The sequence below is a fragment of the Equus przewalskii genome, chromosome 16 (assembly GCF_037783145.1).
Source record: "Equus przewalskii isolate Varuska chromosome 16, EquPr2, whole genome shotgun sequence".
In the NCBI taxonomy this organism is placed as follows: domain Eukaryota; kingdom Metazoa; phylum Chordata; class Mammalia; order Perissodactyla; family Equidae; genus Equus; species Equus przewalskii.
Window position 1 is genome coordinate 29,101,597 of NC_091846.1, and position 71,307 is coordinate 29,172,903.

Genomic DNA, 71,307 nt, shown 5'->3' on the forward strand with positions numbered 1-71,307 from the left:
TTGAGGTATTGAAATGGATCTTATTGCTGCTGCATGCTTATAAGATATGGTTGCCACTTTCTGTAGAGAGACTGGTAATAATGTAGCCCAAGAAATCTGTTTAAGAGATTTTCACTTACCTGTTGAAATAATCCATCCTTTTATTAACAATAAGTCTCTTAGAAGAGTTCAGCCAGGTTAAGTTTTCAGTTCATAGACACTTTATTACATTGTCTTGGAGTTCTAGTATTTCCGTAATTGCTGTCCAAATTTAGAGAAAATTGTTGTGGCTAATCCACTGGCTCTAATATAAAGAGAACAACTATTGTAAGGTTTTGTATAACTGTTTTCAACTGTTTCTTGTATGTAGTGGTTCTTAAAGAAATAGGAAAAAATTGTCTCAAGTCAAAATTGACTTTCTCTTTAAGTCATCACAAATCTAATTCACAAGATTGATCTGTTTAGACATCTTATGTGGGACTAATAAAAATACCAAATCAGGGGCCAGCCCTGTGGCCGAGTGGTTAAGTTCTCGCGCTCTGCTGCGGCGGCCCAGGGTTTCGCTGGTTCGGATCCTGGGCGTGGACATGGCACCGCTTGTCAGGCCACGTTGAGGTGGCGTCCCATATGTCACAACTAGAAGGACCTGCAACTAAGATATACAACTATGTACCAGGGGGGATTTGGGGAGATAAAGCAGGAAAAAAAAAAAAAGATTGGCCACAGCTGTTAGCTCAGGTGCCAATCTTTAAGGAAAAAAAGATTGGCCACAGCTGTTAGCTCAGGTGCCAATCTTTAAAAAAAAACCAAATCAGTCCCTAAAAATTATGATCGTTATATTACCAATACTAACTGAATTATGTAATATTTTTATATAATTATAACTGGAACTTATGAGACTTCTAGTTGTGTTGTATTGTACTGTTTCAAAGGAAATTTTGGTCTGCTAAAAAGAAATTGTTTTTGTTTCAGGAAACACAATTTATCTTTGGGAGTTTTTACTGGCACTGCTCCAGGACAAAGCTACTTGTCCTAAATATATAAAATGGACCCAGCGAGAAAAAGGCATTTTTAAATTGGTAGATTCTAAAGCAGTATCCAGGTTGTGGGGAAAGCACAAAAACAAACCTGATATGAACTATGAGACCATGGGAAGAGCTCTCAGGTATGTGAAGTTTTTGTAGTTCATTGTATTAAGAATATCATTTCCTAAAAAATAGGTAACTTCTAAAATACTGAAGAATAAAGGAAATGGTGAATTTTATTTATTGAAGTGCTAAAGCCACACTACTTACAGAAATCAGTGTGCATTTAAATTGAAATCTTATTCCAATATTGGAAAATGTTTTCCTTCCAAAAATAATCTTTCTGCAAGAAACAGATATTTTATTTATCAAGAGATCAGGAAATGTTAAGCTGTCATCAGGAATTGTAAACTGACCACAGCTCTCATTGTTTTGAGCCATTAAAATTAAGTTCAGCACAAAGTACAAATAGTAGTGATGCAGGTGCTTACTAAGAGGATGCATTGTTAAACGTTAATCTCAGGTGTGACATATAATATATTATGGGTAGAATAAATTAATGCTTTGAGAATATTAAAGATGGTGAAAATTTTGAACTAGGGTATCATTTTATTCCTAAACTCTCTTTTAGTTTGTTTTTCTGTCATCATGTCATTTATTCAAGATATGCATATATTTGAGAAAGATTTATTGGAAATAGCAATGATCTGATACTTGATAATCTTCTTAAACTAAAACTATTTAGTAACAGTTTCTGGTTGTTTTTTTTAACTCACACTTATTGGTTCCTGATTTAATTTAAATCATTGACAAAATTTGAATCACTTCTATTTGTCTATCATTAAATTTTATAAAGAAAACGGAATCGGATTTACAGAATCAAATTCAAACTGGTAGGGGTGTTATAGGAAGCTGTGGAAGGGAAATCATTTCTTGAGGTTTGTAGCAGTAGATTTGATTGTTCCAGCAAGTCAACAGAAGGTAGAAGAAGGAAAAAAAGAAGAGCTAGAATAATCCATATACTTTATCAACAATCCCCTAATCAGAATTGATTTCAGATTTAGTTGGTAATAAGGACTTTTTCTCTCTTTGTAAGTAAATGTGCGTTTAACACATGTTTAGAAAAGAATGTTTTTAATTATATTATCTTGTATAAAATAACTGACCTTCATTTAGAAATTCTTTTCTCACTTGTTTCTAGCTTTAAACTTTGGTTTATGATTAGGAAATTTTTATTTTGTTAAACATCAATTTATGTTAAATTGAATAAAATATTGATGAAATTGTTTCTTTGAATAGGTACTATTACCAAAGGGGTATTCTGGCAAAAGTGGAAGGTCAGCGCTTGGTGTATCAGTTTAAGGAAATGCCAAAAGATCTTATTTATATAGATGATGAGGATGCAAGTTCCAGCATAGAGTCTTCAGATCCATCCCTGTCTTCAACAACCACTTCAAGTAGGAACCAAGCAAGCCGATCGAGAGTGTCTTCAAGTCCAGGGATAAAAGGAGGAGCCACTACCGTTCTAAAACCAGGGAATTCTAAAGCTGCAAAACCCAAAGATCCTGTGGAAGTTGCACAGCCATCAGAAGTTCTGAGGACAGTGCAGCCCACACAGTCTCCATACCCCACCCAGCTCTTCCGGACTATTCATGTAGTACAGCCAGTACAAGCTGTCCCAGATGGAGAAGCAGCCATCACCAACTGCGTGCAGGATGAAACATTAAATTCTTCCGTTCAGAGTATTAGGTGAGAAACTGAAGTTACCGATGCAAATCATTATGTGATGTTTCTGACCTGAGCCATGACTCGTTACAGGTGTCAAGATTCCAAGTGAAAATAAAAATTATATAGATTTCAAGCTAGAACTCTTGGTCAACAGATTGTTTCAGCAGCAATGTGTATTACATCAGACCTCTGATTGTATCAGTGATGCCTTATTTTTAAACTCTGACATTACTTGATGTTATTCTATCAATTTAAGTCTAGTCCACTATACATTTGTGTAACTGGATTGATCCATACAGGAAGGGATCCACATATAAGAAAATCCAGAGGATGGTTTCAGATCTTTTTTCAAACAGTCAGAAGCTGTAAAAATTCAACATAGATTGACACATTTTGACCTTTTGGAATGCATTGAATTCCAAGAAATAAACATTATTCTTTGGGAAGATCCTATCATGAAACAGTTCTAAAGTTCAAACAGGTAGGGAGACCCAGAATCTAAGGTCCTCTTTTTCAGGCTCTTAGAATGGCAGAAGGTGGAAGAATAGGGTTTTTTTTTGCATAATCAAATCAAATTTGCCTCATAGCTACAGGAAAGATACAAAACAATTAATTAACCAAGAAAACCCTATCTGCTTTTAGACTGATCTTTTGCAGAAATTTGGGAGTGGGTCTCAGCTGATTTAGAATGGGAGAAAGGGAAGAAGGCAGAAAATTAGATGGACATTTGCAGCCTTCTCTTTTTCTATTTCTTCTGTCATGAATTTCCAGAACATGAGTTATAATAAAATATAGGAGCCCTTCCAAATCCAATGAAAATGATTCTTTGATTATTTTGTTTAGCCAACTTCAGTCTTACATTTGTATATTCCAGAATATAAATGCTGGGTTTTTGTTCAATTGATCTTGCAGTTAGTAAACATTACCTAGAGTCAAGACAGACTTAGATGATTCAGTCTCACTTGAATAGTTTACTTAAACCTTTAACATTGTGAAAATCAAATTCTCTGAAATCTTTAGTTGTCTTGCAAGGAGTATTAAGACCTCATTTTTTCTATTTTTATTGGACAGGAATGATACATCTTTGTTAGTAAAGGAGTACTTATTTAACATGCTCTATTTTCTTTTTAATGTTTTATTTTCCTCTATGTCTTATTGGTTACATGTGATGACTGAGTATTAAATTGGAAGTATGTGGTTTCTCCCATAGGTATCTAGGCTTTTTGTCGTTTTATAATTATGTGTATTTGTGTTGATAGGAAACATACAATGGCCAGAGCTAATCACTAGGACCCCCCTTTTGGAGTGATTCATTGGTTTTTTAGCATCTGTAATCAAAGTTTGCTTTTTAGATCTTGAGAACAAAACAAAAAACCACACCCCACCAGCTCTGAAAGATTAGATTGTGATATTGTATTGGATACTATATTACCCTGAATGTCAATTTCTGATAAGATTCAATGCCAGTTATTAAAACATTGTGATTATCTCTGCTGTATGTTTCAGAATCTTCACTTCTGTGGTCCCTGAGAGTTCTGTGGATTCTCTGCTTGCTTCCTGCCTCTAATATTTTTTCTCTTCAGTCCAACCTATATGTTACTACTAGTCATAGTTTTGTTATGTTGCCTTCTTGCAGTTTTTGTTAGATCTGTGTTGCACACAGAGTGCAGTCCAATTTCTATAGCCTCAGCTGCCAGCTCTCACTCTCTGCTCATAATTCCTCCCTTGCTTTCCAGCTAAGACTGACTGCTTGCCTGTACCTCATTCTGGTACATAAACTGGGTGGTGTTGACTTCAATGCCTATATATTTAAATCCTCCTATATATTTAAATCTATAGGAGCCAGAGTTTATTCATTGTCCTTTTCCTAACACCTAACATAGTATCTGGCACATAATACCCCATCATATTTATAGAATTCCTTTTGAAGTAGTGAATATATTCATTCTTTATCTCCTATTGGAGTAATGAGTCCTGAATGGACTACTTGTAGAATGAAGAAATACAAAATTTAACTTTTCAAACTTTAAAACGTACTTTCTTATTGTAGAAATCATCCTGTATTTGTATGTATGTATGTGTACATACACATTCTTAATCATTTCTTTGACTTTTTAAAACATTCTCCTCTCGTTTGGTTATATCTTTTATTTTCCTCCCCCAAATCCTACTTATTTTAAAGCAGTTAAACCTTTAATAGAATGCATTTTATTCCCTGAAATTACTAGATATGAAAAGGCAAATGTTAATGAATAGCAGCAGTTGACAGCTCCTGAATGTAACTATTCAGGTTTTGCTGTTATCTTGTTCCTTTCCATTATATAAAAAGAAAGAACAAGTGTTAAATAAATTTCAGGCAAATTGTCCATATCATTCTAAAATTTTAACGTTTTATTAGAATAGTTTTTCATTAGGTTAATTTCTTGTTTAGTGATTTCTCTTTTTTGCATTTACAATTACCCAAACTTTTTATTATGAAAAATTTCAAAATATGGAAAAGTTGAAATAGTACAATGAACACCTATTTACCATCCACCTAGGTTCACAATTGATAGCTTTTTGCCTCATTTTTTTTTTTCTCTCTATATTTATACCCTTTTTCCTGTTTGGCTGTTTGTCAAGTAAGTTGATCTCAGTATGACATTTCACCCCTAAATATTTCAACCTACATTATCCTAAATAACCATTTTATCACTCTTAAGAAAATTAACGGTAGTTTGACTATATCTTTTTTGATTTTATGACTACTTATTAATAAAATCAAAGACCTTAAAAAAATTTTTCTGTAGTTGAGAGAAGGTGGAATACAAATGACTTAAAATTAGATTAATTATTAAATTAATATAACAAAAGCTGACACTTTGAAAGCACGCTGTATATTTGATACACTTTATGTGTACATTAATGTAAAGAATCCTCAAGCTCAATGAGATGTAGGTAATATTATTCCTATTTTACAGATGAGAAAACTGAGACAAGGAGAGGCCAAGGAGCCTAGTCTCACCTAGTAAGTAGTGGAGACAGTGTTTTAATGCAAGCAGTTCAGTCAAAGCAGTGAACTTTGTGATTTGCCATACTGCTGGTTGATTCACATAAATTGCATGAATTATCAGTTTTTACAATGAAGTTCCAAGATGTTTTTTTCTCAGTTTTTTCCTTTACTCATTTCCTTTTATCTCACATAATTGCATGTGTCTATGTTGAAATCAGTTAAGCTTTTCTTAATTGATTTATGGTATGTGTGCTCAGTTTTTACAAATTTTAATTTCGACTCTGACTTCATGTTATTCAAAGAAACAACAACGGCGCCGGCCCCGTGGCTGAGTGGTTAAGTTTGGGCTACAGCGGCCCAGGGTTTCACTGGTTTGGATCCTGGGTGCAGACCTAGCACCACTCATCAGGCCATGCTGAGGCAGTGTCCTACATAGCAGAACTAGAAGGATCTACAACTAGAATATACAACTATGTATTTGGGGGGTTTTGGGGAGAAGAAGAAGAAGAAAGATTAGCAATAGATGTTAACTCAGGGCCAATCTTTTAAAAATAAATAAAATAAAATAAAACAATGAGAGTGAATTCAATACATTTGTTTTAAAATTTGTAATTTGCTTTCAAGCAGCTCATACATAACTTCCTTGCCAAACGTTTTGATATCCTTCTCCTTCTGCAACAAAATTGCTTCCCCGTTTGTGTTAATGTGGCACTTCGTACAGACCTTTTTTTCCACCAGATAGTATTATAGTCAATGCCTGAGAGTTTTGTGTTGAGCATTTCTGTGTGTACAGTGGTTAATACAGGGTCGGGTCTAGCACAATGTTTGTAATGTTGGGTCTAGCACAATGTTTGTAATGTTGTATTGAAAATATGGGAAGTAGCATTTAAATATAACTTGTATTATGTCAAAATGACTTGTCAAATGTTAAAGTTTTAAATGATGTAGAATATGTTAATTTTCTCACTTTTATTTCATAATCTCAATAGGACTATACAGGCTCCAACCCAAGTTCCAGTGGTCGTGTCTCCTGGGAATCAGCATTTGCATACAGTAACACTCCAGACAGTGCCAATCACAACAGTTATAGCCAGCACAGATCCATCATCAGGTGCTGGATCTCAGAAATTTATTTTGCAAGCTATTCCATCATCACAGCCCATGACAGTACTGAAAGAAAATGTCATGCTACAGTCGCAGAAGCCAGGCTCTCCTCCTTCAATTGTCTTGAGCCCTGCCCATGTACAGCAGGTTCTTACTAGCAACGTTCAGTCCATTTGCAATGGAACCGCCAGTATGGCTTCATCTCCGTCCTTCAGTGCTACTACACCTGTGGTGACCTTTTCTCCTCGCAGTTCACAGCTGGTTGCTCACCCACCTGGCACTGTAATCACTTCAGTTATCAAAGCTCAAGAAACAAAAACTCTTGTACAGGAAGTAGAGAAAAAGGAGGTCGAAGATAATTTGAAAGAAGACACTGAGAAAACTGAGCAACAGCCACAGCCTTATGTGATGGTGGTATCCAATTCCAATGGATTTACCTCTCAGGTAGCTGTGAAACAAAATGAACTGCTGGAACCTTCCAACTCTTTTTAATTAATATACCAAAGGAATTATGGCTGATTGTTTGGTAATTGAATATTTCCAGTCATATGCAAACTATGTAATTGATTCTAACATAAGTTCTACAGATATTCCTAATTTTGTAGTTTACTGTCAAAAATAATAATTTAGAGTTAATTTTGACTTTGTTAGATGAGGGAGGAAAACCCAGGTGTTTCTCTTTGTTCTCCATGTGTTTCAGAATTCAATTGTGAAGGAACAGGAATTTTATACTATGAAGACATTCTTTTGAGATTTTTTCAGTTGCTATATAAGAATTTTTAAAGCTTCTTTTTAAATTTTACATTGTATTAGCTTTTCTGATTCTTTTGTAAATAGAGTACTTCAATATAAGGCAACAGGAAATTTATATAGGAACTATTTTCATTCCACTTGTGTAAGTTAAGTCTTGACTCTTTCAAATGCAAGACACCTATTTTATGCTTTGTTAAAATTATGATTTCACTTAGATTGACCAGTTGGTTGCACTGTATAATGAACCATGAATATGTAAAAATAACATTGAAAATTGGAATGTGCCCATGATATGGCCAAACCCTGTTCCAGAAGCAGGATAGTGGCTCTCCTGCTAACTTGTGTAACCTTGGGCAAGCCACTTGATCGTTTTGGGCCTCACTTCTCTCATAAAAGAAAAGGGTGCATTGGATTAGACTAGATGATCTCCATTTTCCTTACTAGTTCTAAATTTTATGATTCCAACTCCTATATTTTAAAGTTGTATCAATTAAAACATTGTCAGATTGTTTCCTAATGTAAATATTAAGCTAAAAAATTGCAGAAAAGTAAGTGGCCCTACAAAATTCATTCTTCTATTATCTGTAAGATCTGCTACGAACCTGAATTCCTAAATACTTTTTGTTCATTAACTCTTTAGGCCACTGTGCACTGTGGTCCCTTAGTAAACTTATGTTGCTGAGTGCTAAGTGATATACTGCTATTCTGAAAGAGTCAAGGTTCTTTCTTAAGGGCCCAGAAAGCAACAAAGCCTTGGGCTAATCTGTCTGAGTAGTCAGTTGCTATAAAAGCATAATTGCTTTATATTTTGGATCATTTTTTTACTGGGAGTGAGGGGGAGGGGAGTACATACAAAGATAATATACATATATATCCAAGATTCTGAAATGAAATAGTTTTTAGACTACTTTTTCAACTGTAAATAATGTACATTTAATTTCACAAGAAAAATTGTTTTCTGCAAATTTTCTAGTATAGCAAAGAAATTTTTGTAGATGAAAAATCGTTATGTTTAGAGGTCTAATATTATATGTTTTCATATTACAGAGTGAATTTGTATTTAAACAAAAATTTAAATTTTGGAATCCTCTAAACGTTTTTGTATCTTTAATTGGTTTATTATTAAATAAATCATGTAAAAATTCTCAGTTTGTGTTTTCAAGCAAATGTTTCTTAAGAACAAGTATACAGAAAATGTTGCTAGCATTCAGTGTTATTAAATGTTTATATAACAAACTCATATATATAACAGATTAGAATTGCCGAATGTCATCCTCTCATTTTTCCTTTCTGTGATGCAAATGGCAGTTTCCAGACCTCACACAATGAATCCCCAACCTCCAAAAATTAAAAAATAAAATGTTCTCAGCAATAATATTAAGCACACTTTAAAAAACAAATTTTCTAATTAGAAATTAGATCAGTTGTTAAACTTAGAAAACATAGAAACAGAAAAATATAAGAAAATTAAAATCTCAATCCAATTCGCCTATACCCAGGAGTAACTTCCACCTAGTCATTTTCTCCCAAAATATAATTTTAAAAGGAGCATCCTTATCTGTGAAGACAGAGGGATGCAGAGAAGAATCTGAATGAACATGCCTTGTTAAGTTTCCCCATTTACTACCCTTAGCTCAGACCCTTTTGTTCTCGTTTCCCATGACTTTCTACTCTTCATCAAACCTAGTAGAAAAATGCTCAAGCTTAACCATTTCTTTGAATCTTCATTTCCTTACGAAGACTCTTGTGTCATGTAAAACTTATGTTAAATATATTTATATGCTTTTCTCCCTTAATCTATCTTTGTCAGTTTGATTTTCAGGCCCAGCTAAGGAGCTAAGAGGATCGAGGGAAAGTTTCTCCTCCCTAGAACTCTGTCTAGCCATGCGTCCCCTAACCTCATCTGTCATACTGAACTCCTCAACAGGGGCATAGCTCACATGAAGTCTTTGGTCTTGGTACATCAAATCACTGATTCAACATGTATTTATTAAGGAAGCACCTGTGATGTTGACGTCACTATCCTTAACCTGTTAACCTGCTGCTTTCCTTACTTTCCATTCATTCTTTAACCCTCTGTAGTATTGCATTTGTCCTCACTATTTCCTGAAATTACTGTTGCAAAGGTCACTAAACACTAATCAATTTCCGTATTGCAAAATTTCCATCCTTCTCTTCCTTGACCTCTCCAGCATTTGATAACCTTTTATAACTCACTCTTCCTTTAAACTCTCTATTGCCTGCACTTTTGTGCCCAACTCTTTTCTGTCCTTCTGCTGCCTTTATAATAGTTTCTTAGTGTTCCTCTTGGGCTGCTCCAAAGACTTTTTCAAAGGTTAGAGTTCCCCCTTGTTTTATCTAAAGGTCACTGTTTTCTCATTCTCTTTGTTTTCACCTTGTCCCTCTCCAATCTGTTCTCAATGCAACAGGAGTGCCAATTTAATTATGTCAAGCCCTTCAGTGGTTCCTTACTGTCTTCAGATGGAGTTGAGGGCCTGCATGGTCTCACCAGCCTTATCTTCAAATTTTACTCTCAAAATCATACTGTCGGTTACGATTAGGATTCGCTTTCAATTAAAACAAACAAAAAACAATTCAAAATTATTAAATAGTACGAAACAAGAAGTCTGCAGTTAGGAGGTTTCCAGATTGGTTAATTCAGGAGCTCAGTGGTGATACTGAGCAACCAGATTTCTTCCGTCTTTCTGCTTTACCATCCTCAGGATTTTGGTGTAGTTTCCAGGATGCCTCCTGCCATGGTTGCAAGATAGCTGCAGTAGTTCCTTCTATGTTTCTGTTTATCACTAAGGAGACCTTTCCCAGACACCTTGAGCAGACATCTCTTTACAGCTCATTGGCTGGATTGGTCGTATACCCTTCCTCAACCAATTGCTGGCCAAGGAAGCGGATTGCCAAAATTACTTAGGCATGTGCTGGGGAGATGGACAGCCAAACAAATTGGGGCTCCAGAGCAAGGAATAAGGGAGGAATAATGCAGCCTACCATCATCCCTAACATCCTTTTTCCTGTCCAAACACTTATAAAAATGCTCATGCCTACATGAAACATGTATTTCTTTCCCAAAGAGAGATCAGCCAGTCTCATCAGTTGCTTTGAGACAGTTTCATGACTTGGGGTGATGTGCAGTGTATTTCAGATCAGCTATGGTTCCATAGTTTCTTGTCTACCATGGTTGTCCCATAAGTTTAGTAGCCATTTTAAAATGGGTGTGTAGTGGTTATCTCAATGTGGTTTTAATTTACATTTCCCTAATGACTAATGATTTTGAGCATCTTTTCATGTGCTTGACACCCACCTATCTTTGATGAAGTGATGGTTAAATTTTTGGCCCATTTTTAAATTCTGTTGTTTTCTTATTACTGAGTTTTGAGAACTCATTATATATTCTGGATATAAGCTCTTCATCAGATATATGCCCTGCAAATATTTTCAAAGTGTAGAAACTTTTTAATTTTGGTAAAGTCTAATTTATCAACATCTTTTATGAACCATGCTTTTGATGTCATGTCTAAGAAATCTTTGCTTAACAAGGTGACATACATTTTTCTTCTAGAAGTTTTATAGTTTTAAATTTTACATTTAAGTCCATGATCCATTTTGAGTTAATTTTTGTAGATGGTGCAAGTTATGTATTGAAATTCGCTTTTTGCTTTTGTATATCCAACTTGTTGAAAAGACTATCTTTTTCGATTAGAAAGTCTGAAAAGACTATCTTTTTCAATTATCCTTTCTACCCTGAATTGCCTTTGGACCTTTGTTGAAAATCAGTTGTCCATATATGTATGGGTCTAATTATGGACTCTCTACTCTGTTCTATTGATCTTGTCTATCTTGATGTGCCAATACACAAGGTTGATGTGTTGAAATCACGTAGTGTTAGTTTTCCAACTTTATTGTTTTTCAAAGTTGATTTGGCTATTCTAAGTCGTGTACATTTACATTTGAATTTCAGAATCAGCTTGTCAACTTTAAAAATAGAAAAAGGCCTTTGGAATTTTGATTGGGATCATGTTGAATCTATAGCTAAGTTTGAGAAGAACTGATATCTTAACAATATTGAATCTTCTGACTCATGAACGTAGAATGTGTCTCCATTTGATTAGGTGTTCTTTAATTTCTCTCAGCAATGCTTTGTAATTCTCAATGTATATGTTTTGCACATACTTTTATCACATTTATTTTTCAGTATTTAGTATTTTTGATGCTATTGTAAATGTCACAGTTTTTAAACTTCAAATTCTGATTGTTCGTTGCCAATTTTGTTTTAAATCTTTCCCCCCTATTTTATTGATGCATAAAGTGCACATATCTTAAGTGTACAACTTGATAAAATTTTACATCTGAATAAATTGGTGTAATTGCCACTCAGATCAAGATATGTAAAATTGCCTGCATCCAAGGCGGCTTCCTCATGGCCCTTCCCAGCCACATGATTACCCTCTGATGTCCCTCAAAATAGTTTTTTATCTTCATATGAATGGAATCAATCAAGATGTACTCTGCCTGGCTTCTTTAACTCAACATTTTTTCTGTGAGGTTCATCCATACTGTTGTGTGTACTGGTAGTTCATTCTTAATCATTGCTCTGTAGTATTTTTCTCCTATGAAAGGACATTTAGGTTATTTCCAGTTTTTGCTTCTGTTAATAATGCTGCTATCAATATTCTTGTACATGAACATAAGTACTCTTTTTCTCTTTGTTATATACCCAATGGTAGAATTATTGGGTAAAGGGCATATGTATGAGTAACTTTAATAGATAGTGTCAAAAAATTTTTCTAAAGTAGTTATGCCAATTTATACTCCCACTAGCAATATATGAAAGTTATATGTGCTCACTTCCTATCCTTGCCAATGATTGGTGTTGGAATTCAATTTAACCATTCTGTTGGGAGTGTTATGATTATGAATTATGATTTTAAGTCCCTGTATAGCTGTTGATGCAGAACTTCTTTTCATATGCATACTGGCCATTTGGAGAACATTTGAAAATCAATGTAGTTCACATTAACATATTAAAGAAAAAATACATCTGATCATTTCAATAAAGGCAGAAAAAGCATTTGATACTGTTTCCCCTGAAGTTACAACAAAGACAAGAAGTCCATTATCACTACTTCTATTCAACACTATAGCAGACATCCTATTCAGTGACAGACAGCAAGAAAAAGAAATAAAAGGTATAATGATTGCACAGCAGTATGTTAAACCACCTTTATTCACAGATGACAAGATTGTGATCATAGAAATTCTAAAAGAACCTACGAAGTATTAGAAATAAGAGAACTTAGCAAGATGGCTGAATATAAGGTCAATAAGTAAAAGTCAGTAGTGTTTCTATATGCTAGCAACAGAGTATAAAAATTTGTTAATGCTGGGCCTGCTCGGTGGCACAGCGGTTAAGTGCGCACAATCCGCTTTGGCAGCCTGGGGTCTGCGGTTCGGATCCCGGGTGCAGACATGGCACTGCTTGGTAAGCCATGCTGTGGCAGTGGTCCCACATATAAAGTAGAGGAAGATGGGCACAGATGTTAGCTCAGGGCCAGTCTTCCTCAAAAAAAAAAAAATTGTTAATGCCATTTAAAATAGCATAAAAAAATCAAATACCCAAGTATAAATCTAATGAAAGATGTAAGACCTCTACACTGCAATCTACAAAACACTGCTGAGAGAAATTAAAGACCACTTAAAAAAATGGAGAGGTGTGTAATATTCATGGATTGGAGGACTCAATATTAAGATGTCAGTTTTCCCCAAATAGATCTATGGATCCAATGCAAGCCCAATTAAAATTCCAGCAGGGGTTTGTTTTTTGCTGGAAATTGACAAGCTCATTCTAAAACTTACAAATAAATGGAAATTTTACAAAATACTGGAATACAAAGGACTTAGAATAGCCAAGATAATCTTGAAGAAAAAGTTACAGGACTTCAAGAATTACAAAGCTACATTAAGACAGTGTGGTACTGGTACAAGGTTAGACAGATCAATGGAATAAGAACCTGGAAACAGACTCATATATGTGGTCATCTACTTAACAACAAAGGTCTCAGAAGAATCTATGCGGGGAGGGGCTGACCCGGTGGCACAGCAGTTAGGTGCGCACGTTCTACTTCGGCAGCCCAGGGTTCACTGGTTCGGATCCTGAGTGCAGACATGGCACTGCCTGGCAAGCCATGCTGTGGCAAGCATCCCACATATACAGTAGAGAAAGATGGGCATGGATGTTAGCTCAGGGCTAGGCTTCCTCAGCAAAAGGAGGAGGACTGGCAGCAGATGTTAGCTCAGGGCTAATCGTCCTCAAAAAAAAAAAAAAAAAAAAGACAAAAGGAGCAACTTAGGAAGAGGGAACCAAAGCCAGCTCTCTTAGTGTTTCTTCCCAAACCTGGAAACCTTGAACTTTAAAAAAAAAAATATATGTTGAGAGGTGCCAGCCCCTTGGCATAATGGTTAAATTTAGCGCACACTGCTTGGGCAGGTTCTGGTCCCAGGACTGGACCTATACCACTGGTCAGCCATGCTACGGCAGCAACTCACATATAAAGTGGAGGAAGACTGGCACAGATGTTAGCTCAGGGCTAATCTTCCTCAAAACAAAAACAAAAACAAAACCCACAGCAAACCCAGACAGTTTTACTTCAAATATTTCTGTAATTCTCACTTTCTTCTCCATCCCCACAATCACTGATCTGTTTGAGAGTCATTTTGGGCTGTAACACAGCAGTTGTCTCTCAACAACTGCTCTCCTTTCCCTTTAATCATTCTTCCATAGCACAGACGATAATATACTTTAAAAATGCAAATTTGGGGGGCCGGCCTGCGGCCAAGTGGTTAAGTTCGTGCCCTCTGCTTCCGGGGCCCAGGGTTTCCGCTGGTTCGGATCCTGGGCACCGACCTAGCACCGCTCATCAAGCCATGCTGAGGTGGCGTCCCACATACCACAACTAGAAGGACCCACAACTAAAAATATATACAACTATGTACCTGGCCCGGGGGGGGGGGGGGGGCCCAGCTTTGGGGAGGAGGAAAAGTAAACTCTTTAAAAAAATGCAAATTTGACTTACTGCCTTTTTGGATTGAAAAAAATTTTTTTTTAAAGATTGGCACCTGAGCTAACAACTGATGCCAATCTTTTTTTTTTTTGCTGCTTTTTCTCCCCAAATCCCCGCAGTATATAGTTGTGTATTTTAGTTGGTCCTTCCGGTTGCAGCATGTTGGGATACCACCTCAACACGGCCTGATGAGTGGCGCCATGTCTGCACCCAGGATCCAAACTGGGGAAACCCTGGGCAACCAAGGCGGACCTCGGGAACTTAACCACTCGGCCACAGCCGAGCCCTAAAACAATCCTTTACTGAGTTAACATCATTAAGAGAATCAAATCCAAGCTTCTAAGCAGACCACACCTGGCCCTTTATGACCTGGCATTTACCTACCTCTCCAGCCAGTCTGCTTGCAACGTGAATTTTGACTCTACCAATTTTAGAGCTCTCCTTACCGTTTTTTTAACACACGTTCTACTCTGTCGGAAAATGCCTTTTTCATTTCCTTCATTGATTAATTCTAATTCATCTTTCAAGGCTGAGGCTCAGGTATCACACCTTTGAGGAATCCATCCCCATACCTTATATTGGGCTAAGGGCCCCTCCTTGCTATCGCATGACTATTCCCCTTCTTTCATTTAAGCACTTAGAACTGCTTTAAGTTTCTGGAGAGCATTAATGTCTTCGAATCCCAGGGCTTAGTTTAGATTTTGGACGTAGCAGATGCTCAACTTCATTTCCTTTTTTATCTCTACTGACTGAGCCGCTCACTCCCACTCCCCTCTGCTCCTCCACCTCCATCCCGTGGAACTTGCTGGGGGCTTCTTCTCTCTGACCTGCATGTGTCAACAGAGAGTGAGGGAGGGCCTGACCCACTAGGTTGGAAAGAAAAGCAGCACTGAGACAACTTCAGGCCACCTTACTCCCTTCAGTGCCTTCGGACGGAACAGGTTTTCCTTCTCTACCTGGAAGCCAACCGGGGAGAAAGCTTGGGCCTCTGTTGTTCTGGGGAGTGGAACAGTGCACCCACACCGGAACCAAAAGGGTTCCTTCTCTCTAGGTTCCGCAAAGACAGAACGACTTCCGGCGAGTCCTAGTCTTCTATGGTTCCCAGCGTAAAGATCCCGGCTCGACGCGCAATCCGAAGCTGTGCTCCCGGAAACAAACACGTAGCCGCGAATGACGTCACGGGTCACGAAAGGCTTGGCTGCCTCCGGGAGCCATGATGGGGACCGCGGTGAAAATGGAGCTCCACGTGCCTTGTGTTAGTAACAGACATCCAAACGCCCCACGTTCCTGAGGCATAACAATACGTTCCACATGTGCTTTGAGCTATCACTCCTGAAGGCTCTACTGGCGTACGGGCGTGCAGTGGAAGAGAGGGCGAACGTGAACCGCGGAGGCCTCCGTAACCATGGCTGCGAGGGGCGGGAACTGGCAGCGCAGGTCACGGGACCGGGGGCCGGGCCGGGAGATTGGGTCCTCCACCGTCCCAGCCGGCCCCGCGCCCGCTTTTCGCCTCCCCTCCCCCCGCGGCGCGCTGCGTGGCTGCTCGTTGGCTACTTAGGACGGAAGCTCCAGTTGGTGTTTCTCCAGAAGTTTCCCCCTTGGGCGGTGGCCAAGCTGTTAACCTCAGTAGTAGCAGCTCCAGCAGCGGTAACAGTGACTATTAGGGATGGCGGCGGCTGCAGCAGGACCTGCAACAGCCCAGAGGTGCGTGCTTTTTCTTCTCTTGGCTGTTTATTTTTATCCCCCTGCTTTTCTTGGTCAGTGAGCCCTGCTGAAGTCGTTGTTTTCCTGGCAGGTTTTTCCGGAGCTTCTCAGATGCTCTGATCGACGAGGACCCCCAGGCGGCGTTAGAGGTGAGAGAGCCCTTCTCAGTCTCCTCCACTCTCCTTTGGGGAACGCGGCAGCGACGGGTTCTGGCCGACCCCTCCTCTTCCCGGCTTTGCCTTTCTGGGACCCGGGCTGCTGTTTTTCTTGTGTCTCAGCCCTAATATTGACAGCCTCGGCCTCTCCTTTCCGTGGCCTACAGTGGCCCCCTTACTCTAGACGCCTCTTCTTGCCCCGTTTTACTCCTAGACCGTTCCTGCATCCTCGCAGCTTAGGAAAATCTGTTTTTGGGGGGCATAGTTGACATCCATACTTGGCCTGAAAGGGTTTTTTCTTTTTAGGTAGTATTTGTGCCTAGAAGAAAGTGAAATCTAGGCTTGATGATATTTGCTAATTCGGTTTTTTATTTGATAATCATCCTTGCTATTCGTATGACTCAGGTGCCTGTGTGAACTCAGACTACTGGAACAAAAACCTTTTCCCGTATGTCCCTGAAGATTTCCAGATGTCCTGTCATTGTTCATTATTCTACTCGTTTGTGTATCCATCAAGACAATTTTGGGGGAGTTGCTGTGTGCAAGGCACTGATTGCTGTGGATTAAAATCTCATTTGTATATTCATTGACTTAGAAAGCACTTTGTGTGCAGTGAAAGACTGGAGAGCTGTGAAGGAAAGTATAAGAGCAAGAGTAAGATACTAATTAAAAGTAACAGAGAACTCAAGCTAAGGGTACATGATTAAGTGGGTCACACAGTTTAGCCAGAGGTTTCTTGCTTTGAAGTACAGAAGAGAGGAAACCCTGTTTCCTCGTTATAATTTAACGTAAGCAAGGTTAGTGATTTGAGGCGAGAGAACCATTTTCCTAGTTATGACTTCTAAAAGAAATTTGCCACATCGGTGGTAGAGTCTCTCTGAGGAGGTGACATTTGAGCAGACACATGAGGGAGTGAGTTGGGAAGCTCTGGGGAAAGAGCATTCCAAGCAGGAGGAAGAGCCAGTGCAAAGATCCTGAGATAAGAATGAAGTTGGCCTGTACAAGGAGCAGCCAAAAGGCCCGTTTAACTAGAGAAGGATGAAAGAGGAGTAATAGCTGAGGTGGGGAGAAAACCAGGGGCTAGGTCCCTTAGGGCCTTTTAGGTCAGAGTATGTTTTTGGATCTGGATATGAAGGCCTTCAGATAAAGTGGTTGATTAATCAGTTGTACTATGATGTTTCCTAGTGAGGCTTCTGGGATCAGTAGTAGAATAATGTCACAGGAGGCGTTGAGAATTTTCTTCACAATTCTTTATGTCAGCTAGACAGCAATTAATTTCCAGAATCGAGGTTTGTTATGGTCCTTTTAGACCCAGTGCCTCCTTTGAAAATACAGTTTATATGAAAGTTGCTTTTGAAGGATATTTAAGTAATGAATTTGTCACTTTCCATCTCACTTATTTTACTTTTTATATTTTTTGAAGTACGATATAGGTAAATAATGCAAGTCTTAAGTCAGCAACTATGAAGTTGTAGTTTTACATATATGTATACCACCCAGATCAAGATATAGAACACTTCCATCCTCAGAGCTTCCTCATGCTTCTTTTCAGCTAATAATTCCCCTCACCCGCCAGGTAACCCCTGTTCTGCCCTCCATCACCATCAGTTAGTTTTGCTTGTTCTTGCTCTTAAGGTAAACAGGATCATAACCTAGGTATTCAGTTGAGTGTGGGTACTCTGACTTGCCCTAAGCATTATGTGCGATACATCCATATTGTTGTGTGAAGTGGTAGTTCTTTTTCATTGCTATGTAGTATTCCTTTTTATAAACGTAGCACTGTTTATTCTAATAGTGGACATTTGGGTTATTTCCAGTTATTAACTAGTGTGAATAAAGCTACTGTGAATTTTCTTGTACATGTATTTTGGTGAACACATACATGCACTCCTTTCTTTTAGGTGTATATACCTAGGAGTGAAATTGCGTAGAGTAGAAATGTGGTTAGCTTTAGTACCTTGGTTCTTTTTTTTGTTTAAGATTTTATTTTTCCTTTTTCTCCCCAAGAGCCCTGGTACGTGGTTATGTATTTTTAGTTGTGGGTCCTTCTAGTTGTGGCATGTGGGACGCCACCTCAGCATGGCCTGACGAGCGGTGCCATGTCTGCACCCAGCATCCGAACCGGAAAAACCCTGAGCTGCCGCAGCAAAGTGCGCAAACTTAACCACTCGGCCACGGGGCTGGCCCCAGTACCTTGGTTCTTAAAGTGTGGCTCTTGGACCAGCAGCAGCAGCACAACCTGAGGACTCATTAGAAATGCAAATTCTGAACACCCCCCTGACACCAGATTTACTGAAAGTCCTTATGACTCCTGTAGTCCACTACTTCTTCCCATCTGTTTTGCGGGAGAAAACAGACCCAAATAAATCCAAATGATCTGTCATAGGGATGTATACAGCCAGTTAGAGGCAGAATGGGGGCCTTGGGACGTGCTTCCTGACTCTTAGTCTAGTGCTGTAGAAGAGAGGTTCTCAAAAGTGTGGTCCCCATACGAGCTGCAGGAGCATCACCTGGGAACTTGTTAGAAATGCAAATTCTCGGGACCCGCCACAGACCTGAATCAGAAACTGGGGGTGGGGAGAATGATTATGATAAGAACCAGCTCTGTTAGGGGAAATGTTCTTTTTAAAACTGGAGATGACCTCACAAAGATGAACAGTTTGATGTTAATTACCAAATAATTGGTAATAAAAGAAGGGCTGGAACCTTGATGAGAAGTGAGAGTCTGTTTCTAGATTTTCCCAAGAGCTGGTTTAACAGTAGCCATTTTGAAATTCAAGTCTCTTGATATTACATCACTTAAAATGTTGCATTTTTATATAAGACTATCCAATTAGGAATAAAGGGGAAATGTTTGAATCAAGCTGACTCACATTTTTCATTCATTCAACAAACAAGGTACATGAGTGGTGAATGCTGTACTGGGAGGGAGAGATCTAAAGATGAAAAGATTGTGCAGTGAGGGAGTTTGCAATCTAGTGGGGAGACAAATAGAAGGTAGGTACTCTAAAGGAGTGGTGTATAAAGTCCAGTAAAGAGCATAGCAGAATAGAGGCTAACTGGGGAAGTGAAAAAAAAGCTTTACAGAGGAAGTGTCAGTTCAGTAAGGAGAGAAAACACACACAGTCATGTGTGCTGCATAATGTTTTGGTCAGTGATGGACCACATGTACAACAGTAGTCCCGTAAGATTAGTACCGTCTAGCCTAGGTGTATAGTAGGCTCTACCGTCTAGGTTTGTCTGAGTGCCCTCTTTGATGTTTGCACAATGACAAGATCATCTAACCACTCATTTATTAGAACGTATCCTTGTCGTTAAGCAACACACGGCTGTATGTGGATTATGAGAATCTTTTGAGGCTTAGCATGAAAAGTGGTTAAGAGCACAGGCTCTGGAATCAGACTGCTTGGGTCCAAATCCTGTTTTCACGATAATTATTTAACTTCAGGAATGTTCCTGTTATCACTCTGGGTCAGATTTCTTGTCTGTAAAATGGACTAAATAGGAACGACTTGAGAGGGTTGTTGCGAAGATAAGTGATGTAAGTACAGATGAATCCCTTGAGTTAGGCATCCTGCAGCTGCTTTGCTCTCTCTGTTTCAGCCACACTGGCTTCTTTCTGTTACTTGAACCTGTCAAACTCAGTCCTGATGGAGAGCCTTTGCACCTGCAGTTCCTTTTGCCTGAAAAGTACTGTTTATTGACCTATCTCTTGTTTTCCTTGGAGATGCTTATCACTTTAGATTTCGGCTGAAATGTCATCTCAGAGAAACTGTTTTCTCTGACCACCCTGTCTAAATTGGGCCCCAGTGAAAGCTTAAAGAGAACAGGTGTTTCATGTATCTTGTTTATCTCTGTTCTCAGTGTAGTGCCTGGGGTGTGGTAGGCATTCTAATGTGTTAAATTACCCCTACCATAATTCTTGTAATAAGTGTGTGGTGGGTATTTGCTCACAAGGAAGCTGAGGCTAAGGAGATTAACTTGCTCAAGGTTATACAGTTTAGAAGTGAGAAGTCTCTGGGTTCAAGGCATCAAAGTCATCCTCTGGAGCTGGGGTAGGATTGGGGTTGTATGATATAAAGGTTGGTAGCTGACTTTGAAGTAACTGACCAAAAACAGTTCTGTTGAGAGTGTAGCTGGTTAGTCTGAACGTACAGTGGTATTGGGTCTGTGTGGGTTTTTTGTTTTTTTGTTTTTTTATCAGGAGTGCTAGGTAGTTTAGGAAGGGAGAAGGGTTGATGTTTTTGTTTACCCATGATTGGGGATTAGCTGTGGCTAGAAGAAAACTGAAAGTGGAGTCAAGTTGAGATACCCAGAGCTACATGCTTGCAAACACCAGGTCAGTCTGAGCAGTCTGCCTTTGCTTTTAATCTTAAGTTACCTTTTTGAGTAGCATTTTAAAAGAGACTGAAACTTTAAATATTTGGAAATTCATTTTCTAGGATCCTAGTGTTAAACAATTTTAATGTCTTAAAAGAAAATTTTCCCCCTATTGTTCTGGGTTGTCAGGTTACCTCCTTCACTGTTATCTTGGTAAAGATTTCGGTGTAATTATATTTTACAGTTCACTAGCTTTCTTTGTTTTTGAGAACTATAAATTGCTCAACTGTAACATAACTAGTTTTATTTAAGTGTATGTTTGGGTAAGTTTCTCATAGGTCTGCATTAAATAATAGCTTTTTGCCACTGCGATTCAAATGTTGGCGCTGGAGTCCTTGCCTTTCTAGATACTTCTCTGTAGTCCTTTGGTACTCTAGCAGCCAGCAACTGTTGTCACAGAAACAGTAGAACTCTGAAAACATACCACAGGTCAGTGTAGTTAAGACAACCACAAATCATTATTTTAACTTCACTTTTTCTGATTTTATTGTACTGTATATTGCTTGTTCAAAATAAACTGTTTATTGTGTTTTATTCATTACTTATAAGTTTGTGTCATAATGTTCAGTTTGTCTCAGTAGTCTTTTTGGTAACTTCTTTTATTAACAGCCTCATAAGTCAGTTGCTTAATTTATTTAACTGAATCACCATAAATGGTCCTGTTTAACCAATAATTGGTTTATGTTTTGTTTTGGTTTTTTTTTTCAAGATTTTATTTTTTCCTTTTTCTCCCCAAAGACCCCCGGTACATAGTTGTGTATTCTTCGTTGTGGGTTCTTCTAGTTGTGGCATGTGGGACGCTGCCTCAGTGTGGTCTGATGAGCAGTGCCATGTCCGCGCCCAGGATTCAAACTAACGAAACACTGGGCCGCCTGCAGTGGAGCGCGCGAACTTAACCACTCGGCCACGGGGCCAGCCCCCAATTGGTTTATGTTTTTAAAGGTCATTTGCAGGTTGGTTGTTTGAAATTCAGAAGTTTATATCTGACTCTTTAAGAAAAGGAATATTTTATTTATCTTTGTACCCCCAGTATCTGGCCTGCGTTTGTCACATAATATGTGTTTAAAAATACCTTATGAATTGATGATTCAGATATTAATATAATCTGTAAAAGCCTTTTTGACCCATAATATACCTGTTTTCTTGCTGAGGAGAGGCTGGAAAATTTGGTTTGAAGATATGTTTGAGTAGATAGGCAAGAAGCTATCAGCTGTTTTCAAAATTGTTTGAAAGTTTAGTGCAAGATGGTATTATTTAACTTAGGAATTTCAAAGTATTAGAAAACATGTTAATTCAAATGTGAAATAGTGTGTGAAAGAAACTTGGAGTAAAGAAATGTTAACAAGAAGCTGTGTTGTTTAGTGGTTAAAATTCAAGTTGGAGTTAGATCTGGATTTTAATCCTGTCCCTGCACAGTCACTAGTTAGGAAGTGAGGGAATGAATTTTCGGTACAATCTGGGGGAAGAACATTCTAGTGAGAGGGAGCAGCAGGTGCAGAGTCTTGAGGTGTTTGAAGAACAGCAAGGAGGCCATTGTGGCTAGGATGGAGAAGCAGGGGAAGAGAAGAGAGAAGATCAGAGAGCTAACAGAGGGTCATATCAAGGAGGGTGTTAGAGGTCATTGTAAGGGCTTGGGCTCTTGCCCTGATCGGCTGGAAAGGCATTGCAGAGTTTTAAGCAGAGACGCAGTAACAAGATGTGAATTTCATTACTACTTGGATCAGCATGATAGGGGTGAATATGGTAAAAAGTGGTTTGGATTTTAGGTGTATTGGATTTTAGGTATATGATTACCAAGTATAGTATATATTGCTTTGTGAAACTCACACTACTAGGTTAAAGGAAAGTCAGTGACACTTGTGTGGCTATTGAAATAATTTTACCTTTTAAGAAAACTACCAAATCTCTAGAGTGTGTGGGCATTGGATAGAGAATCAGTGTTCCTGTTTTGCTGTATTTGTCTTTGGCGCCACTAGTCATGCTCTCTCTTCTTCCATCATTATTGTTTCAGCTACCACTTATAAACTGTGACTGCCCAGGGTGGCAAAAATGTTGATCTAATGTTAACTCTTGATGACGGATAGTAGGTATTTATGAGATACTGTATCTGGGCTTTCAACAGAATGCTGTAATTTCTTAGGGATGTCTGCCATTGGCAGAGGATAGGAGTGGGCCAGGTAAGCTTGATTGTTTGTTTATTGATTCTGTTAATCTCCTTGAACTCTAGATTTAACTTCCAGTTTTTTTAATTGGACAGCTTCACATTTTCTAGGCATCTCAAATTCTACATATCTTTGAGTCTTCTCCAAATTAGAAGGATAAAATCTGTGAAGGTCAATGTATATCAACTAACCTCTTCAGAATAAATGAGGTGATAATAATTACCATGTATTGAGTTCCTACTGAAGGCCAGGAACTGCTAGGTGCTTTACGTAGATAGTACATTAGATTGTAGGCTTTTGGGGGGAGGGGAGAAGAGCTGGGAAGAGATTGATCTTCTTGCAGAGAAAAGCTCCAAGCTTGTTTCCCTGTTATCTTTCCTCCAAATAGCTTATGATAATAGGTTATTTGATTAAAAATCATGTTTAATTAGAATTCAGTGGCTTTTAAAGAACATTTACTGACACTCAACGTGTTTGTATTTGTAGGAGCTGACTAAGGCTTTGGAACAGAAACCAGATGATGCACAGTATTATTGTCAAAGAGCTTACTGTCACATTCTTCTTGGGAATTACTGTGGTAACTTTTCTTACAAAGTATACTGTCTCTTCTTCATAGGTTTGTTATAAATTTTGCCCAAGATACAGTGAGTCTGGTAAAATGGAGATTATCTTCAAGGATTTTTAAATTGATCTTTCATACAAGGGGAAGTAGCTGAAGTGTGACAAGCGTTACGTTGCACAACACTCATTTAAATTTTATGGGTATCTATTCTTCCTTCTGTGGGTGGAGAATTTGTCCAGATTTCATTTCTGGTTTTTAGATGTGCTAACAAAGAAAATAGCATCATATTTACTGTTTTACAGCATATTTAAATGAAATGCTCTCTTTTGCATTTTTTACAAAAAGAATGTACTTCTGTATTACTTGTGTTTAATTATTCTGGATAGAAAATGTGGGTAGGGAAAAATTAAATTGACTGTGAGTCAAATACATAAATGATGTTAGTGAGAAAATTAGATGAACTGTGTGGTACAGAGCTTTATTTATTGACTGAAGAGCTTTAAGAAGGAAGCTAAATATTAGGCCAGTAGGAAGGTATGAGGGTAATATTTGTTTGAATCATATCTAGGATTGGCTTTTTCTCATTTAAAATTATTTGTCCATTTTACCACATTGTAAACTTAAAAATCTAAGACTGATTCAAATTTTTTGTGTAATATTTGTTAGGATCTGTAAATAACTGACTAAAAATCCCCTTTTTTCATACACAGATGCTGTTGCTGATGCAAAGAAATCTCTTGAACTTAATCCAAGTAATTCCACTGCTATGCTGAGAAAAGGGTATACAATAACTACTGCTCTTGTTTGATCTGGACTACAGATAGTAGATTTTAGTTTGTTGAATGAATTAATTGTTAGCTTTATATGAATAGTAAATTCTGTATTTACACATTTTATAGCTGAGATAGGATTCAAGTTGAAATATAATTTATATTTCTGTTTTTGTATTAACTGATGTGATAGGATATGTGTAGTTAGTATGTTTTAAAATAGTGATGATTGAAGTAACTGCAAAGTATAAATGAAACTGATGGATTTCAAATCCCTTTTTTGTTCATTAGAATTTACTGTATTAACTGACTAGAGAACATCTCATCCTTAACCATGCTGGACAGACTACATTTAATGCTGTGAAAACTCTGTATCTGTGTACTTTACATCCCAGTTTGTTTCTGTTGATAAGCGTGACTTTATTCCTTAAGTAAGAAATATTTTAAATTCCTTAGTACAGCTGTATTTTGGAGCAAGCAAGTGTATTCAATTAAAATGAAGAAATTCCTTCTGAAATGAGTTCCAAATTGCATTTTAGTGGGAATTATACTGGATGTCGCAGTAGAGTATTTTAGAAGGTCTATTTTCTAAATATTAACTTATACTTTTAACTTATTAACATATTCTTTTAACAATAAAGAAAATACTAGGATTTTTTATTTAGAAGGCTATTTTTCATGATCTCGTGTGTGTGTGTGTGTGTGTGTGTGGTGTTTGTTTTTAATATGCTCATACAGGATATGTGAATACCATGAAAAAAACTATGCTGCTGCTCTAGAAACTTTTACGGAAGGACAGAAATTAGATAGTAAGTATTAGAATTATATGTTAAACTCTAACCCATTACTTGTGTGTCTTGAATACCATACCTGAATTTTGTTAGCATAATCTCAAGTTAATTGTGGAAACCCAACACCTTTTTTCCTCTTAATGACTTCTCGTGTTGATTGCAGAATTTGAATTTACTTAAAAATTTAAATTGGCCTTTCTTTAGCATTTAAGCGCAGATGAACTTTACCATTAGAAGCTAAAAACTATAAACTTAGTCTGGCTTTGTTTTTTTCTAATGGGCAAGTGAAAGTTTAATTTGCTCTCATGTTCAGGAGTAAATTCACTTTAAGTTGTTATTCAGATTGCTGAGCTAGGAAATCTTACAACAAAGAATTTACTGAGACGTGAAGTATAAGTTTCGATAAATCATGGTAGTGTATAGAAGAAACATGGAGCTTTGAGAGTATTGTGTTTTTAATGTTATCTGTTTGAGAGAAACAGTTGAAAGTTAACACAGTGGTATGAATATGCACATAAATAGAAATTGTAAGAGCTAAGAATCAAAAGATCTGCAGAATACTAAAAGACAGAGGTTGTAAGTAATCTCATAGATAATAATAGAATACAGAATCCTAATTGTGTACTATCATTTTATCTTTTATGATGATAGACTGTTATCACGATTCTCTAAAGCTGTGGTTCCTAATAGGGGATAATTTTGCTTCCTGGGGACATTTGGCAGAAGAGATTTTCGATTATCATGACTAGGAATGGGGGATGTGCTCCTGGCATCTAGTGAGTAGAGGCCAGGGATGCTCCTAAACATCCTACAACGCACAGGATTGTCCCCCACAACCGAGAAGTATCTGGTCCAAATGTTAGTAGTGCTGAAGTTGAGAAACCCTCCTCTAAAGTACTGTATAATTATATTTTTATTTATTTTAATTTTTAAATTTTTTTTTCCTTTTTCTCCCCAAAGCCCCCCGGTATATAGTTGTATATTCTTAGTTGTGGGTCCCTCTAGTTGTGGCATGTGGGACGCTGCCTCAGCATGGCTCAATGAGTGGTGCCATGTCTGCGCCCAGGATTCCAACCAACAAAACACTGGGCTGCCTGCAGCGGAGCGCGCAAACTTAACCACTCGGCCACGGGGCTGGCCCCAGGGCCCCTGTATTTTTATGTTTTTAAAAATTTACTCTGTACTGCTTTAAATATTTGCTTTTCTGCCATATACCTGCTTGAGAAAGGACATCAGGCCCAGCTTTGCAAATGGAACCTACAGATTAGCAAAGAAGAGATCTGGGCAATAGGAGTTGTTCTCAAACTTGGTTATCCCAAGTGTGGTACATGAATAATATGGCTATTAAGTTAGCAAGCTAGCATATCTGCACTCTTAGTAAATGCTAAAGAGTCCCGTTATCCACTGTCTTGATGCATATTTGAAAGCCCTGATGGGTTCATGAGTCATTCCATCCTCTAGATTTCTTAAACCCTATTCTTTTATCTTTTTAGAGCATCTAAAGTCCCTAGAAAGTTCCCTGCCCACATTCCTTCCTTGAGTAATATCTTATTATCTATCATGCCATTGACTTTTATCTTAGAATTATTTCAGAGGTGACCTCAGAAGGTGTCTGCTCCTTGATAAAATTGCTGTTGAGGATATTTAATTTAAAAACAAATTTGTCTTTTAATTTAATTCCAGGAAAAATTTATATTAGACTGTTAGGCTTTCATTTTTATCAGGGAAAAAAGTTTATAACTCAGAATTTTACCTTTTTCCCCTTTATATGGTAGGAAGCTTGGTTTTATTTACTGATTAATTTGAATAATAGGATTTTGATGTACAGTCATGCATTGCCAACAGGGGTTGCTGCCTCAGCGTGGCTTGATGAGCAGTGCCATGTCCCCGCCCAGGATTCGAACCAACGAAACACTGGGCCACCTGCAGCAGAGCGTGCGAACTTAACCACTTGGCCACGGGGCCAGCCCCGAGTTTATTTATTTTTTTATTTTTTAAAGATTGGCACCTGGGCTAACAACTGTTGCCAATCTTCCTTTTTTTTATTTTTTTTTATTTTAAGGATGGGCACCTGGGCTAACATCTGTTACCAATCTCTTTTTTTTTTTCCTGCTTTATCTCCCCAAACCCCCCCTGTACATGGTTGTGTATCTTAGTTGCAGGTCCTTCTAGTTGTGGGATGTGGGATGCCGCCTCAACGTGGCCTGACGAGCAGTCCCATGTCTGTGCCCAGGATCCGAACCCTGGGCCGCCGCAGCAGAGCACGTGAACTTAACCACTCGGCCACGGAGCTGGCCCCCCTCAGCCCAGAGTTTAGGCTGATTATTTTTAAGAAACAAAATGGGGCCGGCCCGGTGGCGTAGCAGTTAAGTTTGCACGTTGCACTTCTCAGGGGCCCGGGGTTCACCGGTTTGGATCCTGGGTATAGACATGGCACCGCTTGGCAAAAGCCATGCTGTAGTAGGCGTAAAGAGGAGGATTGGCAGTAGTTAGCTCAGGGCTAATCTTCCTCAAAAAAAAAAAAAGAGAGAAGACTCAGAAAGTTTTTATCTCCCCCTTAACTGCCTATAAGAATTCGGATAGAAAAACCTGTCTCAGGAAGGGAGCTACTGACTTAGTAGCATAACATGAACTAGGTGGTAGACAGGAAGGAACCTAGAAAAGCCTGTTTGTTGGGCTCCCCTCTATGTTCCTCTGTTTCTGTATGGCCAAACACTTGTTTTCCATATGTTTGCTTTTTTTCACCTGTGGATTGCCTCCTTTCCCTTTGAAGTCCCTGACCTCCAACATCATCTTTTGTCTTTAGCTGAGGGTGGTATTTAAGGCGAGGCCTTTGGCCATTTTGGGGAGTTAATTTGGTTTCCCTGGGTTTCTGCCACGTATACTTGTTACTGAAACTTTATTTGTGTTTCTTCTGTTAATCTGTCTCATGTCAGTTTAGTTCTTAGACCAGCCAGAAGAACCTAGTACGGTAGAGGAAAATTTCTTCCTCCCCTATGTTACTGAGACAAACCTAGATGGTGTAGCCTACTACACACCTAGGCTAGATGGTATAATCTTATGGGACCACTGTTGTATATGAGGTCTGTCATTGACCGACATGTCATTATGTGGTACATGACTGTAATTGTTCACCTCTAGAATGAATGTATGTGTGTGTGTGGGTGTGTATATATATGAGTTAAGGCCTCTGTAATTGAATTTCATCTATAAATTAGTGAAATAGAAAATTTCATTTTAAGACATTTTTAATAGCTTTTTATTTTTCAGAATAATCTTGCCTGCAGTTAGCTTGAATTAGTAAACTTTTTTTTGGATCACTTTTAATAATTTTTCTTTTTTTAATGCATATATTTTTTTAAGATTGGCACCTGAGCTAACAGCTGTTGCCAATCTTCTTTTTTTCTTCTTCTTCTTCTCCCTACAGCCCCCCAGTACATAGTTGTATATTCTAGTTGTAGGTCCTTCTGGCTGTTCTTTGTGGGATTCTGCCTCAGTGTGGCTTGGTGAGTGGTGCCATGTCTGCACTCAGGATCCAAACAGGTGAAACCCTGGGCCACCGAAGCAGAGTGTGCGAACTTAACTACTTGGCCATGGGGCCGACCCCTAATAATTTTTCTTAACATCAAGACAGTGTTTTTGGTCTTGTGACTCTAATTATTCTGAGTCTTCACAAGTGAATAATTTGCTTATGTAAATGTTTACAGTGTTATCTGTAAATATTCACTGTCTGCAGTCTCTTGGATGCCATGGAATTTGCAGTTACGACAGAATTCCACAAAGTATAAAGGTGTTAGTGGGAAAGGTATGGTAACAAATAAAGCCACAGAGAATTATAGGCAGAATAGGTAGCCACATTGAAGAGCAAACTGGTGGAGGGACGCTTCTGGACCTTAACCCAGCTGCCAGTTACCAGGCCTCCACCAAACCCTAACTGATAACATTGAGAATCAAATTCAAGTCTGATCTTGTTGTATGAGGAGGAAGCTCCTTTAAGAGGAGAGAGGTGAAGGGAAATGCAGATTTATGTGCATCTGGGAACCAGTAAGGTTAACTGGTTAAAACTAATGTTTTTTTTAAATCAAAATTCTTCAGAATGAACAACTACATGTTAAACCTATTCATATATTAATAGCTATAACATTAGGATGGCTCTAAGCTCTGTTAGGACAGGTATTTTTGTCTATTTAATTCACTGCTGAATCGCCAGTGCCTAGAACGGTGTTTGGAACATAGTAGGTGTTTAGTAATTATTTTTTGAATGAATGTGTTAATTGTGCAGATGAGTGATGTTACAGTCATTTTGTTCTTTTAGATGCAGATGCTGATTTCATTGTCTGGATTAAAAGGTGTCAAGAAGCTCAGAATGGTAAGCATACAGGCTTCCCATGGTCTTTCAATTTAAAAAGAAGTAAACATTTGACATCTTTTGATTTAAACACATTTGTTTTTAACTTTATAAATTATAATTGAAGTAGTACATGTTCCCTTAGATAGGGATTTCCAAAGGCATTCTGATTTTTGCCTAGTGTATGTTGACCAGGTTGGATTTGTTTTGCATTGGTATTACTGGTAAGAAATTTCAAGGAGTCTAAAGTGACTCCAGGGTGCAGAATTAAACCACTTTCCTTTATTAGGAATGTATGGAGAATTGCTTTGCTTAATCAGTACATTTGTGCTATGGAAATTGTGTATATAACTTTGCCTATAAATGTAGTGTTTTCTGAAAATATTTTCTATTTTTTTAATAGGATCACAGTCCGAAGTGGTAAGTCCAGAGTTTGTATCCTTCATGTTTTTACTTAATTATATTATTCCGAAATATACTTAAGCCAGAATACAGAATAAGGTTTCTCTCAGTTAAATATTAAGCAATTCCATTTAACTACTTGTTCCTCCAGCAACTGAAATACTGTTATTTTTTGGTAAAATAAATACAGACACTTATAGTCATGAAACTTATTGGGCTATTGTAATGCATTGAGTGTGATTCGAGTTGACTTATGTATTTAGTATGGTCAGGATGATTATTTCTTTGGTGAAAAGTCATAACATTAGGTGTGAAGCACTTGCAGGGCTTACGGTGTGCTAAGACACCAAGGTTAACTAAAATTTGGAAGTGTTTATCTCTCTGTAATTCAGTGTTGTACTTGTTTTGGACATGAAGATTTTCAAGTCTTTTCAGTTATTAAAAATTACGGTGGAGTTGAAAATTGAGTTTTTTTTTTAAACCAACTTAGGTTTACATACAACACACAGTTAAATTATGGCTAATGGCTTTTAGCAGCAGTCATCTACATAGTTAGTCAGGAAATAAAATGACAGGGGATCAGGAGATGTATGTGTAAGCCTAACTCTCTTTATGGGCAATTACTTAACGTTTTTGAGTCTCTGCTTCATCTATAAAGGAAGATTTACATCTCTGTCTTCCAGAGTTCCATCCTGACGTTGAAAAAGTCAGTTATTCTCTGAGCTTTCTTCATGTGTACACAGGGCCTAATAGAGCTAATCTACTTCAGGCAGGTGGTTGTGAGCTTCAGGCAAGACATGTATATATGTAGTTACTGGGGTTTGAACGTTGCCTCAAGTGAGCCCCGTTTCGCTATCCCTCTACCTCCAGGCTTGTCCCTATTCCTAGGGCTGGTGGGGGGGAATGGATTGGAGGAGGTGTTTAAAAGTTGGCTTCCTTCACCTGCTGGTATTTTTGTCTGGGTTTTATAATATTTGGGATTGAGACTAGGCCTGAAGACAACAGAATGGCATTTGGATAACAGGGACTTTGTCTGGTAACACAAACAGCTGTTTTGTGACAGTGCATTTTGTCACTGCTGTAGTTCAATCTAGTTTTATCTTGCTACCAAAGTGAGCTGGAAAAATCTGTTCTAGTCGGTGTCTCCACTTGATATCATGTAGATTTAAGTATTTCTCAATACTTAACACTAGAGAGTGATTCTGAGTTAGGCTCAGATCTCTAAAGTGATTTTACGTATTTTCTTCCAAACTTCATCTCTTTCCTTCTCATTTAGGGACAACTTAGAGGCCACCTGAGAGCCAGGGCGAGTTCTTTAGATTTACTTATTTACAGTCTTAACTGGCACACATGTAGTTTAGGAAACTATGGATTGGTCAGGAGTCACTTTGTTTCTTGATGGGCAGTGTAGAATGTTTGTCGCAGAGGGGCCATGTTCCTTCATATGTTCTAGAGCAGTGTCATGCCATTGTTAAGCCTGAAGATTATACTATATTCTTAAAAATGTTTTTTTAAATGCTACTGTTATTTTCATTTTAGAGAGTTATTGCATGTTGGAACTGAACATTTTATATGTAACCTTTTCCAGTCATACCTTTAGAAAGTTTTCTGGGGTTTATGCTGCTTTTATTTTAGAAGAAAAATCTTTTTTGAAATTGAAACTCAATTATAAAAATGCTGAATATTCTAATTTTTGTGAGGACTAGTATTATTTAACAGTTATGGATACCATGCTTTGTCTTTGAAGGATATTTTCATGTAGTTATTCTGTATCAAAGTAACTATAACACTGGGTAAGTTAATAATACGTTTAAATATAGAATTGCTAAACTAACTTGTAAAAATCTTTCTCTTTCAACCTGGGAAAATTAGTCTGCATCCCAGCGGACTCATCAGTCAAAAATTAAGTAAGTGTTTCTTTTTTATAATGCATGATGAATATGCTTAAAGGGAAAAAGACCCTGTCATTGGAAAGTAAGCAGGGGGCTGGCCCCGTGGCCGAGTGGTTAAGTTCGTGCGCTCCGCTGCAAGTGGCCCAGTGTTTCGTTGGTTCGAATCCTGGGCACGGACATGGCACTGCTCATCAAACCACGCTGAGGCAGCGTCCCACATGCCGCAACTAGAAGAACCCACAACAAAGAATACACAACTATGTACTGGGGGGCTTTGGGAAAAAAAATAAAAAATAAAAATAAAAAATTATAAAAAAAAAAAAAAAGTAAGCAGATCCTTACCTTTGATTTAAATTTTTTTAAAAATCATGTTATAGCCTTGAAAAACTAATTCTAAGGCTGTTTACAGATTAGTATTAGTGTTCATATTAAGGTTAAATTCAAATTACTTCTCAACTTTAAGCTTGTTTCACGTAATTCCATATTATGTCGCCTTTCCATATATTAAGGAGAGTGTCTTCCAGTCTAGTTGTTATTATATAGGTAAATAAATTAATAGTAGGCTCGAGAGAAGTGTAATTTTACCTGCCTTTTATACTTGGAGTAAATTTTTCATAAAATAATTCTGTGTAAGTTGAAAGTGACCAATGCTGAGGGCAGCGATTACAGTAATGATTAAGCAGCTAGCAAATATTTGAATTTATTTTTAATTATTTATTAGCCATGTGTACTACATGTATTCTTAGGACTGAAACAGAAGGAAGCATAAGGCATCGAGCTTTGCTTTCTCACTGAATTTTAAAGAGAAACTGTGGGACTCTTAAAGTTTATTTCTTTAATCAAGGTGCTTTTGGACACAATTACCTAAAATGCCTTGGAAATGTTAAAACAAAGCAATTTATTCGTGTTCTTTCTGGGGAGATACAAGAGGACTCTCCAAGTACCTAGTAGTCACAGGAACTTTGACTAGCTTGGTGGCAGCAGCAGGGAGAGGGCACATAAATATCAAATAATAATTATGGTGTTTGGAGCAAAAAATAATCCAACATTGATTTAGTAAGTACACTGTGTACCAAGAGCTGTGCTTAGTCCTGGGAGTGTAATAGTGATAGGATAGATAAATCACTTTGCCCTCATGGAGTTTATAATGTGGTCTAATTTTAAGGTGAGGGTCCCTACATTTTTAGAGCTTTCAGTGTGAGACAGACACGTAATTAGAATCTCTAGGGACACGAATCTTCCCACACACATTGGGATTGAAGAAAAATATTGTATTTAACGTGCCTGGCAGAATGAGTTGAACTTTGAATTATTTTAATTTCAGCTCATTTACTTCTGCCCCCTATTCTCAGGGCTTTTTGTCCCCAACTTCAGTTGAGAGATCATGGAGTGTGGAGTCAAGCTGACCTGGGTCCAGTGTAACACCTATCACTGAAGGGCTGATTGCTTCACCCTTCTGAACTTACATTCTTTCATCTGTAAAATAGGGATGGAAGTGTTTACCTCTTCTTGGTATTAGATTGAAATGAGTATAAAACTATTGATGGTGTATAATAACTGTTAGCTATTTAGAGTAAATCTTATCTTTAACATTAGCTTAAGCTCAGCAGTATTAGAGATGTAAGTCAGAACCCAGAAAATCATGTAAGTATTTAAATCCACTGGAAAGGTTTGGGGCATCATCTACCTTACTGTTCTCTTCCATTAGTACAGATCATGGGAAATTAGTTATATAAAATTGTTTCTATGAACCAGCACTGCTTTGCTATTTTGTTCCTCAAGGTGGAGCTCTTACTGTTTATCAAATTGTAGTTTTTATCTTATCAAAACAAAGCAATAACTAAGAAAATTGGAAGTTCTGTTTTAAGTTTCTTTTTTCTTTTTTAATAGGTATGACTGGTATCAAACAGAATCTCAAGTAATCATTACACTTATGATCAAGAATGTTCAGAAGAATGATGTAAATGTGGAATTTTCAGAAAAAGAGGTCATTATAGCCTTTGAACCATTTTTTATGTTGAGATTAAATACTTTTATTTATAAATACAGTATATTGCAGAATAATCTGTAGCAGTTTATCAGATATATGTCATTTCTTCCTGAGATAATGTAGAAAATGCTGATAAAAATCTGAAGCTATTCCTTTTCCATTGGAATCATTTTAAGTTTTGAGATGAGTATATGTATACTGTAGATTATAACTAGATGTGCATTATTTTCTTTAGATTTAGAATTCAAAGCAGAACTTAATTGAGAAATATATAAGACCATTAGTAAGATATGTGATTTGGGCTCAGCCCAGTTGCATAGTGGTTAAGTTTGCACACTCTGCTTCGGCAGCCCAGGGTTTGTGGGTTCGGATCCCAGGTGCGGACCTACATACCACTCATCAAACCATGCTATGGAGGTGTCCCACATAGGAAATGGAGGAAGATTGGCATGGATGTTAGCTCAGGGATCATCTTTCTCAAGCAAAAAGGGAAGGATTGGTAGCAGATGTTAAGCTCAGGGACAGTCTTCCTCGCCAAAAAAAAAAAGATAATGTGATTTGATTTCATTTATGCAGTATACTTCGTGAAAAGGTCTACTTATTTGTTGTATGATTTATACATCTTAGATTTTACTAACTGTATTAAATGAATGTGACTTTTAATAGCTTTGTATCTTAGCACTTAGAAAATCTTGTGATAGATATTTAGGAGAGTTCGTGGTAGAACTAGACCTTTTACACATGAATTCTTTTGTTACATATTGTATCATTTTACTCTTGTGTCTTGAGTCTCCTTGAGATTTAAATACTAAATATGTGTTATGAAATACACTCTTTTGTGCTGTTTAATTATGTATATGAGAATTCATGTGAAGGATACCAGATGGAAAAAAAGGGTTATTTTGAGGTTCTTAAATCTGATATTCCATATAAAGTGTTTAAAATAATCTGCAGCAATATTGAAATTCTGTAATTATATTCAGTTTAAGTATTTTACCCTTCATTAAATAAACTTATGAAATGCACTGCTAATTTTGTTTTCATTAGTTATCTGCTTCAGTGAAACTTCCTTCTGGAGAGGATTACAATTTGAAGCTGAGACTTCTTCATCCTGTAATACCAGAACAGAGCACGTTTAAAGTACTTTCAACAAAGGTAGGACAATTGAGAAGGATTGTCAGTAGCAATCTTTTCAAAATCAAACATTGGTCCACTAATCACCTATGTGATTATAAGTCTATAGATCCTTTCAGCCACGTATGTTTAAATTAAAAGGGAGAGGTAAATAAGAACGATAGTTTTTGAGTAACAATTTTTCCCCCTCCCAAAATTCTAGGACAGTGGAGTGTAAAAGTCTACTTAACCTCAGTAGCGTTTGGACGCTTATTAAGATACGTATAATACTTCTCAATAAAGAGGTTTCCAAAAAAGATATAATCAGCATCTCTAAGATTTGATACTGACAGTGTCTTGTTTCTTGAACTTGTCTCTCTGGCCTGTTTTGATATACAAATACTTTTTCACCCTATCTTACACATTTAAGGATACAAACTACTTTAAAGATGAATCTGCTCTTTTTTTGTTGTGTGTTTTAGGTAAGCTGAATTTTAGTTTGTCGTGGGGGGTTAGTGAATAATTGTAGTTTGAGTAACTATGTAATTTTTAGATTCTTTATATTTTCAAGAAGTAAAAAATATGCAATATAATTCAAATTCAGGGAATATTTTAAATATCAAAAGATGTAGTTGGTAGTAGTATAATTTAGTAGGAAAGATACTGAACTGAAAATCAAAAAAATCTGACATCTAGTTCTTTGCTTGCCCTGTGAATTTATAGACTAGTCACAAAATTATTATAGGACTAAATTTTTTGCATCTATAAAAATTAGGGATATGGACTTTGAGCTCTGAAATCCTTCATCTGTAAAGTTGTGGGAAGGTATATGATGACTTAATGAGAATGAATGATATAAGTAGACTTTTTCCAATACTACGCTTTTTTTATACATGTGTCCTGCAACATATCTTATTAACTATTGAGTTTAAGTTTTAAGGACATGTGAATTTTCCTGTCATAGAATAGAATCAGGGTCGATCTGTGTCATGAAGAATGGTAACTGGGCCTGCTGAAAGAAAAGGATATATCTGCAGAGGGTGGGAGTAGGAAGTGCAAAGTAAAGAAGCAGTAGTTTTTGCATCTAGTTAAAAATGATCTGTTTATTTGAAGATTACAAAGTAAAAGGTGTTTACTTATGAGGGAGAGATGGGAAACAGAGTTGCTTAGATATAGAAAGTGGGAAAAGGGATGAAATCTTATCAAGATTTTTGTCTTACTGGCCTCATACATACAGTGTAGAATTTATTTAATAAAATAATCTTGGGTAAAGTAATGAAGCACAAAACTATAGCTAGATTTGGGACGGAGACTATTAGGAGTTTGGCATTTTTGTATATATCAAGATGTTGTTACTGCATGTCCTTTTGAAGTAATTTAAATGTAAACTGATTTGTGTGAATAGATGGTAAATGACTTAAAACCTTGTGTTACTGAGCCGCCCCGTACACTTACCAAAGAGTAATATGTGCAGTAAATACACAAGTCTGTGTGGCTAGAATTGAGGATGTAACTAAGCACTCTCATCCTTATTTGTTATTCTCCTTTGAACCTTGTGAGTGCTTGTTGATTGTAATTATTCCCCAGCTCCTCTTACTGTGTTCTCGATACGCCTTTTTCATCTTTTCTCCTTTCTTAAAATGCTACATAACTGCTTTTCTTGAATAGTAGTTTGTTTATATGTATGTTTTATTTCCCTTGCTCTTAGTAAGTCTTTTGAGGATAACAAGCATGTCATGTTTGTGTCTTTGTATATGCTCCAGGTAGAGTTTCCAGATAAAGTACCAGACACCCGGTTAACTTTACAAACAGTGAATAATTTTTTAGTAAAAATTTGACCACCCTAGCCCTGTACACTGTACATAGTGGGTGGTCAGTAATTGTTCAGTGAATGAACTTAAATTGGATTCTGTTGTTAGTCCTATGAAGTTGGCAAAATAAGTATTTTCATTCTTAGTTTTACGGGTGAAAAGAAACTGAGGTTCATGCATTTTCAGTGCTTTCCCCAGGTTCACATAGTTACTAAATTGTTCACTCTGACCCAGGAGGAATACTTTTACTTCTGTGAAGCTAGTGCTGCTTTGCTTAGTTTTTTCTAAGTTCTGGATTAAAGAATAGATTTTAAGGATGCATTCTGAAGGACGATTATTTTTCTTGTCCTAACCCAAATTAATATATATTACTTCGTTAGACTACCAATTTTTAAGCTGTAATTTTATGGGAAACAAATGGAAAGAATTGTACTTTAATTATATGTTAAGGGAAATGATGAAAGTTTTGAATCTTTTTTCATACAACAAAGGGAGACAGTGTTAAAATATTGAAAATAAAATCTTTCTCTGGGTTACTGAGGCTTATTTAGTGATGACACAGGAAAACAGTGAAGTAATTTGATTTTCCTATGTATTCAGATGTCTTGAATCCTTTAAGTGGATTGAGAAAAGGATGCATTTTGCCTAGGAGAATCTGCTTAAAATTAGAGATTCTGTAAAATCTGTGGTTTGAAAGGGCTAGTTCTTTGCTTTTGAGAATCCTGTTTTCTTTCCCACCTTCAAGGTTGAACGAATGTTACATATTCATGTATAACCATTGGTTAAGTATTGTTAATTCAAGTGGGATATAATTTCCAATGAAAATAAGAAGAGGAGGACCCTTAAATGATTGAAATAGCATTTCTTAACTAAATATTTTACAGTGTAATATCTAATATGTTTTCCCAAGTCAGAATTCATATTTTTTCAGTACCCTCGATAGTTGTTTTTTCCTTTTACTGAATACCAGCTTTCATATCTGCCTTAATCCATTTCCTTTATTAAGAAATTGTAATGTTTCTCTTGTTCCATCTTGTTAAATTTCATGACAGTGTTCTCTGGTCACAATCAGGATTATAAATAACTTTAATAACAACTGTGCTGCAAAATACTCATTTTAAAGATTAATATTCACTCCAGGTAAAAATTGGAATTCTCAGAATCCTTTGGAGTAAGTTTACCCTTGTAGAAATATTCTTGTATTCCTATTTTTAGTCAAAGTAATTTTTCCATATTATTCAATATAAAATATGAAAGCTTTTAATTGGAACCATGGGAAATAAAAATGTCTGTCTTTACTTAGAGACAAATGGGCCCCTTCTCCCTTCTTAACCCACTAAAGTTTGAGAAGTTTTAGAATTCTTAATATTCATAGAAGAAGCACAGTGATGCTATAATGGAGTGGAGGTGTCTGGGCAGGATGCTGCTGTTGTTTTAAACACAGATGGGGGGGGGGGGGTTTGGGTTCTTGTTTCATTATGTCTTTTTGATACAATGGTGGTGGTAATACGTTTTTTGAGGTTTTTTGTGATGGGCACCTGAGCTAACATGTGCCAATCTTTTTTTTTTTTCCTTCTCCTCCCCAAAGCCCCTCAGTACATAGTAGTATATTCTAGTTGTAGGTCCTTCTGGTTGTACTATGTGGGATGCTGCCTCAGCATGGCTTGATGAGCGGTGCTGTGTCCACACCCAGGATCTAAACTGGCGAAACCCTGGGCCACTCGGATTTAACCACTGGGCCATGGGGCCAGCCGTTGAGGTTTTTTTTAAATAGCTAATTAGTTGCTGATATCCACAAATTATAGATCTTGGAGTATATTCTTGTCGCCTTTTCTGTTAAAGTATATTCATATATTTTCAAAAGAAAAGGATTTTACTGTACATCCTACCTGTAGCTGTTTTTTTAAACTTAGCCATATGTTATGAGTATTTTCCATGCCCTTAAATATTCTACAGCGAAGTATTTCATTGTATACATTTACTGGAGCTTATTCCCACAGTCCCATGTTGTTTGACCTGTGGAGAATTATAATAGGTAACTGTTTTGACTTCTGTGTATTATCCCATGTAATCTTCACAATTACTGCAGGATGTAAATATTTTTACCACCTATTCACAGGTATGGAAACTGAACCCAGAGATGTTAAATAATTTGCCCAGAGTTTTTAGCTAATTATAATGATGATGATGATGGGATTTATACTAACATTCAGTTGTTATGTGCCAGACGCAATGCTATATTCTTTTCATATGTGGTCTCATTTAATCCTCATAAGAGCCCTAAATGAGATAGGTCTTATTAATCCCATTTTACAAGGAGAAACTGAGGCTCAGTGAGATTAATTACTTGCTTGTGGTCATATATCCAGTAAGTGGCACCTGTTTGTGACTCTTCTCTTTCTAAAATTACACAGCTGATTGTTTTTGTCTTGTTCTCAACCTCTGCTTATTTCTGAGGATATAAAATAAGTAAAACTTCTGGCAGTAAAAGACACTTCCAGCAAGGTATTCTATCTCTTGGCTCCCTCATCTCTAAGATATGGATGGTAATCTCCTCTTACAGAGTTGTTTTATTAACTGAGATAATATATGAAGCACTTAGTACATGGGGAATGTAATAAATTCTCAATCTTACTATTATTAGTAGTACTTTATCCTGATTATTTAGATTTTTATTCAGATTATAAAAGCAATAAATGTGTGTCATAGAAAATTTGGAGAAATATAAAGGAGCTGAGAAAGTAATCACTCAGTCTTCACTAGTGAATGACTTTTTGGCGTAGTTCCTTCCGCATAACTAGATATTTCCCAACACTTAGGTCTGTCAGTACAGGTGATATATACTAGAATCTTTTGTTTATGGGACTGTCACTTCTAATTGATTTCTTCAAGAAGCATAGAGGCAGTGGCCGTATGAACCAGTGCAGTGCCTGGCTCAGAGTAGGCACTCGGTGGGTATTTGAATTGAGCTATTAGAGCTTTGGCAAGATTTTTCAGTTCCTCTTCATTCATTACCATCTTCTGCATTTTAAAAAATGATTTTAAAGTGATTTGAGTGTAAAAATAAAGAAGGTAGCTGTGCAGTCTGGCCTCAGGAAGACTGAACTGCTGTATTATTGAGCACAGGGGTTTGATATAGCAATTAAACATGCTCAAAGCTGAGTAAGACAACGTTGGGAAAGCTACATTCTAAAGATCCGAGGAACCCTTATTTAATGACTGCCGCCTTAAAACAGATGATTCTGAAAAGTTTGCCAGAAAAAAAACGTTACCAGTAAACTGCACAGCTCTCTAGTCTCTGGGACAAAGATCCCTCACCATCAATCTGTAGCAGTAAGTGGGAGCTTGCTTACCACTTCTTAAGAAGACGGTGTCTTTATGCCATGACCCTTTAGGAGTAATGGCTTCTCTTTAAGTCTAAAGTTACTTTCATGGGAAAAAATTAAACTCTCTGCTGTGCAAAGAAGACCGTAGAGGTGGCTGGTGGGTAGGACCCATAACATTGAAGACTGAAAATCCAGCACAGTATGGATCCTTAGTAGTCACTCGCAGATACTGCTTTGGGATTATGGTGCATTGAAAGCCTTTCCTGTGCATATAAGAGCAACCTTTAAGCAAGCTAGCAAAGTTTTAAGTTAATTTAATGACTTATTCATGGTCGCAATAAAAATAGCTGAAATTGGACTGGTGGTAATTTGAGAAGTATCTACCAAAATCATCAAGATTTAAGACTTCCTTTTTAGAAGGATGTACACGTATTGAAAGTGAAGTACGTGTAAAAAGGAATTCATAGAGAATTAGTTCCCCCTCTTCTTACCTTTTTAAAAACTGTTTAAAATGGTCTGTTATGTGCAGCTATTTTAATGAATGAATTAAGTATAATTTCAAGTTCAGTTCAGCATGTCTCAGTGGAAACAAGTTGTTACTAAGAGCTTTAACTTGGGCTTTCTAAAGGCCTCCTTGTTCATAATGCAGTTACTCAGGTTATGTATATACTGAGGCTTTCAGTAGATGCAAGTGCTCCTGTGTGCTGCTCTTCAGGTGAAACAAGGAACTTTTTATAGACAGTACTTAGCATGGGAACGTGTGGTGCGGATATGGAGTGCCCTGTGCCTGAGGTTAGTTAAGGGTAGTGTTGATGTTACATACTGCTTGCCAGGTCTTCATTTCCAAATGAACTGAAAATTAGAGGAGGAAGATGCAATTTTAAATTTTAGGATAATATTAATAGCCCCTTTCAGTAACTATTGCTGTGTCATTGCCAGCTATTGGATTTATGTACTTTTTCTTTTTTGGTGAGGAAGATTGTCCCTGAGCTAAAATCTGTGCCAATCTTCTTCTGTTTTGTATGTGGGACACCACCACAGCATGGCTTGATGAGAAGTGGATATGTCTGTGCCTGGGATCTGAACCCATGAACCCCAGGCTGCTGAAGCAGAGCATGCAAACTTAAGCACTGTGCCGCTGGGCCAGCCCTTATGTACCTTTTTGGTAAATATTCCAGCAGTGACAGCTTAAGATAACCAGAGTACCCTCAGTTAATATTGTGTATGAGAAAATACAAATGATATTTTACTTTATAAAGATTAATCATAGTTCATTTTAGGGAATTCTAGAGAGTCTTATAAAATTTTTTTATTTATGTAGAATTTAAACATGTAAATTGCATTTAAAATACTTATCTTTTTGCACATTTCCCAGGCACGTTTGTTTCATGTTTTTCTCTCATTATGACAACTTTTTTTGTTACGTTTCACTGCTCCTAAAGAAAATACAAATACTAAGAGACCACACCCCTTCCACACCATCCCTTCATGTCTGATTAAAAATATTGGCAGATTTCTCTGTTAGTATTTTGTTATTTTAAAATGCAAATTTTAAGGATTCTCTTGATAAAGGCAGGCGGTAGAAAGATTACCAGTAATTGCTAATTTAAATGATTCTTCTGATCTAAAGGAGTCAAAGAACCAAGATGTAAATAGGCTTTTCTTTTTGTTAAATCTTTTTTTCCTGCTTATACAAGTAATAATCCTTTTCTTAGAAAAAAAATTAGAATATAAAATTCTAATTTGATTCTTAAACTATTTGCATAATAATTACTGTGTTTACCAGCACTATAAATGCTGATTTCTGCCAGGCTAGAAACGGGAGTGAGTGCATTATTGGAATAAGGAAAACAAAAGGTAGATCTAAGTGCTATGTGAGCTTATGTTAGGGTTAAGGGTAGACTCTAGGGGACGAGCCTTGATTAGAGAGATGTTTCTAGGATGCTGCTAATACTTCATTTTAATATGTGACCTTAGGTTCACATTCAGAAGCTCTTCATAGTCTGCTTACACCTTTTTTTCCTTGTGTATTTTTCACTGCTCTAACATAAGTCCTGGACTTGCAGCAAATTAGTCTCCTCTGTACTCCCTGATGCACTGTGTCCTTTCACACCTCAGGGCTCCAATTTTAGGCTCTTCTGTTTGCTTCTGGAGACCTACCCGCCTCCACCATTGCAAATGCTCCTACCCCTCACAGCTCTTCGAGGTGCCCTGAAACGTTCCCTGTTCACAGCCAGCTGTGACCTCTCCTGAGCTTTTAGAACATTTATTTGCCTCTTGAGTAACTTTCTCCAAGTATCTCACATGTTTCCAAATGGTCAAGGACATGTCTTTAATATTTTAAAAATCCCCCACATCCCTGAAGACTATACCTTGCTCATAATGCGTGTTTAATAATTATTGAATGATCTACACTGCTGGTGGGAATGCAAACTGGTGCAGCCACTATGGAAAACAGTATGGCGATTCCTCAAAAAATTAAAAATAGAACTACCATACGATCCAGCCATCCCACTACTGGGTATTTATCCAAAGAGCTTGAAGTCAGCAATCCCAAAAGTCCTGTGCACCCCAATGTTTATTGCAGCACTGTTTACAGTAGCCAAGACGTGGAAGCAACCTAAGTGTCCAGCAACAGACGAATGGATAAAGAAGATGTGGTACATATATACAATGGAATACTACTCAGCTGCAAAACAGAACACAATCGTTCCATTTGCAATAACATGGATGGACCTTGAGAGAATTATGTTAAGTGAAATAAGCCAGCGAGAGAAAGATAATCTGTGTATGACTCCACTCATGAGGAATTTAAAATTATGGACTAAGAACAGTTTAGTGGATACCAGGGGAAAGGTAGGGTGGGGGGTGGACACAAAGGGTGAAGTGGTGCACCCACAACATGACTGATAAACATTAATGTACAATTGAAATTTCACAAGATTGTAACCTATCAATAACTCAATAAAAAAATAAATAATTATTGAATGATCAATTGTAAAAATGTTAGCATTACTTGGACTCATTTTATACAATGGAATGAATTTCTCCACTCTATAAGGTTAGTAATGTACATCGAAATGTAGTAATTCCTTTAGAACAGGCTTCTCAGTGGTGAGTGCTGCTGTTGACATTTTGGGCTGGATAATTCTTTTGTTGTGGAGGGGTTGCCCTGAATGTTGATGTTTAGTGGCACCCTAGCCTCTCCTCACTAGATGTCAATAGCACCCTCACCTCCACCCCAGGCGTGATATCAACAATGTCTCCAGACAAATCAACCCAGATTGAGAACACTACTTTAGAAGAAGAAAAGAGTGGATTTCAAGACTCTTCAATTTGTATGTTGTTTTTGAAGGCTGGCTTTTAAGTAGAAACAAAATAAATGTTTCAAAGTTGTTAAAATTTAACCTTGGATAACTTAAGGAAACTATCTCAAGGACACTATTATAAAACTTTGATGACTTAAACTTGAAAAATTGCATTTTTTCACTGTTTTGTGTATTTTACATTGAATAATGGATTTTATCTCATGTTTTCTCCAGATTGAAATTAAAATGAAAAAGCCAGAGGCTATAAGATGGGAAAAGCTAGAGGGGCAAGGAGATGTGCCTAAGCCAAAACAGTTCATAGCAGGTTTGTTTTCTGGACTTGATGAACCTTAAATTCATATTGTGTTATATGGTTGAAATTAAATAGTAATGAGCACTCTTTCTACTTTCATTATTCATGTTCCTGAGATAACATACATTGAGTATAATAAGATTGCTCTGTAATGAATACAAAGAAGCCTTTCTTATGAAGGTTCTAACTTCTTAAACTCTAAGAATACAATGAGTGGCACCAAAAGCCCAAAGGGAGTTGGGATTTGTTTACTATGTCAGTTTCTGACATCAGTTAGGGGTTGCTTGTTTTTTTGTGTTGACCTTTCCTGTTGTTTCTTTTTGGGTTTTAAGTGAATTAGTAGTTTACTCTGCTTACATATTTCCTCCTCTTCCCTGTCCTCTCTTACTTATTCCTTTCTATTTCTTCTGATATTGTCAACTCAATTTCCTGAAATTTGAGGGCCTCATAAAGTATCTAGCGTATTTCACTATACAGCCATGCTTCACATAACGACAGGGATACATTCTGAGAAATGTGTCATTAGGTGATTTCGTTGTTGTGCGAACATCATAGTGTGCACTTACCCAAACCTGGGTGATAGAGCTGCTGTACGCTAATTTAACCCTTTAAGGAACAGGCTACTTTATGTTGGCTCAATTGTAAGCATATGCAGTAGGCACATATGTATTTTTCTAACAGGATAATTAATCTGCAAGACACTCCTAGAAGTACAACTAAGACTGTATTTTACGGCAATGTCCTCATTAATGAATGGAGAGAAATTTCTCTTTGATTAGAGTTAATGCCGTGATTGGATGACTGAAATGAGATAGCATTGTTTCAGCTACTTTAGATTTTTTCACTGCTTTCTATAACAGAAAATATATTTCCTTGTGGCACCTTTTAGAAGATAACGGAATTAGCCAACAGATCGTTGATTTTTATTAGCTTATTTTTATTTTGAAATAATTTTAGGTTTTCATAGAAGTTGGAGAAATGAGTTCTCATGTACCCTTCACCCAGCTTTTCTGCAAAATAACATCGTAATTAGCCTATAGCATACTTAGCAAAACCAGGACATTGACACCAACAGATAATTTTTAAGGATTGGAATATTTCAAGTTGATATTTAAGCTATTTAATTAAGCTTCTGCTTCACTTTGTTTGAAAGATGTAGTAGAGATGTTATGTGCTTTTCTTGTGGCTGACCCCCTAAAGAGATTTTTGGGCTGAGGTTTATATATAGCTCAAAGCATTTTTTTTTAAAGAAACACTTAAAATGTAGCGTCTCATTTAATTCTAACAGCACTATATTGTAGGCAGCCCAGTATTGTTCTTCCTGTTTTACAGGCTCAGAAGGGTTAAGCAACTTGCTTAATAATAGATCACCCAGCAGTTTTCATTCTCTAGGACTGAACCCAAGTCTTCAGAGTCTGGGTCTGGTTCTTCTGTTAATCCCATATGTGATACTGCTTATTGCCACATTTTCTAACAATGCAAGGTCTCGGCTGACATAAGTATCTTTGTAGTTAATTGATACTGTAGTGAATGAGCAAGAAAGTTGGGTTACCCATCTCTCAGTAGTTCATCTGCCATCTACATGGTGTTAAAGTTTTTCTAAGATTAAATATAAAGATTTTTTTAGTGTTAAAGTTTTTCTAAACTCAGTGCTTTGGATATTCAAGATGCTATTCCTCCTGTTTTGTTATATTTTTGTAAGGAATTAATATGCTTGTCACATTCCTATGTATTGCAAGCTGGAGACTGCAGATAAGGGCAAGTTGCTTAACCTGTCTGGGCCAGGTCTCTTATCTGTAAAATGGAGATTAGAACCTGTGTTCTCATCCTTCTGGGGAATCAGCATTAGGATTAATTAAACCCTGTTTCCTAGGCTCTTAATTTGCGTTTTCTTTTCTTTGGCTGCTGGTGAAAATGTGCAGAGATAGAGGGGATTACTGGTAGAGGAAGGGTAGATAGGACTTGAAAACCAGTATGCTTGCCCTGAGTAAAACTGGGGGGAGGGCAGTGTTTTGTTTTGTGGGGTATAGACGGAGAAGGTTGGATTACAGGTGAAGAGAGGAGATGGAAAGACAGAATGAACAATTAGTAGTTTCTCAACTATTTTGAGAAAAGGGATATAGAGAGGTAGTAGTGGAAAAGGGACATTTGGATTAGGATTCATGTATCCTAAAATATTGATAGGGAAGCTTTGAATCAAGTTTTTTTTTTTTTTTTAAGCTCTATAGCTACATTGTCCAGTATGTTAGCCACTAGCCACATATACCTGTTGAGCACCTTGAAATATGAGTAGTCTGGATTGAGATGTGCTGTAAGTGTAAAATATATACATACCAGATTTTGAAGATTTAGTATGAAAAAAGAACATAAAATTTCTTAGTATTTTTATACAGATTTCATGTTGAAATGATACTATTTTGGGATATATTATGTTAAATAAAATATATTAAACTGTATTTCACCTGATTTGTTTTAGTAATGTGGCTACTAGAAAATTTTAAATTATATATGTGGTTCAAGGTATATTTCCATTAGACAGTGAACAGAACTGCTCTTATAGCTACTAGGTAGGTTAGGTACTTTTTTACTTTTTAGGTGGCAAGATCTTAATTCCTTTGGTTTTGGGGGCAGTCTTCTCAGTCCCCTGAGCCCCTGAGCCTGTGGCCTCTCTGGCTGCAAGCAGCCTCTGTTTACTTCACTGTGCCCTACAAGTACTATTATTTTCTGTGTGTGTGTGATGTGGTCATTGAACTCTAGATCATCACATGTTGTGTTTTTCAACATTCAGGAATTCCTTATTCCCTTTTGAGGTAATCTAATATTTTTAATGTGGGGAGAAGATAGTCTTAACTCATTGTCAAATGTCATGGATAATTATTTATATTTTCACTTTATTTCTACTCTGAAAGATATGTAAGTACCTCAGAAAAAGCCACATTTTTAACATTTATTAAAATCTTGTTTACAAGAGAAATATCTTAATGAAGTGTCTTTTAAAAAAATACTGTTTTTAGAATTGCTTTAACGTTTCTGTAAGTAGAAAAGTTCTTGTATACTTCTTACCATTTCCTCGATTGCTAATATGTAGAATGTTTTTAATCTAATTTTGCGTAATTTTTACAAAAATTTACACTTAATGAGTTATTTTGCTCGTAAGAAGTTCCCAGATTTTACATTATGCTTACTGATTCAGTTTTTAGAAGTGTAAATCTACTTATTGATGTATGTATCAGAAAGGCACGTTACAAACATGAATTTCAGCAATCTAAACTATTTGCTAAGATGTTCTATACACCATGGTCACAAAGTTTACTTATTCTTGACATAATCAACATGTATTAGTTAATCACCTCTGTTTTTTTTAATCCATAGATGTAAAGAACCTATATCCATCGTCATCTCATTATACAAGAAATTGGGATAAATTGGTTGGTGAGATCAAAGAAGAAGAAAAGAATGAGAAGTTGGAGGGAGATGCAGCTTTAAACAAATTATTTCAGCAGATCTATTCAGATGGTTCTGATGAAGTGAAACGTGCCATGAACAAATCATTTGTAAGAACATGAGCTTTAAAAAAATACATTGTGGTAGTAAATTTCAGAAATTGTAAGATAACAATAAGTAGGTAATTTGAGACCAAATTGCATATAGTGTAGTTGGGAGACCTTTTTGAATAGGCTTTGTCTGAACATTTCTTCCTGCTCTAAACTTAGAGTAATTATTGAGGAATTTAGAAACTTGTGGAGGAGATGAGAAACAAGAGGTTTATTCCAAAGAAAAATCTTTTATCAATGAGTTAGATCTTGGAAGGCTTAAGAAATACCAAGGTTACAGAGTTATATTAGTTGGGATTTATCACAATAGCTGAATGAGCTTCCGTTGTTTACCTTCTAGAACCATGTATAGTCTTAATGTCAGAGATGAAGAATACAGAAGGGAAACTTCTAGAACAGTGTTTGTCAAGTAGAAGGTGCATATTGATTATTCATTCGTTTGTTGATAATTTTGTCTATTGATTAAGAAAATGCAAGCTTTTCGCCGGAGCAGCATAAATACCACCTGAATTAGCCCTCAAGTTCTGAAATTTTAATGACAAGTCATTACTGCAAAATTGTGTGGATTATCTGCTTAAAGATGTAATCATTTGATTTTTACCAGTAGTTCTGAGAGTGTCACTCTCTTAAGGCATTTATATTTATAGTAGAAAGTTAAAATTAATATTTAATAGTTAAACTTAATATTTAGTTAATAGATATGTTTGAGGCCCGGATATTCCATGTAAGTTACCATGTAGTAATGGGTTATGATTGTACATTTCACTATTGACTTAAAAAAATATTTTTAACTACACTTTTAGAGATAATTATAGGTTCATATGCAGTTGTAAGAAATAATACAGAGAGATCCCTTGTATTTTTTTTTATAGAGTTCCCCCTCTGGAAACATCTTGGAAAACTTTAGTACAGCATCATAGCCGTGATATTGACAGATAAGATAGAGAACATTTCCATTGTGACAGGATTCCTTCAGTGTTGTCATTTTATAGCCATACTCACTTCCTTCCTGCCCCGACCCCTCCTTAAGCCCTGGCTACTAGTAATCGGACAGGTCTTTGTCAGACAGGTGGTTTGCAAATATTTTCTCCCAGTCTGTGGCTCATCTTTTCCTTTTCTTAACAATATTGCAGATCCAAAGTATTTCATTTTGATGAAGTCCAGTGTATCAGTTTTTCTTTTTATGGATCATGCTTTTGGTGTGAAGTCTAAGAATTTGCCTAGTCCTACATCTCAAAGATTTTTCTCCTATGTTTTTTCTTTTAATGTTACATTTAAATTTATGATCCATTTTGAGTTAATTTTTATGTAAAGTGTGAGATGTAGGTTGAAGGCTTTTTTTTGTTAACCTATGTGTGTTCAATTGCTCCAGCACCATTTGTTGAAAAGGCTGTCTTCCTCCATTGAGTTGCTTTTTTTACTTTATCAGTTGAAGCATATTTATGTGAGTCTATTTCTCGGTTTCCTGTTCCATTGATCTACATGTCTGTCCCTCTGTTAATACCACAGTCTTGATTACTATAGCTATATTAGTCTTGAAATTGGGCAGATTCATTCCTCCTACTTTATTCTTCATTTTCAAAGTTACTTTAGATATTCTATTTCCTTTGCCTTTCCATATAAATTTTAGAATATTTTGCCTGTGTGTACCAAAAAATCCTGTTAGGAATTGTATTGAACTGTTTTATCAGTATAGAGTGACTTCACTGTGTTGAATCTTTCACTCTATTTAGATCTCTGATTCTTTCATCAAGGTTATACCATTTTCAGCATATAAATCCCATACAGTATTTAATTAAATTTTTTTTGAGTGATTGTAAATGGTGTTGTATATTTACTTTTTGTGTCCACATGTTCGTTGCTAGCATCTAGAAATACGGTTGGTTTTTTTAATGTTGATCTTATATTCTGTGACCTTGCTGAACTCACTCATTAGTTCTAGGAAATTTTTTGGTAGATTCCTTGTGCTTCTCTTGACAATCATATCATCTTCAAATAGGGACAGTTTTATTTCTTCCTTTCTGATATGTATGCCTTTTATCTCCTTTTCTTGCTATATTGTGCTGGCTAGAATTTCCAGCACTATGTTGAGTAAGAGTAATGAGAGTGGACGTCCATGCCCTGTTCCTCATCTTACGGGAAAACCGCTCAGTCTTTCACCCTTAAGTATAATATTAGCTGTAGATTTTTGTAGATTTTCCAAGCTAAGAAAGTGCTGCTTTAGGGGCCAGCCCAGTGGCGTAGTGGTTAAGTTCATGCGTTCTGCTTCAGGGTTCGCTCCGTGGCCCAAGGTTCGTGGGTTTGGATCCTGGCTGCAGACCTACACACTGCTAACCAAACCATGTTGTGGCAGCATCCCACATACAAACTGGAGGAAGATTCGCACAGATGTTAGCTCAGGGCCAGTCTTCCTCACCCAAAAAAAAAAAGTTCTGCTCTAATCTTATTTTTCTAAGATTTTTATTATGAATGGCTGTTGACTTGTCAAATGATTTTTCTGTATTGATCAATATGATTATATGATTTTTCTTCTTTAGCCTGTTACAATGGTGATTTTATTTGATTAATATGGTTGATTTCTATTATTGAATCGACCTTGTATCCCTGGGATAAACCCCACTTGATCATAGTGTATAATTCTTTTTATATAGTGCTCAATTATATTTTCAGATACTTTGAATTTTGTGTCTATATTCACGAGAGATACTGGTCTATAGTGTTCTTTCTTTTTTTTTTTTGTTGGAGAAGATTTACCCTGAGCTAACATCTGTTGCCAGTCTTCCCTTTTTTCCCCACTGCCTAAAGCCCCAGTACATAATTCTATATTCTAGTTGTAAGTGCTTTTAGTTCTTCTATGGGAGCCACTGCCACAGCATGGCTATTGATAGACGAGTGGTGTGGTTCTGTGCCTGGGAACTGAACCTGGGCCACCAAAGCAGGGCATGCCAAACTTTAACTGCTAGGCCACAGGACTGGCTCTATAGTGTTCTTTTTTTGTATTGTCTTTGTCTGGTTTTGGTATCAGGGTGATACTAACTTCATAAAATGAATTGAGAAGTGTTCTGTCATCATCTGCTTTGGGGAAGAAATTGTGTAGAATTGGTGTTATTTTTCTTTAAACATTCTTTAAACCAGTGACACCATCTGAGCATTTTTTTGGGGGAAGACTTTAAATTATAAGTTTAATTATCCTAATAGCTCATAGGACTATTCAGCTTATCTGTTACATGTTGACTGACTTGTGGTAGTTTGCATTTTTGAGGAATTGGTCCATTTTGTCTAAGTTGTCAGTGTTGAGAATATTCTCTTACTACCTTTTTTGATGTCTGCAGAGTCTGTAGTGATATTCCATTTCATTCCATAATGGTGGTTTGTCTTCTCTTTTTTTCCTTTGTCATTCTTGCTAGAGGTTTGTCAGTTTTGATGTTTTTTCAAAGAATCAGCTCTTTGTTGATCTTAAAAATTTTTTTTCTATTTTTTTGTTGTTTCTTTCTTGTTTAGAGAGCTTCCTTTAAGCTTTCTTTTAGATCTGCCTGTGACAAACTGTCCTGGCAAGGATTTCTTTGGATTTATCCAGATTGAGGTTTGCTCAGTTTCTTCAATCTATAGTTTTCTGTCTTTTGCTAAATTGGGGAAATTTTCAGCTGTTACTTCTTTGAGTACTTTTTCAGACCTCCCTTCTTTGTGCTCTCCCTTCCTGGAACGTGACAGCACAAATGTTTAGATATGTTATTATAGTCCCACACATCCCTGCGACTCGCTTCATTTTATCTCTGTTTTCTCTTTGTTGTTCAGATTAGGTGATTTATATTGTTTTCTTTTCCAGTTCACTGATTCTTTCCTCTGTTCCTTCTGTTTTGCTCTTGAGCCCATCCACTGACCTTTTTATTTGAACTGTATTTTTCAATTCTGAAACTTTTCTTTGTTTCTTCTTTATATCTTCTGTTTCTTTGCTGAGGTTTTCTATTTTTTCATTTGTTTCAAGCGTGTTGATAATTTCTTGTTGAAGCATTTTTACCTTGACTGCTTTAAAATCTTTGTCAGATAGTTTTAACATCTCTGTCATGTCAATGTTAGTGTCTATTGATTGTCTTCTTTTATAAAAATATAATCTGAAATCTTCCTGAGTTTTGGTGCTTTTCCCAGCACAAGTGATTTTCAGTTGAAACCTGGACATTTTCATGTTATGCTGTGAGACTCTGCATCTTATTTAAACCCTCCTTCTTAGTTGACTTTCTCTGATAACTACTCTGGCGGAGGAAGGGAAGGCAATGCCTCACTACTGACAGGTGAAGGTCAAAATCGAGAACCCCCACTTGGTCTCCTTAGACACCCCAGAGCATCTTCTTGTTATTGCTAGGGGTGGCTAAGAGTTCTGGCTCCCCACGGGATTTCCACTGACATCACAGGTAGTAGAGCAGGTGGATTCATGACAGCCTAGCACGGATGGAAGTCTAGGCTCCCCACTCAGCCTTTGCTGGCCTAGGTGGGGATGAGGCCACAGTTTCTTCTCTGGTGTTTAGCTGGAGTAGAGCAATTATTGTCTAAAAATTTTCTGTCTCCCTAAGCTGTCTTTCCTGAAGTTTTAGCTAGAGAGATTAGGCTTTTGTTGGGGCTTTTTTTGTTGGTGCCCCTTGGCATTTCCAGCTTTTTCACCTCCAACTCTAGCATATACGAGGCAAAAAGAAAACACAGGGAACTCACCACCATGATGTTCCTTGGGTCCCAAGGTCCCTAGATGATGTTTCTTCTTCTCTTTACCTTTTAGAGTAATCTTATGTTTGTTTTATTTATATAATGTCTAAGGTTTTTAGTAGTACTTAGTGGGAAGAATAGGAAAAAATACATCTGCTTCATGTCCTCAGAAGTCAATCTCAGTATTGACTTTTTGAAGAGTATGCTGGACAAAATAGCAGTGTGTGAAATTTCAACAAGAGATTACAGAATCTGCGTCCATTTTCATACAGAGACTTTGCTAATTGTAATTGAACCATATACACCCATAAAACAAGCCATCTGTTTGGCAGCATTGACCTGGAGCATACCAAGGGCTTGTGTCTCTCCTTGTGATAATACAAAAGAAACAAAATAGACCGTTGTCTGTGATCTCCCAGTCTAATTGGTACAGAAGACCAACATGTACAAAATAATAGAAGGGAAATGCTAAATTGTCCTGCAGTGAATAGAGAGAGAGGGGAAAATAAATGTTGTCAGTGAATTATGATCAGGTTATAAACTAAATCTTCTTCCCTCAGTCCTCTTAATAGTTTATTAGATAGACTTGTCCCATTTTATTCAACATTTTCTTTGAAGCCTTCCTTGTGCCAGGCCACTGTGCTTTAGATCTAGGATATAAGTATTAGTAAAATATACTCCTTCCCTTTTAGGAGATGTCAAGTTTAGTTGGAGCCAAGGATGAGAAGCAGATATAAGAAAGCAGACTCTTAAAATTTTAACAGTGCAGTGTGATACATCTTATATTAATGGTAGTTATGCTCATACAGAAGATATATTTTACAAGAGTGGAGTCCTGATTAGAGTCAAAAAAGACCACAGAGAAATGGTGAGATGTCATGCTTGGAGGATAACTAAAGACAGAAAAAGAACTGGGATAGAGAACATCCCATATGTAGCAACCCGTGTAAGGGAGCTTGGCAGCAGGCATGGGGCGTGGGGTTATATTGAGGTTCCAGTATTATATTAGGGTATGTAACTTTATATGTTTGCTAGCAACACAGCTGATTATTTACAAATGTTTAGATTTATTCACACTGCTCTTTGCTATGATCCAAGCCAGTGAATTTTTATTTTATTAAGATCACAGATGTTCAGAAGTCGGGGTTTTTTTTATGTGTTTGTGAATATGCTAGGGTAGTTGGTAGGTGGTATATTCAGTAGATGATAAATAGACAACCAGTTCTTTACTGAGACGCTGACTTTCTGTACCTGTCTGTACCTTGATTTTAAAAAATTCCAGCATACACTTGCAGTATGTTTGGCACAGAGAGAGCATTAAGAAAGGGCTCCTAAAGTTCTGTCCAACTAGTATAGAAAGAGTTTACTTTGCCTGGTTTTTACTGTCGTCTGCAAAAGAGGTTACGTCATTATTTTCTTTGGGAGCCAATTTTGTTTTCATTTTAAGGTAGTTTTTCTACCTACCTAGCTGATTAGCAGAGGGGAACGTGGCTTTTTATATTGTGGTGTATGTGAACAAGATGCTCCTACCTAACTGTTGTAGAGATTCCATTTCAGATTTTACAGAATATGGTAACTGGAAAGCCTAAGGTTAAATCAAAATATTATCTTGTGTTTATATTGAGCCAAACATAGCTTATATTTGGGACTTTATGCTTCAAACATTTTTAGAAAGTATTCTGTTTGATTATGTGGTCTAAGAATTAATCTATTTTTATTTCTTATTGCAGATGGAGTCTGGTGGTACAGTTTTGAGTACCAATTGGTCTGATGTAGGTAAAAGGAAAGTTGAAATCAACCCCCCTGATGATATGGAATGGAAAAAGTACTAAATAAATTAACTTGCTATCACTTTTATTGCATATATTCACCTAATGCGCATTGTGTATTAATACTGCATTCTTGAATTTTGAACACTGAGTATCTTTTTGAAAGATTATACCTCTTTACCTCTTTGTGCTTTGAAATTATTTTCTCTGGTGTTCTAAGAGTCTAATGAAGAATGAAGATAATGTTTTATCACTTCTGTCCTTAAGCATTTCAGACATGCTGAAGTGGAAGATAGATTACTACCTAGTTTTGGGCATGGAGAAATCATCAATGGAATATCTTGGGTTGTTGCCTTATTTTTGATGCATTGTTCTGTTAATTTATTAGACTTGGCAACATTGGGTGAGCATAGATTTTTCAACTTCAGTGTTATATTGTTTGCTTTCAAAAACTGCTTTTGAATGGAGTTGTAAATACAATTTTTCTATGAAGTTTGGTTTATTTACCTTTTTCTTAAGTTTTTAATGAGAACTTTGAGAAATTATTTATCATAAGAAATTCCCATTTGGTTCTTTTTATGGGAAGTATTTGTAATTGCGCTGAGATTTTGGTCGTTAACTTCAAATTCCTGTATAAAACATAGACACTTGAGTTTAACATGCTGCAAATTTATCTATACTGAAGGAGAATCTGTGAAGCTGGGGGCAAAGAGTGATTTGGGAAAGCCCAACTCCACGTCTTGCTGCTTTTGCCACAGCAGGAGTCCTGGAATTACAGCACTGGTGGTTTGGGTTTGGCTTTGTTTGGGTTTTTTGTCTTTATTGGAAAATCTCTCTTCTCACATCCCTATGATTACTTTGGTTTCAGTGGTTTAGGGTAGCTGCTGAGAGAGTAAATTAATACATATATATTTGGTATCTATCTACTCTGTAGAATAAATAGATATCATGGAACACATAGATACCATAGAATACGAAAACTAAAAGACATGATCATTAACTTTACAGAGTTTATGATGTAGCAGAGAGAGAAAGTTAACATTCATGAAGGAATTATGGAATGGTTGAATGCTGAACTCATTAGCAATACAGTTTTGAGACACAAAAGAAGTGTTCTATGATTAAAATTCTTTGCAGCCTAAGCTGTGCATAGGCCTAGAGTACCTGTAGGTCTGACTTCATTTTCTGACCACAGTGCCCTTGAGGTTGGTACCTGTTACGTCTCACTAACGTTTTGTGGCAAGGCACTACTCTGTCTGCTCTTAACTGAGGTTAGGGTGAATGGGAGGCAAATCAGTCATCATTTCAGCCTTTGAAAGAGTGGCACTTCAGCCCTTCCTTCTAGTCGTTGGACATGAAGCGTGGGAGAGTTCATCAGGAAAATGGTGGTGGGGCCATACCAGCCCGTACCCAAACCTGTTGTGATAGCTTGTTTAAGCATGCAGCGCTTTTCACTTGTCTTCTGCCCACTTAGAGCTACAGGCTACTTTGTTTTTGAACACTGAAGGAAAAGGCAAAATTAAGTTCTTGCTTTTGTGAATTTCTCAAATTTTCTCCTTAGGGAGACAAGATAGTGATTTTTTTTTCCTGTATGTTAAATTTTCTCAATTACCATTAGTCCTAAGGGGTCGGGAGGCTCTTGCTACAGAGGTGGTAAGTCAGGGACATAACAGCGCTACACCAGAAGCAAGAATCCCAGCTGTGGCAAGTCTCTACCACTAACTGGCTTTATAATCTTTAGCAGGTTTAGCCTTTCTATGTCTTAGTTCCTTTATCTGTAAATAATCTCTAGGGTTTTAGACTTATAATCAAAAGCCCATGATTCTAAATAAGGAAACATTTTGCCAATTAAGAGCAACTTTTTTCCTAAGAATGACACTATTATAATAGGAGTTGGTTTTTTAAAAGCTGGAACTTGTTTTGCTTGGGATACATTATATCTAAGTATGCTTATCTGTTGGCTAGATTTGTTTAGCGTTAGGGCATTCAGGATTTTGCTGAGCCAAATGGAGTTCCTAATATACATGACTGTATTATAAAATGTACCTGGTCTACATACAATAGATTTATGGGTAAAGAAGGGGATCTTGAGAAGTAGGTTAGACTGCTGCCCTAGAAGACCACTCTCCTGCTTCTCCTTCACCATTCTAAATAATGAACACTTGTAAGCCTCCAGAAAGTCAAACAACTTCATTTTGATTAAGAGCCTCTCAACTTTTTTATTCTCTCTTACTATCTCAACTTAGCTATTAATTGGTCTCACCTTGTTTCTCTATTTTCATTTCTCAAATTTTAGTCCTCTTAGTGCTCTTGGTAACCTTCTGTTTCTTCAGAATGTACCCTTTCCCCCCCTATTTCTTATTTTCCTTTCTAAGGTTTAATCCTAGAATATATTTTTTTCTTAATCTTAGATTCTTCATCTGTTCTGATTTCTGTAATCATTTGCACCTTGATGACTTCCCAGAATTCTCCCACTGTTTTCAAAGACTCTTGAATAGGATAATCTGTTGCTTTGAACTCTGTTATCAAGGAATCTCCTTAGATGGCTATACTACAGGTTTGAGACAGCATTGTCAGTTTTGATAATTTTCTGTTCTGTGTCCTAACCCATTCAGAGTTGGTTGCTAGCTGACAAGTTCAGTCTTCAACAACAATGGCAATTACTGACCACTTTAAAAAAATAATCTATTTTCTCTGTCTTTATCTGCAATGGAGAGAAGGAATGGTTTGCATTGATAACTACAATTTTTTGTAATATTTTCGTTCCTTAGATTTGTGATATTCACTAAATGCAGAACATGGAATCATTATTGTTATTGTCTCCCTGAATCTGGAAAAGCTTCATATTTTCTTAGCAGGCTAACTATATAGGACAAGGGAGAAAATAATTGGACTGTCCTATATAAACTTTGTAGATACATTTTAAATAAACTTAAAATGGGGATATGTCCCTATGTTATGAATAGGTAGAACTTTTAATTTAGTTCAATACTTTAATTATTTTTTGGCTATCCTTTCCCATTTTACCTTTCTTTTCTCCTTCCCTAATTATGTACATATCAGAGTAGGTCATTGATCTCTGAGATATAGCATTGACCCAGAGCAGTATTGCCTATTAATTTACCATCTGATCTGCCTAATGCACTTTAATTCTATTGGGCTCTTCCTTGTCCAGGTTAATGTGCATCTCTCTGACTTGTAGCTATTGCTAACATTTCCAAAAATAGGTAGAAAATTTCTGGGTGGTGTGTGTGTTTCGAGAATGAGTTTTCTTTGTAACCAGCTCTAAAGTTTACCTTTACACTCATATGTGCTTTTAGAGCCCCATAGGAATATGGGTTTCAATGATCTCTGCCTTGGAGGAACCAAGGAGGGGAGGTAATAAAAGGTGAAAGGACAAAATAGAGGTGTCTATTCCAGGAAGAGTTAGGTGTAGCTTTAAATAAGAGGGATCACCAACATTGATCTGGTTGCCTTTGTCTCCAACTATGCATATGCTATTGCAATATCATTTTACACCAAGAGATTTTGTTTTGGAAATATCTGGGAACTTGTGGGCAAATTGGAGATAGTGATTTACTCACAAATGTTACTATTTGGGCCCATCCGTGGGATTTGCTTCTGAAATTAATTTAACTCTTAGTATCTCTTCCTACCTCAGTGAACTTGTCCCCCAAATCACCTAAAGTCGTATACACTAATAACCCTTTAGGGCAATAACAGTGATAGCTGTTCTGTACTAATACTTTTTATGGGCCACTTATCACTAAGTGCTTTGTATACACTACCTCATTTATATCAGCCTTGTGAAGTAGTGATAGCATCCTGTTAATACAGATCACAAAAATAAGGCCAAAGTCAAAGTTCACTCCACTGATAAGTGGCGGTTCTGGGATTTGAACCTGGGCCTGTCAGACTCCAGTGTTCATGCTTTTAACAACTGTGACTTCCTCCTCAAGTCAGTGAGTTGGATGTGCAATGAATGATTTTTGGTAAATCAGCTATCTGACAGTGAAGCAGAGAATGTGCAAGTTGAATGGTTCTATTCTTCTTATACACGGGCTAGGAAGGTATATTCCTAAAGATCAGAATATTAGCGTCAGTTTCTTAAGTAGGAAAGCTTATTATGAATCCAAACCTCTTGCCTCTTATGGAAAGTAATAAAAGCTAGTCATCTTAATTTATGTTGAAGGTGCTTTTTTCCTCAAATCCAGACAATTACAGGGAAGTGAGATACCCGTAGAACTGTTACAGGTGTGAGAAGACTGGCACATCATGCTTAGCAAATTCTTGCTCTTCTTTGAACTTGAGAACTCTCACACTAGTTTTCATTGTACAAATGCTAAGATTTTTTCAAGGTTTTTTCCCTAGATTGATGTATTAGGATCAGTGTGGCACTGATTTCTTCAATAAAATTGGAATGATTCAGGTTTAGTCCCTTTGTACAGAGCAATCATGATAGCATTTTGTATATATTCTGAATTTTGGCTTGTCTGGAATCTTCTAAATGTTATCTTTGCTGTGCCTTCGAATTTGAATTTTTAATTTGAATTTTTTTTTTTAAGATATGCTTTTTTTGGTGTGTGGAAGATTGGCCCTGAGCTAACATCTGTTGCCAATCTTCCTCTTTTTTTTTTCCCCTCCCTAAAGCCCCAGTACATAGTTATATATCCTAGTTGTAAATCATTCTAATTCTTCCATGTGGGATGCCACCAGAGGGTGGCTTGATGAGTGGTGTGTAGGTCCACGCCAGGACCTGAACCCGTGAACCCCAGGCTGCCGAGGCAAAGTGTGCGAAATTAACCAAACCGCTCAGCCACGGGGCCAGCCTCCTAATTTCAGTTTTTCAATTGAGACTTCTCAAACCTATCTCATTGACTTTAGTTTTTCTTAGGATTATAGGGTTCAGTTAGACAAAAAGATGTTTTAAAAACCATAGTGTTTACCCAAAGGCAATTTTTAGTTTATCAAAAAGGGGTTAGGAAAATAATCTTCAGTGCCTATATGTGGGCGTTTAAAAACCATACTCTGCAATGCAGCTACAAAAGCTCTAAATAATAGTAAAGTATTGCACATACTATAGTAGTCCCTGCCTATCCACTGGGGAGATACATTCCAAGACCCCCAGTGGATGCCTGAAACCAAATAGTATCGAACTCTATATATACTATGTTTTTTCCTATATCTATGGTAAAGTTTAATTTTCTAAATTAGGCCGAGTAAGAGATTACCAACAGTAACAATAAAATGAGACAATTATAACAATAGACTAATAAAGGTTACCGTAGATCTTAGCAACTTCAACGTATGATTTTTTTTTCTTTCCTTAAGTCGAGAACTTTCACCTTTGTACTTAAGGCAAGCACATTACGGCTTTGGGGCCATTATTAAGTAAAATAAGGGTTACTTGAACGCAAGCACTGTGAAACCGTGACAGTCCATCTGATAACTGAGATGGCTGCTAAGTGACTAAGGGGCGGGTTAGCGTATACAACACAGATATGCTGGACAAAGGGATGATTTCACGTCTCAGGTGGAACAGAGTGGGGGTGGCGTGAGGTTTCATCACGTTGCTCAGAATGACATGCAATTTAAAACTTAAAGAATTATTTATTTCCATTTAGTATTTTGGGACTGTGGTTGACCACAGTTAACTGAAAGTATAGAAAGCAAAACCATGGATAAGGGGGACTATTATATATACTTTAATGCTCTGTTAAGTGCATTAAAAAGCAGTATTGCATAGTGGTTAAATGCGTGGATCTGAAGACGGCCTGCTTGGGATCAAATCCTGGTTACATTGCTTACTAGCTGTGTGACAATGGGCAGGTACTTAATGTCTCTGTGCCTCAGTTTTCCTGTCTATAAAACTGGGATAATAATATCCACCTCGTGGGCTATTATAAGTTGAATGAGTTAATATTAATTCCACAATTAATCCAGAAGACTCTAAAAGCTAAATTTGTGTGTGTGTATGACTCAGTGGTACAAAACTTGACCTAAACTTATAATATGAGTAGTCATATATTTTGCTGCAGAGATATTAATATGTTTAATTACAGAGTGCTAGCACAGAATTTGCTGAGGTTGTTACAAAATAAATGGTATATATCTATGTTGTATTCTAAAATTCAAAATTCTGAATTCAGAAACACATCTGGTTCCAAGGGTTTTGAAAGAATTGTGTGCCTATATATGTAAAAGTGCAAAGAGCAGCGCTTACTTACATCTCTTAGTTACAGATAACATCAGAGTATTTTATGTGCATTTAGACTGAGGTTTAAATCCTAAAGAAAGCCTTTTTCTTATGAATTAAGTCCTTCAGGATTCTGTCTGAGGAAAGTATATCAGCTAGTTAAAAATTTTAGTATAATTTTAAAAATAAGTACTTTGAGAGCATAAGAGTTCATTGAAAAGTTTTTAATTTGAATGAGTAGTTATTGTAATTTATTTAAGCAGAACTTAAATATGTAAGTATTGTCAATAGTACTTTAAAAAGAATCATAAAATGTAATGATGGCACAAGATACAGACTATATGTAGAATGTTAAAGGACTTCCTTTCAGAAGTTCTCTGATTTTAATTCCATTTTAATTTAAATCTCAAAACAGAGTAAAACTATTAGGGTTTATAAAAACAAGGTGCAGAATCACACCACTCATAAACCACAGATTCCGTCCTCTATTTCCATCAGTGTAGAGAAGCTGATAGATGTTTTTGCAAGAGTTAGTTCATCAATCCTATTTCCCCCCCGCAAAGAATCGGTGGGGAGCAAAGATAAGTATGTGCAGTCCTTTGTATATAGACACTACAGTGGACTCAGGTTTGGAGTTCTCACTGAGATACCACTTTTTCCTTATCATTTGTACCCTAGCATAGACCTTTTCTGTGACTGACTGACTACAAACGAACACTTTCATAAGTTAGGTTAGGCTAGGGATGTGTAGCTAGTGACCATGAAATATGCTAAGATGTTGAATGCATTTCCTTGGCTTTACTATTATTTTGCTATTTATTAGTTGCAAAATGATCAGTTTCTTTCATTTCTACTCTACCACAGAGGCAACTGTTTTATAGTGGAGGGGATACTAACATGTAAATCTAGAATCTTAAAATCCCAGTTCTGATACTTGAATAATGGTGTGTTTTGAGGACAAATGACTCTATCTGAACTTTTTTCTCATCTGTAACATTGGATGATGATTACCTGTTAGATTGTGAAGATTTAACCAAGTCCTGACTCAAAGGATGTAACCAATAAATGTTACTTAAGTATAAAGTCCTTGATTTTTTTTCTCAGTCTTGTTGAGTAGTGAAATTCCTAAAAGGAGGCTAACAAGTCTGACTTTTACCTGTTATTCAAGGGCTTTGATAATCAGCCTCAACCAAGTATTTTAACCTCATATGTCACTTCTTCACTGTTAGCTAAGCTCCAGCCATACACAATACGCTATTCAGAGGTTGGCAGGCTCTTTTTATAAAGGGCGTTATGGTGAATATTTTTGGCTTTGTGGGCCACATATAATCTCTCTTGCATATTCTGTCTTTACTTTGCAAACCTCTCCTCTGTCTGAATATCCCATGTATTTTTATTTTTTTCTTCCTCTGTCTGAATATCCCATGTATTTTAATTTTTTTCTTCCACCCCACTAGGAAAGCTCCAACTTCCTATTGATGTGTCAAAACTGAACTCATATGCCACCTCCAGGAAAGCTATTGAGTCAACCGCTGACTTTGTAGCAGTTGGATGGAGTTACTTGCTTATGGTTGAGGTGTCCATTAGATCCTTTGATAGAGTCACACAAAACCCACCGTGTCTCAAGAGCATGTTTGAGAGTCTGACCTCTTTTATCAAGTCACTATAACTGATTCATTTCTTCCCCCTGTGACTGAGCTGACTTCCAACTTTGTATCTGCGGTACCTGGCACATAGAGAATTTGATAAGTGGATGGATACATTTGCTTTCCGTCTTAACACTGCATAGAATGTCCTTATTTTCTTCTAGTCATTCTTTGTGTCCCAAACAAAAAGGTCAGTACTCTTCTGAAATCCCCCATTCCATGCCCTCCACACGAGTTCTTTGCCATTCCCAGCTGTGATGTGAAAGTGCCTTGTTTGTGCTTTTACAGTTTCACTGGTTTTAGGGTTGGTTGCAGTTGTCTGTTACACCTTGTGTGTCTTGCTCAGTTACAGTCTTATTTACTTAGCTGTGGGTCTTTGGTGCAGAGCACAGTGTCTTTCACACAGTAGATGCTCAAGTATTAGAACTGTTACTTTACCCTAAACTAATTTTTTTAAAGGTTTACTTTGTTTTTATATCATGCCCTTGAAATTGATCATTTATTCATCAGTATAGATAGAATAGTAATTTTTAAGTAGGTTTTTAACCCATGGCCATGAGAACTAAATCTAATTTGTTCCTAAGTTATCTGTATTACTTGAGGGAATATAGCAGTTATATAACTAATCAAAACCAATGTGATATCCACATGTTTTTTGTTTTACTATTTAAATTTCAGATTCCTTTTTTTCTTGTCTAATTATTTTAAAACCAATATGTGTGTGTTTCCTTAAGGGACTGAAGTTTACTTTTTTTCTTTTTAATCTCCTTTTTTTTCCCCCTCTTCTCCCCAAAGGCCCCCCCAGTACATAATTGTATAGTCTAGTTGTGAATGCCTCTGGCTGTGCTATGTGGGACGCCGCCTCAGCATGGCTTGATTAGCGGTGCCATGTCTGTGCCCAGGATCTGAACCGGGGAAACTCTGGGCCGCCGAAGGGGAGCACGTGAACCCAACCACTTGGCCACCGGGCTGGCCCCTGAAGTTTCCTTTCTAAGTAGGTTAGTTATCCTTTCAGAAGAAATCTTGAGCCCAAAGAACTTGGGTCTAGAGTAAGGGAGGCCAGAGTTTCACAAAGCCAGGCATGGAATTGGTTTGGGCGTATGGAGAGGCCTGGAAACCAAGAGTGAGTCTAGCAATTTTGTTAATAAGCGTACCAACTTCTGGCAAAAATTTGAACTGCTCACTGTCACATTTTTTCCAGAAAACCCCCCAAGGAAAGTTTGAGATACTGAATACTCTGTGACCCTCCTTGGTGAGGGTTGCATACTTTATTTTTTAACAATATTAAAACCCTTGAGGTCTGTTGGTCAAAAGCCATAAACCTTTTTTTCGTGGAGTGGATTTTCACTTTAATCTAGGTAATAGAATAATATAGATCAGTGAAAAATACATAGTTCATTATATACCCATTTATTCATTAACACTGAGTGCCAAGTATGTGCCAGACACTCTTAGGCCCTAGGGATACAGTGGTGAACAAAACAAAATTGTCTGCCTTTATGGAGCTTAGTTTATGGGGGAAATAAGCAAAGTAGTATGTTAAATGATAAGTGCTAAGGAAGAAAACTAAATGTGCGAAGGAAACAATAGGTGGTTGAAATTTGAGATAGGAGACCAAGTAAGAACTTGGTGAGCAGGTGACATCTGAATACAGACTTGAAGGACGCGATGGAGGAGCCATACAGATACTTGAGAAAGAGCACTCCCACAGAAGGAACAGCAAATGTGAAGGCCCTGACGCAGGAATGGGCCTGATGTGTGTGTGGAACGCTGAGAAGGCTGTGCAGCTGTGGCAGAGAGAGCAAGGGGTCGAGATTACTGATGGGTGAGACTAGAGTAGAGCCTTGCAGGTAAGAAAAACGAGAGGATGGTAACCGAGGCCAGGGCTTATCCTGGCTTAATATAAAAGCCTCTTGTCCTCGTGCTGTCAAAGTTTTATTGGTTGTCATTCTTTTTAAAAAACCGCCTAATTTTTATCAAATGTGCGTAAGTCAAGTCAGATTTACTTTCTAAATCTAACAGATTGCAATGGCGTTTTACTCTGAATACCCGATGGTATTGATGTGAATGAATTTGAGTTATGGTATATGACTTAATTGAGTATATGGGAATCCTTCAGTCGCAACACTCACTTTATTTCTGCCCTTTTGTCCTTACGCATTAAATTACAGGTAATATCACATTTTAGTGTGATCTTTGTTTAGCAAAGCTATTTCTTGTCCTGGAATATAAGTGTAGTTATAGCAGAATAGATAGACAAAATTGGATAATAAAGAATGACTGCTTGTGAACAGGGACTTAAAAATAAGTGTGATAGAAGATTTTGTGTTTAATAGAATTGTTAAAATCAGATCAGCAGGACATGTTTTTATGGGCCATTTGCCAAGACTAGAAGTAGCTTTGATACCTGTTACTCCCTTAAACATGTATTTGCATTCCATCCCCTGTCAGTATGAGGAGACAAAACAAAGAAAAATAAAATCAGGATTTTAGAGCTGGAATGAATCTTAAATACAGTCTAGTCCAAACCTTTGGTTTTATAGGTGCAGAAAAATACAGGTTTTTCCAGAGCACACTGAGATACTTTTTTCTTCATAGCAGTTTTTAAAAATATATACTGTATATAAGTGTCAGGAGTATGACATTGTAATTCGGCTTCTGTATACATTGTACAGTGATCACCCCCAAAAGTCTAGTTACCATCCATCATCCTACAGTTGACCCCCTTCACTGTTTTCCCCCAACCCCAAACCCCTTTCCCCTCTGGTAACCACTGATCTTCTCTATCTGTGAGTTTATCTTTGTTTTGTTTTGTCTGTTCATTTGTTTTAGATTCCCTGAGTGAAATCATAACAGTATTTGTCTTTCTCCTCCTGACTGACTTCACTTACCATAATACCTTCAAGGTCCATCTTTGTTGATATGATTGACAAGATTTTATTCTTTTTTATGGCTCAGTATTCCACTATGTATATATATATATTGCGTCGTCTTTATTCATTCATCCATTGAAGCACACTTAAGTTGTTTCCATATCTTGGCTATTGTAAATAATGCCGCAGTGAACATATATCTTTTCTAATTCGTATTTTTGTATTCTTTGGATAAATACCCAGTAGTAGAATAGCTGGATCATATGGTAGGTCTATTTTTAATTTTTTGAGGAATCTCCATATTGTTTTCCATACTGACTGCACCAATTTACAATCCCACCAACAGTGTACAAGTGTTCTCTTTTCTCTGCATCTTCTCCAACATGTTGTTTCTTGTCTTTTTGTAATAACCATTCTAACAAGTGTGAATTGATATCTCATTGTAGTTTTGATTCACATTTCTCTTAATAATTAATGATGTTGAAAATCTTTTCATCTGCCTGTTTGTCATCTGTATGTCTTCTTTGGAAAAATATCTGTTCAGATCCTCTGCCCATTTTTTAATTGGGTTATTTGTGTTTTTGTTGTTGAGGTGTATGAATTCTTTATATATTTTGGATATTAACCCCTTATCAGATATATGATTTGCAAATATTTTCTTCCATTCAGTAGGTTATATTTTGTTTTGATGATGGTTTCTTTTGCTGTGTAGAGATGTCCCATTTGTTTATTTTTGTTTTTGTTTTCCTTGCCTTTGGAGTCAGATCCCCAAAAACATTGCTAAGACCAATGTCACGGAGCTTACTGAATATGTTTTCTTTTAGGAATTTTATGGTTTTAGGTCTTACATTCTACTCTTTAATCAGTTGTAGGTTAATTTTTGTGTATGGTAATTCTTTTGCATGTGGCCGATCAGTTTTCGCAGTACCATTTATTAGAGACTCTTTCTCCATTGTATGTTCTTGGCTCCTTTGTCGTAAATGAGCTGTCCATATACGTGTGGGTTTATTTCTGAGGTCTCAATTCTGTTCTATTGATCTGTGTGTCTGTTTTTGTGCCAGTGCCATTCTGTTTTGATTATTACAGCTTTGTAATATAGTTTGACGTCAGGGAGCATAACACCTCCAGCATTGTTGTTCTTTCTCAAGATTGCTTTGGCTATTCTGGGATCTTTTATGGTTCCATACAAATTTTAGAATTATTGGTTCTAGTTGAGTAAAATATGCTGTTGGATAGGGAGTGCACTGAATCTTTAGATTGCTTTGACTCAACAGTATTCTTCCAATCCATGAGCACAGAATATCTTTCCATTTATGTGTGTCTTCATCTGTTTCTTTCATCAGTGTCTTACAGTTTTCAGTGTACAGGTCTTTTGCCTCCTTGCTTAAATTTATTTCTAGGTATTTTATTCCTTTTTTTCTTTTTTTATAAAGATTGGCACCTGAGCTAACAACTGTTGCCAATCTTCCCCCCCCCCCCCTTTCTGCTTTTATCCCCGCAGTACATAGTTGTATATTTTTTAGTTGTGGGTCCTTCTAGTTATGGCATATGGGATGCCGCCTCAATGTGGTCTGATGAGTGTTGCCATGTCCATGCCCAGGATCAGAACCAGTGAAACCCTGGGCCGCCATAGCAGAGTGCGCAAACTTAACCAATCGGCCACGGGGCTGGCCCTAGGTATTTTATTCTTTTTGATGCAGTTGTAAATGGGATTTTCTTAATTTCTCTTTCTGATAATTGATTAGTGTATAGAAACACCACAGATTCCTATATATTGATTTTGTATCCTGCAACTTTACTCAATTCATTTATTCTAACAGTTTTTTGGTGAAGTCGTTAGGGTTTTCTATGTATTGTATTATGTCATCTGCAAATAGTGACAGTTTTACTTCTTCCTTTGCAACTTGGATGCCTTTTATTTCTTTTTCTTGCCTAATTGCTGTGGCTAGGACTTCCAATACTATATTAAATAAAAGTGGTGAGAGGGGCCAGCGCCATGGCTGAGTAGTTAAGTTTGTGTGCTCCACTTCGGCAGCCCGGGGTTTTGCCAGTTCAGATCCTAGGTGTGGACCTGGCACAGCTCATCAAGCCATGCTGAGGCAGTGTCCCACATAGCACAGCCAGAAGGACATACAACTAGAATATGCAACTGTCTACTGGGGGCCTTTGGGGAGAAGAAGAAAACAAAAAAAAGATTGGCAACAGTTGTTAGCTCAGTTGCCAGTCTTAAAAAAAAAAAAACTTATTAGAGTGGGCATCCTTGTCTTGTTCGTGATTTTAGAGGAAAAGCTTTCAGCTTGTTCCTGTTGCATATGATGTTAGCTATGGGTTTGTCATATATGGCCTTTATTATGTTGAGATATGTTCCCTTCTATGCCCACTTAGTTGAGAGTTTTTATCATAAATGGATGTTGAATTTTATCTAAAACTTTTTCTGCATCTGTTGAGATGATCCTATGATTTTTATCCTTCATTTTGTTAATGTAGTGTATCACGATTGATTTGTGGATATTGAGCCATCTTTGCATCCCTGGAATAAATCCCACTTGATTGTGGTGTATAATCCTTTTAATGTATTGTTGAATTTGGTTTGCCAATACTTTGTTGAGGAACTTTTGCATCTATGTTCATCAAGGATATTGGCCTCTAATTTTCTTTTTTTGTGGTGTCCTTGTCTGGTTTTGGTATTAGGGTGATGCTGGCCTTATAAAATGTGCTTGGAAGTCTTCTCTTCTTTTCAGTTTTTTGGAAGAATTTGAGGAGGATAGGTATTAAATCATCTTGGAATATTTGGAAGAATTCACCAGTGATGATAACAGTTCTTTACTCACACAGATAGTTGGTGATAGGCAAGTTAGATTCTGATTCTAAAACTTAAATTATTTACCCTAATCTTCTACTGACCTTCTGAGTGTTGCCCCAAATAGCAGGCCATGAAAAATTATAGCATTGGGCAGATATTGTGTATAATATATAAGATAGTGGTTCTCAGACTTAATGGTGAATAACCATCACCTGGGAAGTTTTGTTTTGTTTTTTTTTAATTGTGGCCTGTCTCAGCTTCCCTCCTGAGATTTTGAATCAGTAGGTTTGGGATAGGGCCCAGTAAATCTGTGTTTGTAATGACCTGCTGATCATGAGGTATGTGACCTGGGGCATTGCCCTTAAAAAGCCCTAGTTTCAGGGACTGTCCTGGTGGCATAGTGGTTAAGTTTGCACAGTCCATTTTGGTGGCCTGGGGTTTGCAGGTTCAGATCCCAGGCATGGACCTAGCACTGCTCATCAAGCCATGCTGTGGTGGCATCTCGCATAAAATAGAGGAAGATTGGCACAGATGTTAACTCACCAACAATCTTCCTCAGCAAAAAGAGGAAGATTGGCAACAGATGTTAGCTCAGGGCCAATCTTCCTCACCAAAAAAAGCACTGGCTTCAAGGAGTAAAGGAGAGAATAAAGAAGTGAGATTAGCACTAATCATCTCTAATGTCTTATTTCTGATAAATTTTAGAAAAAAGTAAAAAGTTACTTGGGGGTTTGTTCCTTTGAGGAATTTCTTTCACTCTTACGTGAATTGTAAAGGCGGAGAAGAGATGCTCAGTGATTATTTTTGTTTCTCCATCATTAGAACCTTAGGGTCGTTATGATAAAGTCATTGAATCCATATAATTGGTACTGCACATGATGAAAGAAAATCTGTTTCAGTCAAAAGGAAATAATTTGAGACTATTTGGACAAGATGCTAGTTTAATCACTGCTGAGATAATACTAAAGTTGAGCAGAGAATACTAAAATACTCAATATTTATGGAGAGCCATAATGAGGCACTATTTCTTCTTTAGCAACTGGAGTATTCTCAGATGTTGCCTGTCTGATTACACACAGGTGCTAAGTAGATATTAAAAGTTACGGTGCTGGTTGAGTAGAATGTGTGTTAGGGTGCATCCTGTGGAGATCTTTTTTGCTATGTAGTTGTATAGTTACCTCAGAAGCTAACAGATAGGAATATGGTTCTAAGTGAAAAGAAACCACTTGTCTTTAAGAGCAGCACGTCCTACTAAGAGAAATTTCATGCTTGACAAGTTTATTCCAGGTCCTTGACTGTCAGTATAAAGCAAGTTCATTATAAAAAGATGGATAATAGTCTAAGTTAATGGAATATAGACAGTTGAAAAGAAAATTTGTAGCAAATAATCCACACCTTGGAAGGCTGAAGGACAGGAAGCCACGGAAACCACGTTTTAAGAAAAAGTAATTGCAAGTAAATTTGCAAATATAATACTAGTTTAAAAAAAGTATATAGAGGTTATTTCTTCCAAGCTATCTCGTTGCTATTAAAATTTTTCTATCATGTTACAGATGAGAAAAAGGGTTGAATTTTCTGGGGTTCTGATTCAATTATAGGAATTTGATGTGAAGAGAATTTTTGTAAAGGAGCATGCACAAAGAGAACAGGAATATGATAGATAACATTGTAAAGTTATTACTAACTTATAGAAGGAATTTAGTGGGGTATACCTCTTAAAACAAATGGTTTTTAATAATTTGATGTTTTAACCTAGGGACTAGTTATAGGTTTGTGGGTATACTATTCCCAGTCCCATTACTGATTTTTATCACTCTATGGTGATAACATATACCCTAATAAAGACTGACTCCTATATATTTGATTTTAAAACTATAAAGATGGGGAAAAGGTTCAGTAAGCCAAATACGTTAGAAATAGCATCAGCTGTTTGCTAGATTTAGGTTATACATGCATATAAATGTTGATATAGATGTACTTACTTATCTTTACACAGTAAGTACCTAAAAACTGTATGTAAATTGATTACTTTCTAATGTAAGCAGTTTAAACAAAACCTGTGGTGAGTCCCTTTATTGTTAAAAGTCAGTCAACACTAACCTAACCTGTTTTGTAAATTTGATTGTAATATTATATTGGGCTTTTCAAAGTGAAACCTATATATGCATATAAAATATGAGCATGCATATATGTACAAAAGCCCTTTAAGAGGAGTTTAGCATTTTTTCATAAACATCAAAACTCATTCTGCCTGTAAAATGTTTTTGCTGAAGTTTGCCTCATTGAGTCTCAAATTTACACCTTTATGTTTGCATATGCTACTAGGACTATCTATGCATGTAGATTTTTGTCAACTCCTTCCTTCCCCCTCAATAAATGAGTTAACTTTAAAAAAATTGTGACCATTTCTATAACATAAATGTTCATAAAATAAATCAGCATATTCAGTTTGTACCGAAATAAGATTAAGTTATTCCACTCACACAAGGAATTTCTATTTTGTAAAACTGTAGTTTGTATTTCAGAGTGTAATAAAACCTGGTGTAAGAAACTGTTGAGTGGGTTAAGTGATTATTCTGAATATATTTACTTCTTTAGTGTCATCTATTTGAGGTGGTGGTGGAATGGGGAGGTATAAGGATGAGGGTAAGTTTCTAAAATTGCAATGGAAGTTTGTTGGCATATATCAGTGAGATATGTTAATGTAACAGAAAGAACACTTACACATATTGAAACCCAGCAATACTATTTCTTCATTTTTTGTCTACTGACACAATAGCAACTATCACATCTAAGCCTATAGTAGCCCTTCCAATCTGCATCAAACTAGGACCTTGAAAATCTATGATGTCTGTAAGGATTGGTTTACACCACCACTGAAATTGAATATCTATAAAATAATAAAATATATATTTGTGTGTGTGTCTATACACAGTCAAGATTCAGCACAGCAAACTGGGCTGTATTTGCAGCTTTTGGACTGGCCTGGTTAATCTGGGAATTGGTACCAGTTTGTGAAAAGCTTGTATTCTGCAGTCGCCTGTCTTCCTTTACTAAATGATGTTCTTTTGTACACTTGATTCTTCTCTTTCAAAGTAGACCTTTAGGTTTCTTCCTTGAACACAATTTGAATCTCTTCTGTCATTCCTACCCTTTGTCCAACCTTGAGTTTCTCCTCTGCCCTTAAGACATGATATTTTTTTTCTGTTGACTTCCCTGGGTATTTAGTGACTTCTCATAACACAACATAATTTCATTATCTGTTATGAAGTAAATTATCCATTTCCTATATTTTAATTTAATTATGGTGCTTTGAAAAGGGAGCACCTCTTCCAGAGGCAGCCTGCCTTTAAGACATGCTCTGCTCCTTGGTAAGTCTGACGCCTGCTCAGTTCTCACATGGAAAGCTAGTGAGGTGTGATCCATCTAAAATGGAAACTTAACCAGCCCTCTCCGTGCCTGAAACCTTTCATGGTTCCCTATTCTTTATTCACCAAATAAATTAATTCAAAGTTAACATGCAATATAAGATATAGCTTCTGTCTACATTTCGATCTTGATATTTCCTACCTCTACCTGAATGCTCCATTTGTCTGCTTGTGCCATGCAACTTCACACCTCCAGCTTTACTTGAACTACTCCCTCTGCCTGGAATGCCCTTCCTCTCTCATCACCTGGCCAACTCCTGCTCATCCTTGAAGACCTCATGAAGGCATTCTCTTCCTCCAAGAAGCCCAATGCTCATCTTTATCAAGACCTTCGGTATACTGAGTCCTGATAATCAGTATCTCTTATGAGACCACAAGCTCTTCTGGGCAGGGGTCACTGAGTCGTTCTTTTTTTGTTCTTTTTTATTTCCAGAACCAAGTGCAGCTTGCTGGGCAGTGCAGTGGGAGATGGTGTGCAGAACCATTGGCACGTATTTACTTAGTTAATAGAATGACAACCATTTTAAAGACTAAACATGTAAAATTCATAACTTTGCAGGAAGTAGCTTCTGTCTGAGAACAGCATGACCATTACATATAATTCAGTGTGTCTTTCATTCAACCCTTTTTTCCCCCAAAGACCTAGCTTGCTGTATATTCTA

General features: G+C 36.9%; 2 protein-coding genes across 14 annotated transcripts in view; both read left to right on the plus strand.

Annotated features, from left to right (window-relative positions):
- Positions 1–8,729, plus strand: part of ELF1 (E74 like ETS transcription factor 1) — a 108,441-nt gene extending 99,712 nt beyond the window's left edge. For all 13 annotated transcript variants that reach the window (XM_070578423.1, XM_070578432.1, XM_070578425.1 and 10 more), the window contains exons 7-9: positions 952–1,144; positions 2,304–2,753; positions 6,714–8,729. In XM_070578423.1, the coding sequence (XP_070434524.1) occupies positions 952–1,144; positions 2,304–2,753; positions 6,714–7,320 (1,250 nt within the window). In that variant the 3' untranslated portion in view covers positions 7,321–8,729. The remainder of the gene's footprint in view (positions 1–951; positions 1,145–2,303; positions 2,754–6,713) is intronic.
- Positions 8,730–15,728: 6,999 nt separating this feature from the next.
- Positions 15,729–53,781, plus strand: SUGT1 (SGT1 homolog, MIS12 kinetochore complex assembly cochaperone). Its single transcript, XM_008537405.2, has 13 exons — positions 15,729–16,358; positions 16,450–16,507; positions 23,542–23,632; positions 24,328–24,397; positions 25,126–25,196; positions 29,494–29,547; positions 29,930–29,946; positions 31,801–31,835; positions 33,711–33,807; positions 34,858–34,965; positions 43,603–43,693; positions 47,054–47,235; positions 53,661–53,781. The coding sequence occupies exons 1-13, from the start codon at positions 16,321–16,323 to the stop codon at positions 53,760–53,762; spliced, it is 1,014 nt and encodes a 337-aa protein (XP_008535627.2). The 5' UTR covers positions 15,729–16,320; the 3' UTR covers positions 53,763–53,781.
- Positions 53,782–71,307: the final 17,526 nt, after the last annotated feature.

Excerpts from the sequence above, each read along its gene's own strand:
- SUGT1 (XM_008537405.2), top strand. The coding sequence starts at position 16,321 with ATGGCGGCGGCTGCAGCAGGACCTGCAACAGCCCAGAG. Across the intron at positions 23,633-24,327 it reads TCTTCTTGGGAATTACTGTG|ATGCTGTTGCTGATGCAAAG; the intron begins GTAACTTTTCTT and ends TTTCATACACAG. Across the intron at positions 24,398-25,125 it reads ACTGCTATGCTGAGAAAAGG|GATATGTGAATACCATGAAA; the intron begins GTATACAATAAC and ends ATGCTCATACAG.